Source organism: Meriones unguiculatus, chromosome 10 (assembly GCF_030254825.1).
Source record: "Meriones unguiculatus strain TT.TT164.6M chromosome 10, Bangor_MerUng_6.1, whole genome shotgun sequence".
Classification (NCBI taxonomy): domain Eukaryota; kingdom Metazoa; phylum Chordata; class Mammalia; order Rodentia; family Muridae; genus Meriones; species Meriones unguiculatus.
The window spans coordinates 111,663,875-111,735,963 of record NC_083358.1 but is presented as its reverse complement, the minus strand read 5'-3'; the positions used below and the strand labels follow the sequence as shown (position 1 = coordinate 111,735,963).

At 40.9% G+C, this 72,089-nt stretch overlaps 3 protein-coding genes and 1 pseudogene across 3 annotated transcripts; 3 read left to right on the top strand and 1 right to left on the bottom strand.

The window, feature by feature from the left end:
- The first annotated feature begins 26,119 nt into the window (after window positions 1-26,119).
- Window positions 26,120-27,199, top strand: LOC110540845 (speckle-type POZ protein-like). The gene has a single exon (XM_021627634.1). It carries the CDS (start codon window positions 26,120-26,122, stop codon window positions 27,197-27,199), a length of 1,080 nt encoding a protein of 359 aa, XP_021483309.1.
- Window positions 27,200-37,436: 10,237 nt separating this feature from the next.
- Window positions 37,437-37,877, top strand: LOC110540844 (speckle-type POZ protein-like). The gene has a single exon (XM_060363321.1). It carries the CDS (start codon window positions 37,437-37,439, stop codon window positions 37,875-37,877), a length of 441 nt encoding a protein of 146 aa, XP_060219304.1.
- Window positions 37,878-45,635: 7,758 nt separating this feature from the next.
- LOC110540843 (speckle-type POZ protein B-like) lies at window positions 45,636-46,723 on the top strand (the record flags this gene model as incomplete). Its single annotated transcript, XM_021627632.1, is given in 2 exon segments — window positions 45,636-46,401; window positions 46,404-46,723. Coding segments are annotated over 2 exon segments (1,086 nt in total), but the record flags the coding sequence as incomplete, so codon positions are not given.
- A 14,212-nt stretch (window positions 46,724-60,935) lies between these two features.
- On the bottom strand, window positions 60,936-62,010 carry LOC132646074 (speckle-type POZ protein-like; annotated as a pseudogene).
- Window positions 62,011-72,089: the final 10,079 nt, after the last annotated feature.

Sequence of the window (72,089 nt, the reverse complement as noted above, 5' to 3'; positions counted from 1 at the left end):
CATTTCCTTAGCTTGTTGCCAATGTTTTCTTGAAACATTTCCCATTAACATGATGTTTCTCATGAAATTTAGAGGCTTCTAAAATGTTCCATATTCGTAATTGGTCATTTTCCTCACTTGCTTGTGGCTGGCAAACCTGTATGTGACCAAATGGATAGTTTCTACTTATGATGACCTGTTGTAATCACGGAAAGAATGAAGTTATTTCTGAGCCTGGTTTAGCAGGATCAAATTCAGCAGTCTCTATATGCAAAACAACTCTTTCTGCATATAAATAATCAGTAATTATATTAAGAGATCCTGGAAAATATAATAATACCATAAGGATTGCATACAATTGTGAGATTTGAATTGAGGTAAATGGACTTTTGGTCACCTTGCTTATTTTATCTGACTTACAATCTGCAACCATCTTGTTTGCATCAGTCTAGAATGTTGGTGCCTCTGGAATTGCTGTTCTCTTTACAATAAGTGGAAGAATCCAATTTTTTTTTATAAAATGAATTGATCCACTTTTAGGATATTTATTATTAATTTCTCCCAATTAGACAAGCGATTTGCCAATAATCATTGATCAACCACACTGACATTATCTCAGTATTAGTAAGAGGCACTACAATTTCAGACGTATCTCTTCTTTTATAATTCATTCAAAAATATTTTCTATATATGTTGGGACCAATTAAATAATGATGAGGCACAAAACAGATCTGATATGAAACAGCTTTCTTAGATGGGAATGAAGAGAGAGAGAGGAGAGAAGGAGAGAGGAAAACATGATGGAAGGAAGAGATTGAATTTAGTTGATTGCAACAAATGCATGTCAACAGGGGTTCTTTGGGCTGACACATGTCTGGAATGGATTGAGCAGAACCCATGAACAGGGGCCTGAACAAAGAGGAAAACAAACATGAACCTGTAATGATATGAGAAGGGACAAAGAAGACATTTCCTTTTTTAAGATCAGGGTTAAGAACTGCAGTGTAAAACAACTGCTGGGAAGAGCAACTTTTGCTCATGCTGAAGACACCTAAATGCTTCCAAGCATACACAGGAGAGGTTTCAACCATCTGTAAGTGGACATACACAGGATCTGAGGCACTTTCTTGCCTCCACATGCACATACATCTCTGTATACAAAATCTTACAAATAAAATATAAAATGAATAAAAATATTGAAGTCATTTGTGGGTTTCTTTGGTTTATATGTTTAGGAAAGTCAAGGTTAGTGCATCGAACTCTGCTCAGCTGTGGATTTTTGTACATACTCCTCTTTGCCCCTACCCTATTAATCCATTCCTTCTTTTTTTTAGCACTTGTTGTCTACTGCTGCAACTCCATTTTTCTCCATTACTTAATTAATTAATTAATTGGATTGACATCAGGATGTGAACTTACCCTAACTCCTCCTCTGTAAGCTCCTCCCTATGGCTGCCCCTCCCTTTCTTCCCCACCAACTTTATTTCCAGAGAAGGATAGACCTCTGATGGATAGCAACCCCCTTGGAATGTCAAGTAGGACTGGGCACATCTCTTATTGAGGCTAGTCCAGGCAGTCCAGTTGGAAGAAAGTGATCCAAAGGCAGGCAACAAGGAACCTCTACTCCCATTGTTGGGGAATCCATATCATGACCAAGCTGCACATCTGCTATATGAGTGTTCACGGTCTGTGTCCAGCCCATGCTTGGTTTTTGGTTGGTAGTCCAGTCTCTCTGAGCCCACATGGGCCCAGGTTACTTGATTCACTAAGCCTTTTAGTGCTGTCCTTGACCTTTCTGGCTCCCTCAAACCATCCTCCCACTCTTCCACAAAACTCCCTGAGCTCAGCCTATTAATTGCCTGTTGGTCTTTGCATCCATTTCCATCTGCTGCTGGATGCAGTCCTTCAAAAGACAATTATGCTAGGCTCTTGTCTGCAAGCACATCAGAGTTTCATTAACAGTGTCAGGGTGTGGCTCTCTCACATGGGATGAGTCTCAAGTTGGTCTGCTCACCAGCTAGGCATTCCCTCAATCTCCACCCACTTTAATCCTTACATTTCTTGTTGGTGAGACACATTTTAGGTCACAGCTTTTATGAGTGAGTGGGTCTCCCCCTCTCTCCACTGAGAGTTCTGCATGGATACAGAAAGTTTCCATATCCCCAGCTGCTAGGAGTCCCAGCTAGAGTCATTCCCCATAGACTCCCGGGAGCCACCTCTCAGAGATGCCCCAACTTAGCAATTTCTCCTCTCTCTCAAGGTCCTTCCTTTCTGGCCCACAATATTTCTCTCCCCCCCCCCCTCATGATCCCACCACTGTTTTCCTCCCCATCCACTCTCCAACCTAGCTCTCTCCTTCCACCTATTTCAGTTTCCATTTTATTTTCGTTCTAAGTGAGATTAAAGTATCCTTCCTTGGGCCCTCCTTGGCTTCTTTGTGTCTGTGGATTGTAGTATGATTATCCTCTACCAAATGGCTAATGCCCCCTTATAAGTGAGTACATACCATGATCCCTTCACTTGTGGCAGTTTAACTACTGTAACAAAATTCATGTGATGTCTCCTCTTGTTAAAAACTTGATTACTTCTGGAATTAACTCATACCCCAAACTGGAGCATCTACCTGTGAGAAAGTTTTACTTAACCTCACCTAGGAGAGCAATGGGAAAATTCCCTTTCCACAGACTGTTAACTGTGGTATCTGGTCACAAATTCTTTGCACACCACCCCATCTTAGCAGCTAGCTCTCCAGTGTTCAGAGCCCTGTTTGAACATGAGAAGGAAGAGAGATGAAAGAACCTCTTTGAGAAACCTCAAAGAGAGCTGCCAGTCTTCAAGGAGATGATGGGCTTCATTTACATGGGGGAGACACCAAATCTACACACCATGGCTGCAGATGTGCTGCTAAAGCAACTCAAGAATTTCAGCACTTCCTTCTCCACTGTAATTCTAATCCTTTAGTCTTATCCTTACAGCTGTAACAGAATACCAGCTGCAACCTTCCTTTTCATCTGCCAACAACTGTGGGTCTCACAGACAATCCCCTTTAAAATTCCTCCCCACAACTCCTTGCCCTATTGCAGCTTCCAGCTAAGCATGAACTTCTTGGTTATCCACAGACCAGTCCTGCATGTCCTATAGTCCTGTGTGTAGATCCTACCCTCTCCTTCATTACCTGTAGATCCACAATCAGCAATCTCATCCCCGACATTATGGCAGACCTTCTGGGGTGACCTTTTTTCATTGTCTCCCCAAATTTTAAAGAGACAAAATAAGTAGATGCTGGGGGAAGACTCTCCTCCTCCCTCCTGTGAATCCCTTCAGACCTCTAGCAGATCCCCATTCCTAAGGGTCACTGACCAATACCCAGAAACACACTTTATCTTTAACCTCCCAGTGGCCAGAACTTTTAGATACAAATGTTTTCTTTTAGAAAACAAATAACAATCACATGCTTTAGAAATCCAGGGAGAACCCTCCTCAATTCTTGGTGGGAATGTAAACTTATAACCAATTTGGAAATCAACCTGGTGCTTTCTTTCTCAGATAATTAGGAATAGTGCTACCTCAAGATCCTGCTATACCACTCCTAGGCATATATCCAAAAGATGCTCAAGTATACAACAAGGACATTTGCTCAATCACATTTGTAGCAGATCTATTCATAATAGCCAGAACCTATTAAAGCAGATGCTGACACTCACAACCAAACTTTGGGCAGAATGCAGGGCATCTGATAAAAGAAGGGGATGATAGATAGACCTGGAAAGGTGTGGAGCTCCAAAAGGAAAACAACAGAACCAAAATTATGGGCCTAGGGGATTTTCTCTGACTGATACTCCAACCAAGGACCATTCATGGAGATAACCTATATCACCTGCACAGAGGTAGCCCATGGCAGCTCAGTCTCCAAATAGGCTTTCTAATAATGGGAACAGTGGCTGTCTCTTAAATCACCTCCCCGTTAGGGGAGAGCACCCAGACCAGGCCACATTGGAAGACTATGAAAAACAGTCCTGAAGAGACCTGATAGACTAGAGTCAGATGGAAGGGGAGGAGATCCTCCACTATCAGTGGACTTAGGTAGGGGCATGGGAGGAAATAAGGGAGGGAGGGCAGCATTGGGAAGGGACCATCGTGGAGATACAGCTGGGATACAAAGTGAATAAACTGTAATATTTAAAAAAATCATATTAAAATATTTTAAAAAGAGAAAAACAGTTAAAAAAGAAAGAAGAAATCTAGCATAACTGTCTTCTGAAAATCTTCATGTAAGAGCTGAGGTAAAGAGATACAAAGACCCACATCCAAACAATAGGCAGAGTTATGGAATCTTGTGAAAAAGTGTGGGAAAAGATTGAGGGTGTCAGAGGTGTCAAGGACACTACAAGGAGACCTTCAGAGTAAACTAACCAGGGTCCATAGGGGCTCACAGAGACTGGGCCAGCAACTAAAGAGCATGCATGGGCTGGACCTTGTCCTCCCACACACACACACTCACACACACACACACACACACACACACACACACACACACACATATATATATATATATATATATATATATATATATACATAAAATGTGACAATTGGAGCAAGGTGCTGTTGCTGGCTTTGTTATGTGCATTTGAGTTTTTTCCCATACTTGAGCTTCCTTGTTTGGCCTCAGTGGGAAACCATATGCTTAGCTCTAGTGTGACTTAATGTGCTAGAGAAGGCTGGCATTCATAGGGAAATATTCCCTTCTATGATGAGAAAGGGAGGGGAAAATGTGGGGTGTGAGTGGGCACTGGGAGAAGAGAATAAAGGGGAAAAAAGAAATTGTAAAGTTAACTTATTAATTAGTTAAGTAATTAATTAGATAATTCAAAGGTAAAAAAAGAGACAATCAAAAATTACAGGCAGTAAGTAAATATCTTGAAGAAAGCCATAAAGCCAAACCAAAAAACAAACAAACAAACCATTAGTAACAACAAAAACATTGTTGTAGAAACTCAATAAAATTCTTGAATACCTAAAAATGGAAATAGATTCAATTAAATGAAAACAAACTGAGGGAACTCTAGAAATGGAAAATGGAGTAAGTGAACAGGAAATATAGACACAAGCATTACCAACAGAATACAAGGTAGGGACTAGAGATCTCAGGAACTGAAGATACAATAAAAGGAAATGAAAATGTTAACTCGAAAAGAAATTTCCTGCGTCAAAGCATCCAGGATTTCTTGGACATTATGAGAAGAACAGACTTAAGAATAATAGGACTTGAAGGAGCAATGAATCCCAGCTCAAAGGCCCAGAAAATATTTTAAACAAAATCATATAAGAAACCTCCCCCTGAAGAGCCTTGAACTCATTGGCACAGGATACAACTTCCTGAACAGAACACCAGCAACACAGACTCTAAGACTGACAATCAATAAGCGGGACCTCATGAAACTGAAAAGCTTCTGTAAAACAAAGGATACTGTCATCAGAACAAAACAACAGCCTACAGATTGGAAAAGGATCTTCACCAGCCCTGTATCTGACAGAGGGCCAATATCCAGAATATATAAAGAATGTAAGAAGTTAAACAGCAACAAATTAATGTCATCAGCCTGAGATGAAACCTGGATACCACTGAGTGAGGGCTGGGGGGAAGGAGACAGGGCAACACAAAGAGGGACACTAAGTCTAGGCTCTGATCTAGGTGTCCTTTACTGAAAGTCTGGTTAACACTTAAATAGCAGAAAAGTACAAGCAGTTTCTCACGGAGGCAATTTTACTTAGCCAAAACACAAAGGGCTCACTCAAGGTTACACAGAACCTGCTGTCTGGTTACCATGATTTCATGGAATTTATTGTCTAGTTCTCAGGGTCAGAGCCCTCTGCTGTAGAATTGCCAGGGTCAATCTCTGAGAGACCAAGCTTTAGATAGGAACCAGGGCCAAGAGGCCGAATTCCACTGCTGAGATGCCCACTCTAGTTTGCCATTAACTTCAAATGGGCTGCCACAAATTAAGTAATCCAATTAAAATATGTGGAACAGAGCTAAACTGAATTTTCTGTAGAGGAATATAGAATGGGAGAGAAACACTTAAAGAAATGCTCAACATCCTTAGCCATCAGGGAAAGGGAAGTCAAAATAAACCTCAGATTTCACCTTACTCCCATCAGAATGGCTAAGATCAAAAACTCAACTGAAAACACGTGCTGGAGAGGATGTGGAGAAAGAGGAACCCTACTCCATTGCTGGTAGAAATGCAAACTTGAACAACCATTTTGGAAATCAATCTGGTGCTTTCTCAGATAAATAGGAATAGTGTTACCTCAAGACCCAGCCATACCATTCCTAGGCATATATCCGAATGATGCTCAAGTATACATCAAGGACATTTCCTCAACCATGTTCATAGTGTAAGACCTGGGGTCTCACAGCTCAGTAGTTCAAGATTGCTCCATTCCCAGAAACTCCCACAGACCACCCTACTCGTTGCAAAAGCAAGAGGTTTATTTCAACCATTGCACAATGGGGTCATTTCTGCCTGGTCAACAAAGAGTGGCACCAGGAGACAAAGTCATTTAGGTTTTTAAAAGAAAAATTGTGGGAAATTTGAAGTCGCGATTTTGTCATTGGATGAGGAAGCTATAAAGTAAGATAATTGGTTAGTCTTAGGTTCTCAAGCTTGGCCAGTCCTGCCAAGTGTGGATGCAGCTGCAATTGAAGGTGGAGGTGGTTAGCTCATCCTTGAAGATTGGGGCTGCAGACTCTTGGGTGGAGGTCAGAAACTACACAGAAGTTTGGGTTGGTTGCTAAGAAACACTATGTCAAAGACAAGGTTCTGGTCGTGTTTTTTTGCTGAGTGAAGGTCATTGCTTGCTCGCTTTTTAAAATATCTGTCCTCACAGATAGGGTCACATTTCTCTGTTCTCTGGAAAGGTACTAAGAGGCTTTAGCTTAACCTGGACCTAGAACTCAAAACTATAGGCTTTAGAAGACATACAGGTTACAAAGTTAGTCTAACCCTTTCATTTTCCCCCTTCTATTTGTAACTGCTTCAATCATGAGGCAGCTGCAGAGTGAGAATTTTATCTTATGAATTTTTTTTTCTTTTTGACTCAACATTTCAGCCTGTAGAATGGGACAATGGGCCGAAGATCTGTCGTCTGAAGTTTCTTCAGTTCTGATGATTGGATCGTTGATATCTCAGTTTGAAAGAGGCTGAAATTTTTGGTCAAAAGTTGGGGAGAGTACATGGGTATTTACCTTAGTCTGTAATTATCTGGATTTAAACGTTAAAGAAACAAACAAAGTAGATAAGGGTCCCATTCCTTGAGTGGGCAGGGGGGTTGCTTTTAACTGAATATTAAGATATTTTTACAATCTTTAGAGCTCCTGCCCAAGATACTAGAATCTTACTTTGATGCCAAAATCATGACCTTTTGTCTAACCATAAGTTTTTCCCAATTTAGTAAGGATTACTAGGAGCCAGTCAAAGGCTGGTCAATGAAGCAGTCCTTAACAGTCTCTGGTTACTTGATCCGATTGAAGAGATAGGGAGCAGTTATGTTGGCTTCCAAGTCCAGATTTCAGCTTGCAGTCCATAGCTGATCCCAGAATTAGAGTCAACCAGGTGAAAATCTGCTGAGACAAATTCGGACTAGAGACAGAAGTTAAGATTTGTCTGTTAAATCGGAAAAGTGAGGAATGCCAACACCAGGAAAAAACTTATCTAAGATCCATTTGAGCTATGCCAGATCCAGGTCTCATGATTTGATTTTTATAAACTCATATGAATTTTTGGTACACAAAAGGAAATATATATATTTAAAAACTCAGAAAAGTAACATATCAGCAAGTCTAATACAACAACATTTTGAGAGTAACAGGTAAAACTATATCCAACAGAATGGGTACCAGTCAGCTGTTTGTTTTAAATCTTTTATAAACAACTTAAGTGTGTCCATGTGGCAGCCTTTTTGGAGTTAATGGCATCTGAACAGTAGAATTCAGCCTCTTGGCTATTTTTCAAAGTCCAGTCTCTTATAGACTGACCTTGGTGGTCCTACAGCAGACTGCTCTGACCCTGAGTAACCATAGTAACCAGACAGTAGGCTCTGTGCAATCTTGAGTAAGCCCTCTTATTTTGGGCTAAGTAAAATTGCCTGCCTGAGAAACTGCTTGTACTGTTCTTTTTTTTTTTTTACTACAGTGTTAACCTAATATCCATTAAATCGACACTTTGATCAGTATGTAGATGAACATTTCTTATATTTTTATAACCTGAACTCCGATATCCTCAGATCTTACATAAACTTTATATTTTTTATTTAACTATTATCATAAGACATTGGCAACTGATGTAAAGCCTGTGAGCAGGGCAAAACTGTTTTTTTGTTTTGTTTTGTTGTTTGTATTATATAAAAGATATTGTACATAGTAGTTTTAACTAACTAGTGAACTGTCCAATGAGCTGATAGTGAACCTAATTGTCTGTTCTTTAGCTGCCAAGCTACCATTAACTAAGCCTAGCCCTCCAGCCTAGCCCTCCAGCCTAGCCCTCCAGCCTAGCTGTCAATGTGATCAGAGACCTGAGAAGGATAAATTATGAGCTAAGTAAATGTACCAATCAAAATGACAGAGATGACTAGTTAGTCCATCACCGAGGCAGTGTCCCTGGTTCCTGTGGTCTCCTGGCTTCCTGAGCAGAGGCAGTCCAGCCATCAGGCATAGAGGATGAGAAGCTGCTTCTGTGGAAAGAAGGAACATGAGAGATTGACCTCACCTTGCGTCTCGCAATGTGAAAGAATAGCTCTCCAGGTGTCCATGGCTTTGTCCACACGTTTGGCTGGGCACTAGTAGTAGGCCAGTTGAGGCAGTATTTCCCAGTGGTTAGCATACCATAATCCACAGTTGCAGTCATTTATTGTTGTGTCCAAAACTTCTCAGAGACCTTAGGGAGCTACTGCCAGGATTTTGAGACTTTCTGTCACAATAAACTTACATATTTTGTTAAAATGCCATATTCATCAGATCTCTGGTAAGCTTGCGGGTCAGCATATCTGAATTATTCTCTGTCTATTTTTATCATTTGCTCTAAACTGTATCCTATAAAACAGAAAGTTTTACTCTAATTCTGGCATATTTCTTAGATGCATGCTTTAGAACCAAATTTTTTTTTTCAATGCAGTTTATTCAGGAACATTGAACAATCCTCGGACCCTGGGGAAAGCCAGCCCACAGCTTAAATAGCCTCTGGGTAGCCAACCCAGGCGTGCCACGGGGGCAATGCAGATAGGTCCACATACATGGAAGCAAGCCAGATCCTCGGCCTTAGCCAAATGTGGAGTTGTTCGTGACAGAGAGCACTCACCATTGGGAAGGTGGAAGGCGGAAACCAGCTCCATCTTTAAGGCATAGCATTCCGCAGCTCTCTACAGTTCCCCCTTTTTGTTTTAGGCGCATCAGGCAAGAGTAGAGGTCTGATCTCTGATATTAGAAATAAATTGGGACTTTGTACAGATGTTCATTTAGGTGTCATCCACCCAAAGAGCATGAGACCCGTCCGATACCTTTTTCTCAGAGGCGGGACCTGGGGCATCAACCCGCATGCAATCAGACATGCTCTTCTCTGGGTCCAAAGCGGCTGACCCTGAGTGCAGTGCTTAGCCTCGCATCCTGAGCGTATCATTTTAGCTTTTTATGGTATCCAACCATGCTTAGGGAGAATGTCCTGCTTCAATGGCTGTAAAGGCCTGAATGGTCATGGCTGCATCACACTGTTGTGAGACTCTAATCTTGCATATATACCACAGGCAAACCAAGGAGACCAACACCAGAAGGCCTGCTAACACTCCCATGCCCGCCCATTCCTTCAGATGATTCATGGCTGCAGCAATCCATGTTGATAATCCTGTGGCTAGTCCTGCGTCCACTCTGGTAGAATTTACTGTGACAATGGCCACTCTCAGCTGCTCCATCATAGTATCGAATTCTCCAGTCCAATTACCTAAAATATAGCTCGACAATTGTTTAGACAGATTTGCAGCACAGGAAAAATTCTCATGTTGTATGCTAGTGACATAAAGTCCAGCATACTTCCATTGACAGCCAGGTTGAGCGATTTGCCATAGGGTATCAATTTGCTCCTGCAAGAGGTCAATCCTCTGATTGAACACCATCAAGCTTCCTTTTAGTTGAGCATTAATTCCTTTATGTACAACTAAGGCATGAGCTACATTGGCTAAAAGATTATTCAGGGTCTGAGCACTCTGCCCAGTATGACTCATGGCTAATGCCCTGGTGGTAGCTCCAACAGCCATCAATGAGATGGTAGTAACAATGGTGGCTGTAGTTCCAAGATCCCTTTCCTGTCTGAAGAGAGTCCTAGCGTGAGGGGCATCAATGGGCACAGGCACGCAGTGAGGCATGCGAGTAACCAGGGCATACCTAAATTTACTAGCATTCCAGCATTGGGCAAAAAAGCAAGTATCATTACCACAATTACTTGACTCTATCTGGCTAATAATGAATAAAAATGGGGGATATAGACAAACAGGTGTGGGCTTATAGGAAATATTATGAGAAGCCTTAGCCCCTCGTTGAAACATCCTGTGTCAGTTCTAGAACTAGCAGTGGTGGTGTCCGAGGTCTGAGTAGGTTCAGGAGACCATTGCCCCCAGGGGCGAGACGTGCTCCATGCCAATTGACTAACTCCATGTTTTCCTCCAATTTTGAAAGTCATTTAAGGTTCTTAAATTATTTTTTTCCCTTTTTTTCTTAAATTTTTCATCAATTACACTTTATTCGTTCTGCATCCCCCCATAAGCCCCTCCCTCCTCTCCTCCCAATCCCACCCTCCCTCCCCCCTCTGCTTGCATGCCACTCCCCAAGTCCACTAATAGGGGAGGTTCTCCTCTCCTTTCTGATCTTAATCTGTCAGTTCACATCAAAAGTGGCTGTATTGTCCTCTACTGTGGCCTGGTAAGGCTGCTCCCCCCCAGAGGGAGGTGATCAAAGAGCAGGCCAATCAGATTATGTCAGAGGCAGTCCCTCTTCACATTACTATGTAACCCAATTGGACTCTGAACTGCCCTGGGCTACATCTGTGCAGGGGTTCTAGGTTATCTCCATGAATAGTCCTTGGTTGGAGTATGAGTCTCTGGGAAGTTCCCTATGTTCAAATTTTCTTGTTCTGTTGCTCTCCTTGTGGAGACCCTGTCCTCTCCAGCTCTTACTATTTCCCAGTTCTTACATAAAATTCCGTTCACCTGCCCAACAGTTGCCCATCCGGCTCAGCATCTGCTTTGATAGTCTGAAGGGCAGAGGCTTTCAGAGGCCCTCTGTGGTAGGTTCCTAGGTTGTTTCCTGTTTTCTTCTTCTTCTGATGTCCATCCTCTTTGCCTTTCTGGATGGGGATTGGACGTTTTAGTTAGGGTCCTCTCTCTTGCTTAGTTTCTTTAGATGCACAGGTTTTAGTGGGTTTGTCCTATGTTGTATGTCTATATGAGTGAGTATATACCATGTGTGTCTTTTTGCTTCTGGGACAACTCACTCAGGATGATCCTTTCCAGATCCCACCATTTACCTGCAAATTTCATGACTTCCTTATTTTTCATTGCTGAGTAATATTCCATTGTGTAGATGTACCACAATTTCTGCATCCATTCTTCAGTTGAGGGGCATCTGGATTGTTTCCAGCTTCTGGCTATTACAAATAAAGCTGCTACAAACATGGTTGAGCAAATGTCCTTTTTGTGTACTTGAGCCTCTTTTGGATATATGCCCAGTAGTGGTATGGCTGGATCTTGAGGAAGCGCTATTCCTAGTTGTCTGAGAAAGCGCCAGATTGATTTCCAGAGTGGTTGTACAAGTTTACATTCCCACCAGCAGTGGAGAAGGGTTCCCCTTTCTCCACAACCTCTCCAGCATGTGTTGTCACTTGAGTTTTTGATCTTGGCCATTCTCATGGGTGTAAGGTGAAATCTCAGGGTTGTTTTGATTTGCATTTCCCTAATGGCTAGTGAGGTTGAGCATTTCTTTAAGTGCTTCTCTGCCATTCGGTATTCCTCTACAGAGAATTCTCTGTTTAGCTCTGTTCCCCATTTTTTAAGTGGATTACTTGGTTTGCTGCTTTTCAGCTTCTTTAGTTCTTTATATATACTGGATATGAGTCCTCTGTCAGATAAAGGGTTGGTGAAGATTCTTTCCCAATCTGTAGGTGGTCACTTTGTTTTGATGACGGTGTCCTTTGCTTTACAGAAGCTTTTCAGTTTCATGAGGTCCCATTTATTGGTTGTTGCTCTTAGAGCCTGTGCTGTTGGTGTTCTGTTCAGGAAGTTTTCCCCTATACCAATGAGTTCTAGGGTATTTCCCACTTTTTTTTCAAGCCGATTTAATGTGTCTCGTTTTATGTTGAGGTCTTTGATCCACTTGGACTTCAGTTTTGTGCAGGGTGACAAGTACGGATCTATTTTCATTTTTCTACATGTAGACATCCAGTTAGACCAGCACCATTTGTTGAAGATGCTATCTTTTTTCCATTGTATGGTTTTGGCATCTTTGTCAAAGATCAGGTGTCCATAAGTGTGTGGGTTTATTTCTGGGTCCTCTGTTTGGTTCCATTGATCCACCATTCTGTTTCTATGCCAGTACAATGCAGTTTTTAAAACTGTTGCTCTATAGTACAGCTTAAGATCAGGGATGGAGATACCTCCAGAAGATCTTTTATTGTAGAGGATTGTTTTAGCAATTCTGGGTTTCTTGTTATTCCATATGAAGTTGAGAATTTTCCTTTCCAGGTCTGTAAAGAATTGTGTTGGTAATTTGATGGGAATTGCATTGAATCTGTAGATTGCTCTTGGTAAGATGGCCATTTTTACTATGTTAATCTTGCCAAGCCATGAGCATGGGAGATCTTTCCATCTTCTCATATCTTCTTCTAATTCTTTCTTCAGAGATTTGAAATTTTTTTCATACAAGTTTTGACTTCCTTGGTTAGGGTTACTCCGAGGTACCTTATGTCATTTGTGGCTATTGTGAAGGGTGTTGTTTCCTTAATTTCTTTCTCAGCCCTTTTGTCTTTTGTATACAGGAGGGCTACTGATTTTTTTTGAGTTAATTTTGTATCCTGCCACTTTGCTGAAGGTGTTTATCAGCTGTAGGAGTTCCCTGGTAGAGTTTTTGGGGTCACTCACGTATACTATCATATCATCTGCAAATAGTGATAATTTGACTTCTTCCTTTCCAATTTGTATCCCCTTGATCTCCTTCAACTGTCTTATTGCTCTAGCAAGGACTTCCAGCACTATGTTGAAGAGATATGGAGAGAGTGGGCAGCCTTGTCTTGTCCCTGATTTCCGTGGGATTGCTTTAAGTTTCTCTCCGTTCAGTTTGATGTTGGCTATAGGCTTGCTGTATATCGCCTTTACTATGTTTAGATATGTGCCTTGTACCCCTGATCTCTCCAATACTTTGAACATGAATGGATGTTGGATTTTTTCAAAGGCTTTTTCAGCATCTAGGGAGATTATCATGTGGTTTTTTTCTTTCAGTTTGTTAATATGGTGGATCACATTGATGGATTTCCATATATTGAACCACCCCTGCATACCTGGGATGAAGCCTACTTGGTCATAGTGGATAATATCTTTGATGTGTTCTTGGATTCGGTTTGCAAGTATTTTATTAAGTATTTTTGCATCAATGTTCATAAGGGAGATTGGCCGGAAATTCTCTTTCTTTGTTGAGTCTTTGTGAGGTTTAGGTACCAAGGTGACTGTGGCTTCATAGAATGAATTTGGTAATATTCCTTCTGTTTCTATTTTGTGGAATAGTTTGAAGAGAATTGGTGTTAGCTCTTCTTTGAAAGTCCAAAAAAAGCCTAGAACCAAATTTTAAGTAGGTCTCTATAGGCAAACTTTATGGTTAACCATCCCAAATTCAGCCCCCAAGAAAACAACCTAAACAAAGGAACTAGGTAAAGCTCAGTCTTTAGTGTAACTTTAAAGCTGTTCTTTCTGGACTAAAATCAAAGCAAGACCTTTAATTGGTACACTTTATAGAGGGGCTAGCAAATCTTATGAATCTCATTATCTGCTTTAAAACTTAACAACGAAAAGCTTTACACACTGGGATCAAATAAGTTTTAGAACCAATTGCCTAAAAGAACAGTACAGAACAAACAAGAGTATAGAAGAATTTTAAACTGTATGAATTATTCTGTCCACATCAAACCTGTCAGCCAGAATTTTTTAAAGAACAGAAGAAAACATTCTGCAATGAAGAATCACCATTCGTTTTACAGTTTTTTTAAACCATATTTGCATTTATAAAGGACCAAAACAAACATTATTCATATGTTCATATGCCTCCTGGCCCTATATACATACACGGACCCTCTACACCATTCTATTTACCTTCAGTTCATAGCTTCATTCCTCTTGCTTAACCAGACATTTTTGTTTTAGACAAACTATTCTTTTCTTTGACATCTTTTTCTTTATTATTATTCCAGTCTTTTTGCCTTCTCTCTTGCTTTTTAGACAACATAAAAACTTTCATTAAAATCCTTTGTATGGGTTCTTTCAGTAGTCTAGAATATACTAAAATATTTTATAGATCTTTACCATCCTGACATGATACACTGTAGTAACTGCAGTTTTCTTAATTGCCTCAAACAGCATCGCTTTTTTCTACTTTGCAAAAGTAATAAAATAAATACCGGGAGGGGCAAGATGGCGGCGCCGGGAAGACTCTCATTCTGAGCAGCAGCAGCAGGATCAGCACAGTGACCAGTAATCAGAACTCGCGGCCATAAAACACAGTCATTGTGTTTTCCAGGTGAGAGGATACCCCATGGTGGGGGATTCAATCAGCTTTTAACTCACCCGGCTAAACCGCGGAAGAGATCCCGGTTCCGCCAGATGCTTGGCTGCCAGCTGCAAGCCCCAGCCCCAGCCCAGAGCCACAAGCCAGTGTCTCTGGTCATGGTCCCAGACTGAACCGTGCAGACCACACTATCAGAGACTGGAATTTTCAGTCGAGAGATAACCCCAGGGTACAGGAAAAGATTGGGACCAGCCTTAGGTCACCCAGACATCCCCTGGAAAAGACTCGGGCTCCAGGGGCACCCCAGGAGCCAGCCCGGAGCCAGAGCCAGGGACCCAGGCTCCAGCACAGAGCCCTGCCTGCCTGCTCGCCTGATTCGCCTCCTGAGATAGAACTGTGGGCACCAGGGCACCAGCGAATGAGTTTCACTGTCCGGTACAAACACACAGGGAGGGAAACGGCTGTTCTGATCTCAGAGCACTCAGCCGACACCCCCAGCCTGAAAAGGTCCCCGGAAAATTACCCAGCTTAGGGAGGCACCCAGGCTCCCAAAGGCTGCAAAGGCAAACACAGGCAGTTTCTGCACACCAGACAGCTGGCAGAGACTGAGCCGCCATCACACAGCTGTGCTCCAGGCACAGGCAAATTTCTGTGGCCACCCAGCTGGCGGACACTGAGCAGTGTGCACCAGGGCAAAAAAATACACTGGGAGTCCATGTCTCCAGAGAATCCACAGGGAAGGAAGGAAACTGTACTGACTTAAATCACCCAATCCTTCCCTAGAAAAAGTCTAGCAGACCAGTGGGGCCGAGGCGCGATCACTCAGCTGTGCTCCAGACACAGGCCCAAACAGTTGCTGCGCGCCTGATGTCCAACTGGGTCACAGCAGCTGATCATAAAATTTACAACAAGAAACCCAGAAACAGGGCAGCTGCCCTCAGGACTTCCCTGGGTGAGAGGAGAACCCTCTCGACTAACAAAGACCACAGTTACCACTCAGGTCTATATCCCTGAGGTGAGCAACTCCTGAAAAAACACCAGCCATCCAGGGACTATACCCAAAAAGCTGAGAAGACATTCTTCAGGAAAAACCAGCTTTCTGCAAAGGGGATTTTCTCCACCACAGGATCCCCAGGAACCACCAGAAAATAACCCAAACACCTAAGATAGCACAATGGGTAGAGGCCAGCGTAAAAGCTCAAGCAACAAAAGACAGAGCAATATGGCATCTCCAGAACCCAGTTACCCAGGGGCAAGTAGCCCTGGACACCCCAACATAACTGAAATCCAAGAAGACGACCTACCAACTATGCTCATGAAGATCATAACAGAGGAAACAAAGAAAATACGTAAAGACATAGAGGAAGATAAACTCAAACAGAATATTGCCATCCATAAAGAAATAGAGGAAGCTGCAGCCAAACAGTTTATGGCCTTTAGAAAGGAAATGCTTAAAGCACTGAATGAAATAAAAGAAAGAGAGTTGAAGGAACTAAAAGAAAAACAGGAAAGTACAATCAGATGAAGGAAGTAAACAAAACAACTCAAGACCTGAAGATAGAATTGGAAAAATTAAAAAAAAACACAATGGAAGAAATAATGGAAAGGAAGAATCTAGGGAAGAAAACAGGAACTACAGAGGTAAGCATAACCAACAGACTACAAGAGAAGGAAGAAAGAATCTCAGGTGTAGAAGATACAATGGAAGTAATAGATGTATCTGTCAAAGAAAATGTTAAATCCAAAAAATTCCTGACACAGACAGTCCAAGAAATCCAAGACAATATGAAAAGACAAAACCTAAGAATAATAGGTATAGAGGAAAAAGAAGATTCCCTTCTCCAAGGCCCAGAAAATATTTTCAACAAAATCATTGAAGAAAATTTCCCCAAGCTAAAGGAGAGGCCAATTAGAATACATGAGGCCTACAGAACACCCAACAAATTTGACCAGAAAAGAAAATCCTCCCACCACATAATAATCAAAACAGTAAGTATACAGAACAAAGAAAAAATACTAAAAGCTGCAAGGGAAAAAGGCCAAGTAACATATAATGGCAAACCCATTAGAATCACACCTGACTTTTCAACAGAGACTATGAAAGCCAGAAAGGCCTGGACGGATATCATGCAGACCCTAAGAGAACACAGATGTCAGCCCAGGCTACTATACCCCGCAAAACTCTCAGTCCTCATAGATGGAGAAAACAAGATATTCAATGACAAAAACAAATTTCAACAATACCTACAAACAAATCCAGCATCACAGAAGACAATAGAAGGGAAAATACAACCCAGGAAAACTAGCTACATTCAAGAAAACACAGGAAATAAATAACCTCACTTCAGTAAAACAAAAAGCAACCAAGCACACAACCTGATGACCACAGCCAATATCAAAATCAAGGGATCTAACAGCCACTGGTCATTAATCTCTCTCAACATCAATGGACTCAACTCTCCAATAAAAAGACACAGATTAACAGAATAGATACGTAAACTAAACCCAGCAACCTGTTGCATACAAGAAACACACCTAAGACACAAAGATAGACATTACCTGAGGGTAAAGGGTTGGAAGATGACTTTCCAAGCAAACGGACCCAAAAAGCAAGCAGGGAGTAGCCATTCTAATATCTGATAAAATAGACTTTCAACCAAAATTAATAAAAAGAGATGGGGAAGGACACTTCATACTCATCAAGGGAAAATTCCACCAGGAAGACATCACAATCCTGAACATCTATGCTCGAAATACAAGGGCACCCACATTTGTGAGAAACATTGATAAAATTTAAAGCACAAATAGATCCCCACAAATTAATAGTGGGAGACTTCAACACTCCACTCTCAACAAAGGACAGGTTAACAAAACAGAAATTAAACAAAGAAACAATGTCTCTGACAGAGGTCATGAATCAAATGGACCTAACAGACATTTACAGAACTTTACACCCAAGCACAAAAGAATTTACATTCTTCTCAGCACCTCATGGAACCTTTTCCAAAATTGACCATATAGTGGGTCACAAAGCAAGCCTCAACAGATACAAGAAGATTGAAATAATCCCTTGTATCTTGTCTGATCACCATGGAATAAAGCTGGACCTCAACAATAACAGAAATAGCAAAAAGCCTACACACACATGGAAACTGAACAACTTGTTACTAAATGACAGCTGGGTCAGGGAAGAAATAAAGAAAGAAATTAAAGTCTTTCTAGAAATCAATGAAAATGAAGACACAACATACCCATACTTGTGGGACACAATGAAAGCAGTGCTAAGAGGAAAGTTCATAGCCCTAAGTGCCTTCAAGAAGAAATTCTGGACAGCTCATTCAAGCACCTTAATGGCTCACTTAAAAACCCTAGAAAAACAAGAAGTAGACACACCAAGAAGGAGTAGACGGCTGGAAATATTCAAACTCAGGGCTGAAATCAATCAATTGGAAACAAATAAAACAATTCAAAGAATCAATGAAACCAAGAGTTGGTTCTTTGAGAAAATCAAAAAGATCGACAAACCCTTAGCCAAGCTAACTAAAAGGCAGAGAGACACCACCCAAATCAACAAAATCAGAAATGAAAAGGGGGATATAACTACAGACACTGAGGAAATCCAAACAATCATTAGGACTTACGTCAAAAGTCTATATGCCACAAAATTTGAAAATCTAAATGAAATGGACAATTTTCTTGATCGATTTTACTTACCAAAGCTGAATCAGGACCAGGTAAATCAACTAAATAGACCTATATACCCCAAAGAAATAGAAGTGGTCATCAAAAGTCTCCCATCCAAAAAAACCCCAGGACCAGATGGCTTCAGTGCAGAATTCTACCAGACCTTCAAAGAAGAGATAAAACCAATTCTCTTCAAACTATTCCACAAAATAGAAACAGAAGGAACATTACCAGACTCATTCTATGAAGCCACAGTCACCTTGGTACCTAAACCTCACAAAGACTCAACAAAGAAAGAGAATTTCCGGCCAATCTCCCTTATGAACATTGATGCAAAAATACTTAATAAAATACTTGCAAACGGAATCCAAGAACACATCAAAGATATCATCCACTATGACCAAGTAGGCTTCATCCCAGGTATGCAGGGGTGGTTCAATATACGGAAATCCATCAATGTGATCCACCATATTAACAAACTGAAAGAAAAAAACCACATGATAATCTCCCTAGATGCTGAAAAAGCCTTTGACAAAATCCAACATCCATTCATGTTCAAAGTATTGGAGAGATCAGGGATACAAGGCACATATCTAAACATAGTAAAGGCGATATACAGCAAGCCTATAGCCAACATCAAACTGAATGGAGAGAAACTTAAAGCAATCCCACTGAAATCAGGGACAAGACAAGGCTGCCCACTCTCTCCATATCTCTTCAACATAGTGCTGGAAGTCCTTGCTAGAGCAATAAGACAGTTGAAGGAGATCAAGGGGATACAAATTGGAAAGGAAGAAGTCAAATTATCACTATTTGCAGATGATATGATAGTATACGTGAGTGACCCCAAAAACTCTACCAGGGAACTCCTACAGCTGATAAACACCTTCAGCAAAATGGCAGGATACAAAATTAACTCAAAAAAATCAGTAGCCCACCTGTATACAAAAGACAAAAGGGCTGAGAAAGAAATTAGGGAAACAACACCCTTCACAATAGCCACAAATGACATAAGGTACCTCGGAGTAACCCTAACCAAGGAAGTCAAAACTTGTATGAAAAAAATTTCAAATCTCTGAAGAAAGAATTAGAAGAAGATATGAGAAGATGGAAAGATCTCCCATGCTCATGGCTTGGCAAGATTAACATAGTAAAAATGGCCATCTTACCAAGAGCAATCTACAGATTCAATGCAATTCCCATCAAATTACCAACACAATTCTTTACAGACCTGGAAAGAAAAATTCTCAACTTCATATGGAATAACAAGAAACCCAGAATTGCTAAAACAATCCTCTACAATAAAAGATCTTCTGGAGGTATCTCCATCCCTGATCTTAAGCTGTACTATAGAGCAACAGTTTTAAAAACTGCATTGTACTGGCATAGAAACAGAATGGTGGATCAATGGAACCGAACAGAGGACCCAGAAATAAATCCACACACTTACGGACACATGATCTTTGACATAGACACCAAAATCATTCAATGGAAAAAAGATAGCATCTTCAACAAATGGTGCTGGTCCAACTGGATGTCTACATGTAGAAAAATGAAAATACATCCATACTTATCACCCTGCACAAAACTGAAGTCCAAGTGGGTCAAAGACCTCAACATAAAACCAGACACATTAAATCGGCTTGAAAAAAAAAGTGGGAAATACCATAGAACTCATTGGTACAGGGGAAAACTTCCTGAACAGAACACCAACAGCACAGGCTCTAAGAGCAACAACCAATAAATGGGACCTCATGAAACTGAAGAGATTCTGCAAAGCAAAGGACACCATCATCAAAACAAAGTGACCACCTACACATTGGGAAAGAATCTTCACCAACCCTTTATCTGACAGAGGACTCATATCCAGTATATATAAAGAACTAAAGAAGCTGAAAAGCAGCAAACCAAGTAATCCACTTAAAAAATGGGGAACAGAGCTAAACAGAGAATTCTCTGTAGAGGAATACCGAATGGCAGAGAAGCACTTAAAGAAATGCTCAACCTCACTAGCCATTAGGGAAATGCAAATCAAAATAACCCTGAGATTTCACCTTACACCCATGAGAATGGCCAAGATCAAAAACTCAAGTGACAACACATGCTGGAGAGGCTGTGGAGAAAGGGGAACCCATCTCCACTGCTGGTGGGAATGTAAACTTGTACAACCACTCTGGAAATCAATCTGGCGCTTTCTCAGACAACTAGGAATAGCGCTTCCTCAAGATCCAGCCATACCACTACTGGGCATATATCCAAAAGAGGCTCAAGTACACAAAAAGGACATTTGCTCAACCATGTTTGTAGCAGCTTTATTTGTAATAGCCAGAAGCTGGAAACAATCCAGATGCCCCTCAACTGAAGAATGGATGCAGAAATTGTGGTACATCTACACAATGGAATATTACTCAGCAATGAAAAATAAGGAAATCATGAAATTTGCAGGTAAATGGTGGGATCTGGAAAGGATCATCCTGAGTGAGTTGTCCCAGAAGCAAAAAGAAACACATGGTATATACTCACTCATATAGACATACAACATAGGACAAACCCACTAAAACCTGTGCATCTAAAGAAACTAAGCAAGAGAGAGGACCCTAACTAAAATGTCCAATCCCCATCTGGAAAGGCAAAGAGGAAGAAGAAGAAGAAAACAGGAAACAACCTAGGAACCTACCACAGAGGGCCTCTGAAAGCCTCTGCCCTACAGACTATCAATGCAAATGCTGAGCCTGATGGGCAACTGTTGGGCAGAGTGAATGGAATTTTATGTAAGAAGTGGGAAATAGTAAGAGCTGGAGAGGACAGGGTCTCCACAAGGAGAGCAACAAAACCAGAAAATTTGAACACAGGGAACTTCCCAGAAACTCATACTCCAACCAAGGACTATTCATAGAGATAACCCAGAACCCCTGCACAGATGTAGCCCAGGGCAGTTCAGAGTCCAATTGGGTTACATAGTAATGTGAAGAGGGACTGCCTCTGACATAATCTGATTGGCCTGCTCTTTGATCACCTCCCCCTGGGGGGGAGCAGCCTTACCAGGCCATAGTAGAGGACAATGCAGCCACTTTTGATGTGAACTGATAGACTAAGATCAGAAAGGAGAGGAGAACCTCCCCTATCAGTGGACTTGGAGAGTGGCATGCATGCAGAGGGAGGAGAGAGAGTGGGATTGGGAGGGGAGGAGGAAGGGGCTTATGGGAGGATGCAGAATGAATAAAGTGTAATTGATGAAAAATAAAAAAATACATAAATTAAAAAAGAAAAAATAAATAAATAAATACCAAGGTCTTTTGACCTCCCCAAAGGGTTAAGAAACTGTTTTAAGTTTTTTGTTAGACTGCCCAATTGTTATTGCTTTGAAAACCTGATAAACTTTAAATGTTTTATCACCTTAAGTATCTAAACATTTTTTAAAACTAGTTTTTGCATTATCAAAACCAAGTATCTTCTTTAGGAGTGAATTTACAGAGCACAACCATAAGACCATATTTTATCAGTGCAAATAATTTAAGTTTTAGAACCAGAAGTAGCTCCATCCCTCCTGCCCCTGACTGAAGCCTATGGGAGGAGGGATGGAAGGAGGAAGGGGGTGGGGTGAATTACTGCTCAGCAGCCAGTGGAGGCAGGTTTTAGGCCAACTCTGAGGGTGTGAGCATTCTGTCCAGCCAGTTCTCTGAGCTCCATCCCAGCTGAAAAGTAGGCTACTCTGAGGAACAGAAAGTTTGTCATTTTTTTCTTTTAAACATTAACTGAAAGGTTATATGCCCTATATCTCAAGGATGAGGGATAAGGGTGTAGTCATAGTCTGTCCCAAAATAAAGTCATCCATCAAGAAAGTCAAAGAGGCAACAAGATAGAGACAAAGAGAACAAGACAGGCAATTAGACAAGGGTGCCCTTAAGGATGGTACCACAGAATTTCAAATGAGAGGCTGCCTCACTGCGGCAGACTCTGACAAGAAACAGATGGGTGGAGGACCATCCTGTTCCTAGCCTCCCAAACTGGAGCATCCTCCAGTTCCCAGTTAAGCGATATTCTGACCAATCTGTCTATTGCAAGGACTGATCAGATGAAAAAAAAAGGTCCAGATAGGTGCCTAAACAGAAACAGATTGGTAAGACAGAAACAAGCAAAGCAAAACAGAAATCAGACTAACCTTTTCCGAGCTTGACCTCTGAGTTCAGTCTGATGAGGGTTGGGGAAGGGGCACGCACTTTCCTGGCCAAATGAACCAAAAATGTAAGAGCTGGGGTCTCACAACTCAGTAGTTCAAGATCGCTCCCTTCCCAGAAACTCCCACAGACCACCACTCATTGCAAAAGCAAGAGATTTATTAACCATTATGCAATGGGGTCACCCCTGCTGGTCAGCAAAGAGTGGCACTGGGAGACAAAGACCTTAGGTTTTTAAAAGAAAAATTGTGGAAAATTTGAAGTCGCAGTTTTGGCAATTTAAGATTGGATCAGGAAGCTATAAAGTAAGATAATTGGTTAGTCTTAGGTGCTCAAGCTTGGCCAGTCCTGCCAAGTGTGGATGCAGCTGAAATTGAAAGTGGGGGTGGTTAGCCCATCCTTGAAGATTGGGGTTTCAGACTTTTGGCTGGAGGTCAGGAACTACTCAGAAGAAGGATTGAGGCCATCTGGGTTGGTTGCTAAGAAACAATATCTCAAAGACAAGGGTCTGGTCTTTCTTTTGCTGAGTGAAGGTCATTGCTTGCAGGCTTTTTTTTTTTTATCTGTCCTCACAGATAGGTTCACATTACTCAATTCTCTGGAAAGCTTAACCTGAACCTAAAACACAAAACTATAGGCTGTAGAAGACATACAGGTTACAAACTTAGGCTAACCCTTTCAGTACTGCAATACTGGATGTTCAAAGCCAGTATTATAACAGCTCAAAGGCAGAATCTTTTGCTTATGGTCATTTTTGGATCATGCTTGCTTAAAAAGTTGTTAGGATATATTAGACAAAGACTAGGGATTATGTAGTTGATGTTAACTAGAACCCAGTACTGCCTGTTAGAAGCTGACCATTGTCTGTAAGAGCCCTAGGTTGGCCTCTTTATTTACAAGAAGAAGGGTGAATGAAGAGATTAAGTTAGCCTGAGTGACTCCATTTTGAAATGAGGAGGCTTCTTGAGTGTAAACTGAACTCAGGTACCAGGAAATACAACAGAATGTGACCTGGCAGAAAACAAAGTTTGCTCTTCTAGCAACTGCTTTCAGGAAATATCACAGAATGAATATTTAGTATAAAATAGAGACAATCTCTCTGGCAGTAATTAATGAGAATTGGTTGGGAAAATTCTCCCCAGTGATTAGGATGTAGTTTTGAAGAATGGCAATTGTGACTATGCAAACAGTCACCTCTCCCCTATGGCTTTTACCCAATCCTGTAATATCAAGGCATGAACCCACCTGCTTTCTGTCATAATATCAGGTACACCCCTGCTTGCTATCATGGAAACCCCCTGCTTGCAATCTTTCCCTTTAAAAACTCTGCTCACTCAGAGCTCAGTGTCCCAGTTCTCTGCTGCTGCATCAGTGAGACCTGGGTCCCGAGTTTGATCAATGTCCTAATAAAGCTGTCTTGCATGGAGTCATCGCATGGTGGACTCTGAGTTTCCGTGATCATGATATTACAAACTGAATTCCTTTTGTCAGTCATTTCTCAAAGAGAACTATCCCACAAAGAACACTTTCCCCTCTCTCACTCCAAGACTGAGAACCTTTGTGGTCAGAGCCCAAGCATCCTGCTCCAGAGGATTGCAGCTCTCCTGTAAGAGGCTGCTCCCACTCTCCTGGATCATGCTCTTCTGTGCTCAGTAAGCAGAATTAGAAGCACAATTCTTGCAAAGGAGGTGGCCTGCATTGATCACCTGCAAACATCCAAATGACAGATTTGAGAAGGGGTACCAGTTAACTGAAACCTAAAGCCACCTGGGAAACATTTAGTAAAGACACACAAGACGTCTAACTAAGGAGCCCAAGTCAAAGGATCGAAGCCAATTGATTGATTTATGTTGTAATGAGGGATGAGCAGCATTGGAGCCAGAGTCACAGGAGAGCTGCCTGGGAACTGCTGAGATGATTGAATCACAAAAACTATTTCCATGTTCTCTAGGCTTAGTGAGTCTCTCCAAGATGTGAAGAACTGAGAAGAGAAAAGAGATGTAGGTTCCACTTCAAACTTCACTTTACAGAATGGGAAACATCACAAAGCACAATCCTGGGTATTGTTGCCTATATGCTGCACCTTTGGAAACCTGAATAATCTTTGGAAACCTGCATAATCTCTCCATACTAAAGCCTAGCAGAGCAAGCATGGCAGTTCTAAGGTTGAATGGACAGAATTCACCAGGGGAGGATGCAGAACATGAGGTATTAAATATCTGAATTCTATGATTAAATCGAGAAAACATTAGGATATTCATAAACCACACCCTCAAGTAGAGCTGGGCAAATATTTCCAAAGATGATTCTCTGAGAGAAAAGTATAAGACCAGCAATACAACTGGGAGGAGCCATCACACAGACTGTTGGTCTGTTTGGAATAAAAAGCAGAAAGAACCCCACATTCACAGCTTCCTGGCTCTGCTTCCTGCACAGCATATATGAGGTCTTCCTCCTGTCCTCCATGCTGTGAACACTCAGACCCCTGACAAGATAGAGACAACACCCTTCCCTGTCTCTGGCAGGGATGAGTGTAACACAATCACAAGGGTAAACAATAGCTGGACAGATACTGACTTCATCCTTTTTTAAGGAACATACACCATGGTAAGCCCAATACACTTTTGATGTCCATTACACCCCCAACCCCATAGCACCAATTCTGGAACCTAGTAAAGTTCAAACTTGGAGAGCACACCTATTAGAATTTTTTTGATTACAATGAAGTCGGCAAGCCCAGTTCAAATACAGACTTTTGAGGTAGGAAAAACACACACCTTTAATTCAGCTCTTCTAGCTAGAAGACACACCTCTAATTAGGCCACGCCTTCTGCCATAAGCCTATATAAGCACATGAAAGAGGGAAACCTTGGTTCTTTGCCTGCTCGAACTCAACGTGATAGCAAGTGGATCACTTCACTGGCATTAGAGCCTACTTATTCAGGAGTACAGCATATACTGAAGACCACCTGAGACTTTTAGCCTTGTGGATTAAGTGAGTACTGGCTTTAACTATGATTGGATTAGCTGAACTGCAGCCTGTAAGTCATTGTCAAAATTCCACTTTCTGCTTATATAGAAAAAAGTTCCTTCTGTTCATTGCTACTCTAGAGGACCCTGAGTAATACAACACATGTAAATGAGAGTCTCTAAAATTTTCGACTCTTCAGAAGTTGGATATGATAGCACAAACTAGATACCTTTGACTTAAAAGTCAACACATACACACACAGTTTAGCAGTGGCTTGTGACTGGTGCTAACTTCTCTGACTAATATTCAAATCTAGATAAATATTTTCAGAGAGATACAAATTTACAGAGTTATAGAATAGAGAACCTAGGTGTATTTGAAAGTAAATTTTAATAATTATCTATAATTGTGTCCTGCATGGTGAAGAGAAAATAATGCTAGCTCTCTCTTTTTTTCTTTTGATCCAGTTTAATTTCTAAACTACCTACAGCAGAAATGACAGAGGACCTGGCAGCTGAGAGCTGGGGCTCCACACATATCACCATCAAAACATTTTCCTACAAGTGGACCATCAGTAACTTCCATTTTTCTCTGGAGGGATTGAGCGAAGCCATTAGCAGTCCAGTTTTCTCATCAGAAGACAATGACCAAAGAAAATGGTGTTTGAAATTATACCAGAATGGGTTTGATGAAGAAAGCAGAGATTACCTTTCAGTTTACCTGGCATTGCTCAGCTGTCCAAAGATCCCAACTTGGGCAAAGTTCCAGTTTTGGATCTTAGATGACAAAGGAGAGAAAAGAAATAATGTGGAGAGCCAAAGTGTCAAGAGTTTCCTGCCATATGAACACAGGGGATTCAAAAAGTTCATCCCTCGAGAGTTCCTCTTGTCCCGGGCCCAATGGCTACTACCTGATGGCAGGCTCACACTATTTTGCAAGGTGAGTATGGGCCATGATGTCTTCAGCCTTTCTCGACAGTTATCTACAATCAAGGTTCCAAGCTGTTCTTTAACAGATGAGCTTGGAGAGCTGTGGGAAAATTCCCTCTTCACAGACTGCTGCCTCTTGGTATCTGGTCAGGAATTCTGGGCTCACAAGGCCATCTTAGCAATTCGCTCTCCAGTTTTCCGAGCCATGTTTCAACATGACATGGAGGAGAGGCGAAAGAACCGAGTTGAGATCAAGGACCTGGAACCTCAGGTCTTCAAGGAGATGATGGGCTTCATTTACACAGGGAAGGTACCAAACCTCCACACCATGGCCATTGGTGTGCTGGCAGCTGCTGACAGGTATGGCCTGGAGCGCTTGAAAGTCCTGTGTGAGGATGCACTCTGCAGGGATCTCTCAGTGGAGAATGCTGCTCACACTCTCATCCTGGCTGACCTCCACAGTGCAGAGCAGCTGAAAATGCAGGCACTGGATTTCATTACACTTCATGCTTCTGAGGTTTCTGAGACCTCTGGGTGGAAGGTCATGGTGGATTTCCATCCCCACTTTCTGGCTGAAGTATTCCATGCCCTGGCTTCTGTACAGAGACCTTTCCTGGAACCCCCTCTCAAACGCCTGAAGAGATAGATCCTAGCACCTGCTTCCTTGTAACCTATATCTGTCTTCCTAAAGTAGCCGCCACTGTTTTTACCAGGGACTCCCAGGTAGACTATGGTATTGTTGCCATGTTTAAAGTGAATTTCGGGAAGGACAGCATTGTGGCTCAGGATATCAAACAGCTGGAAAAAAAGGTGGAATTCTGGTCAGATGGACAGCCCTGAACTCTGGTTTATTCTACTTCATATATCCCTTGTTTCTGTACTGGTTTTAATAGTTGTCCCAAGAGTTGGAAACTGAGAATGAACTTAGTTGATTGCAACAAACACACCTCAACAGGGGTTCTTTGGACTGAAACATGTCTGGATTGGATTGAGCAGAACCCATGACCAATGGATCAGAGCAAAGGGGAAAACAAACAAGAATCTGTTATGATATGAGAAGGGACAGACAAAGACGACTTTTTTTTAAAGCTCAGCTTGTAAGGACAGGAGTGATAACTCATTTGGGAAGAGCTACTGTTGCTCTTGCAGAGAACACCTGGGTGCTTCTCAGCAAACACTGAAGAGTTTTCAACCATCTGTAACTGGACATACACAGGCTCTGTGGCACTTTCTTGCGTCCAGTGGCACATACATCTCTGTATATCAACCCTTAGAAATAAAATATAAAATTAATAAAAATGATATAGTCAGTTGTGAGTTTCTCCAGTTTTTATGTTTAAGGAAGTGAAGTTTAGTGTATCCAGCTCTGCTCAGCTCTGGATGTTTTCTCAGACTTCTCAGTTTCCCCGCTGTATTAAAACCTTCTCCTTTTTCTTAGCACTCGGTGTGTACTGTTTCAACTCATTTTTACTTCCTTTATTTCTTCCTTACTTAATTAATTAGTTAATTGTCTTTACATCAAGATGTGAACTTACACTACCTCCTCCTCTTTAAGCCTTCCCTCTAATTCCCCTTCTCTTTCTTCCCTACTCACTTTATTCCCAGTAAAGGGTAGACTTCCCATTCATATTAACCAGCCTTGAAATGTCAAGTAGGACTGGGCACATCTCTTATTAAGGCTAGACCAAGCAGTCTAGTTAGAAGAAAGTGATCCAAAGGCAGGCAACAAAGACCCTATACTCCCATTGTTAGGGAATTCCTATGATGACCAAGCTGCATATCTGCTACATGTTTATTGGGGGTTTTGGTCCAGGCCATACATGTTTTTTGCTTGGTGGTGCAGTCTGTGAGCACCCATTTGCCCAGGTTAGTTGATTCCCTAAGCCTTCTTGTGCTGTCCCCGACTGCTTGGCTCCCTTAAACCTTCCTCCCTCTCTTCCACAAAACCCCTGGATATTGGCCTCTCAATTGCCTGTTGGTCTCTGCATCCTTTTCCATCTGCTACTGGATGCAACTTTTTAAAAAATATTTATGCTAGGCTCCTGCAAGCACATCTATATTTCATTAACAGTATCAGCGGGTGGCTCTCTCTCATGGGATGGGTCTCAATTTGGTCTGCTGATCAGCTAGGCATTCCATCAATCTCCACACCACTTTAATCCCTACACTTCTGGTAGGTGAGTCACATTTTAGGTGAAAGCTTTTATGAATGAATTGGTGTCACCCTCCCTCTACTGAGATTTCCACAAAGCTACAGCAAGTGTCTATATCCCTAGCTGCTAGGAGTCTCAGCTAGGGACATTTCCCATAGACTCCTGGGAGTCACCCCTCTCTCAGAGATGCCCCATCTTAGTGATTTCTCTCCTCTCCCATGCCATTCCTTTCCCACCCATAGCTTCCTGCATTTCCTCCCAATCCCACCTTCCCTCCCTCATCTTCTCCCTGGCCCTTTCCAAGTCCACAGCTTGGGGAGGACCTCCTCCCCTTTCATCTGACCTTGTTTTATCAGGTATCTTCAGGACTGGCTGCAAAGTCCTTCTCTGACACCTAGCAAGACTGCTCCTCTCTTGGGACGTTGGGAGGTCAAGAGCCTGCCAATGATTCCCTGTCAGAAATAGTCCCTGTTCCCCTTACTATGGGAACTCAAATGACAACACATGCTGGAAAGGTTGTGGGAAAGGGGAACCCTCTTCCATTGTTGGTAGGAGTGTAAACTGGTACAACCACATTGGAAATCAATCTGGTGCTTTCTAGACAATTAGGAATAGTGCTTCCTCAAGACCCAGCTACATCACTGCTAGGCATATACCCAAAATTTGCTCAAGTACACAAAAAGGACATTTGCTCAACCATGTTTGTAGCAGCTTTATTTGTAATAGCCAGAACCTGGAAACAATCTAGTTGTCCATCAACGGAGGAATGGATACAGAAATTGTGGTAGTTTCACACAATGGAAAAGAACAAACTTAAGAATAATAGGACTTGAAGGAGCAATGAATCCCAACTCAAAGTCCCAGAAAATATTTTAAACAAAATCATATAAGAAACCTCCCCCAGAAGATCATTGAACTCATTGCCACAGGAGACAACTTCCTGAACAGAACACCAAATACAGGCTCTAAGACTGACAATCAATAAACGGGACCTCATGAAACTGAAAAGCTTCTGTAAAGCAACATCAGAACAAAACAACAGCCTACAGATTGGAAAAGGATCTTCACCAGCCCTATAACTGAGAGAGGGCTAATATCCAGAACATATAAAGAACTTAAGAAGTTAAACAGCAACAAATTAATGTAACCGGCCTGCAGTGATACCTGGATGCCACCTGAGTGAGGAGGGCTGGGGGAAAGGAGACAGGGCAACACCAAGTGGGGCACCAAGTCTAGGCTCTGATCTAGGTGTCCTTTACTGAAAGTCAGGTTAACACTTAAATAGCAGGAAAATACAAGCAGTTTCTCACAGAGGCAATTTTACTTAGCCAAAACACAGAGGGCTCACTCAAGGTTATACAGAACCTGCTGTCTGGCTGCCAGAATTGCATGGAATTCATTGTCTAGATCTCATGGTCAGAGCCCTTGGCTGTAGAATTGCCAGGGTCAATCTCTGAGAGACCAAGCTTTAGATAGGAACCAGGGCCAAGAGGCCGAATTCCACTGCAGAGATGTTCACTCTAATTTGCCATTAACATCAAATGGGCTGCCACAAATTAAGTAATCCAATAAAAAATGGCGAACAGAGCCAAACTGAATTCTCTGTAGAGGAATATAGAATGACAGAGAAACACTTAAAGAAATGCTCAACATCCTTAGCCATCAGGGAAATGCAAATCAAAACAAACCTCAGATTTCACCTTACACCAATCAGAATGGTAAAGATCAAAAACTCAAGTGAAAACACATGCTGGAAAGGATGTGGAGATAGAGGAACCCTACTCCATTGCTGGTAGAAATACAAACTTGGACAACCATTTTGAAAATCACTGTGGTGCTTTCTCAGGTAAACAGGAATAGTGTTACCTCAAGACCCAGCCATACCACTCCTAGGCATATATCCAAAAGATGCTCAAGTATATATATAGGATATTTCCTCAACCATGTTCATAACAGCTTTATTTGTAATAGCTAGAAGCTGGAAGCAACCCAGAGATCCCTCAGTTTAGGAATGTATAAAGAAATTGTGGTACCTTTTCACAATTGAATATAAAGCAGCAATTAAAAACAAAGATATCATGAAATTTGCAGGCAAATTGTGGGATCTAGAGGAGATCATCCTGAGTGAGGTATTCCAGAAGGAGAAATACACACACTGTATATACTCACTTTAAGCAGATATTAGACACATAATATAGGATTATTAAAATTTGCACAACTGAGGAAAATAATCAAGAAGGAGGACCCTGGGTAAGATGCTCAATCTTCATTCAGAAAGGCAAATGAGAAGGACATGTGAAGAGGGAGAAAACAGGGAACCGGACAGAAGCCTATCACAGAGGGCCTCCACTCAGCAGGGTATCAAAGCAGATGCTGAGACTCATAGCCAAACTATGGGCAGAGTGCAGGGAATCTTATGAAAAAGAGGGGAGATAGAAAGACCTGGAGGGAACAGGAGCTCCACAAGGGATAAACAGAACCAAAATATCTGGGCACCAGAGTCTTTTCTGAGACTGATACTCCAAACAAGGACCATGCATGGAGATAACTTAGAACCCCTGCACAAAGTAGTCCAAGTCAGCTCAGTATCCAAGAGGGTTCCCCAATAATAGGACCAGGGACCATCTCTGACATGAACTCATGGGCTGGCTCTTTGATCACCTCCACCTGAGGGGGGAGCAGCCTTACCAATCCACAGAGGAAGACAAAACACCCCATCCTGATAAGACCTGATAGACTATGTTCAGATGGAAGGGGAGGAGGATGTTCCTTATCATTGGCCTGGGGGAGGGGCAAAGGAGAAGAAGAAGGAAGGAGGGTGGGATTGGGAGGGGATTGGGAAGGGGACTATAGCTGGGATACAAAGTGAATAACCTGTAATTAATGACAAGAAAAAAATAAACGAAAAAAAAAACCTCTCCTAACCCAAAAGAGGAATGCATATTAAGATACAAGAAGCATCTAGAACTCCAAATTAATTGGACCACAAATGAAAGTTCCCTTGCCACATGATAATCAAAACACTAGACATACAGAAAAAGAAAGACTATGAAAAGCTCCAAGGAAAAAAGACTAAGGAACACATGCAAAGGCAGACCCAACTTTTCACTGGAGGCTCCAAAAGCAAGAAGAACCTGGACAGATGTCCTGCAGACTCTAAGAGACCAGAGATGACAGCTTAGACAACTATAACCAGCCTATGATTCAATCAGAAAAAAAGTAGAGATAATAAGATATTTGGGAAAACATGATTGACAAGGAAATTTCATCCTGAGTGAAGTAACCCAGACCCAGGAAAACACACATGGTTCTGCTCACTTGTAAGGATATATGTTGGTATAATGTTCTTGTGTAATGTACACAATTACCCTTGTTCATTAAAATGCAGATTTCTCTATGCCAGTATGTGATTTCAATCTAAACATTACATTGTGATGTTTATTCTAAGCATCACCTGTCTCAAGATTGTGTAAACATGCCACCATTTCTTCACTGTGTTGTCAATAAAACAACCATTTTTTTCTCTGTATTGTGAATAAAATTCTCTCCAATGCTGTGCAATGGGGAGAATAGGGTAGACATCCTGGTTTGAGAGGAGGAGAAAGAATCAAGTGAGAGGAGTCTGAGAGGAGAGATCAGAAGGACAAAATTTGGAACCATAGGAGAAATGAGCCCATACCTGAGCTATGACAAACAAGAAGCATAATGTAAGAAATCTGAATGGGTGGAAACTATGTGGGTTTGGAGGTTTAGGATAGAGTAACCATTGCCTAGCACTGTGCTCTAGGTTAATTAAATAAATCCTAGTCTCTGTATGGTGATTTGGGTATAGAGCAGGATTAGGAATAAAAGGTGAAAAAAATAGACAACTGAAATAGATGGAAGGAAGGAAGTGGGTGAAAAGGGATATAGAGATTTAGCAGGAGTGGAGATTAGGTAAAGGGAGAGATAGGGAAGAGGGTGATGGGAGAGGATGGACCTGTAGATAGAATGGAAATAGATGCGGACAAGGTGCATCTCTGAGACAGAGGAGGCTACCAGAAGGCTATGGGTAAGGCCCTACCTGAGACATATAATAGTGCAGCATGTGAAGCTACTTCCTGTAGCTAGCTAGGACTATCAGTGGAGGTAGGTGGACACCAACTCATTCATAAACCTTTGACATAAAATGTGTCTCAATTACAACAAGTGTAGGGATAAAAGTGGAGTGGAGGTTGAGGGAATAGTCAGCCAGTGAGAAGACCAACATGAGACCCATCCCATGAGAGAGAGAGATAACCCATGACACTGTTAATGAAACTCTGACAAGATTGCAGACAGGAGCTTGACATAACTGTGTTCTGAAAGGCTACATCCAGCAGCAGATGGAAATGGATGCAGAGAACTACAGTCAATTAATAGGCCAAGCTCAGAGAGTTTTGTGTAAGAGTGGGAGGATGGTTTGAGGGAGCTAGAGGGTTCAAGGACAGCACAAGAAGGCTTAGGGTATCAAATAACGTGAGCCCCTGGGGGCTTAAAGAGAATGAACTAACAACCAAATAGCATGCATGTGCTAGACCTAGACCACCTAATCACATGTAGCAGATGTGCAGCTTGGTCATCATAGGGATTCCCCAACAATGGGAATAGAGGTTCTTTGTTGCCTGCCTTTGGATCTCTTTCTTCTAACTGTACTGCCTGGTCTATCCTCAGTAGGAGATATGCCCAGTCCTACTTGACATTCCAATCCTGGTAAGTATCCAAAGGAGGGAGGTCTGCTCTTCTCTGGGAATAAAGTGAGTGGGGAAGAAAGGAGAAGGAGGGGGTGAAAGGCGAAGAGGGAGGGAAAGTTCACATCCTAATGTAAATGCAATTAATTAATTAACTAAGGATATAAGTAAGAAATGAAGAAAAAAGGAGTTGCAGCAGTAAACACTGAGGGCTAAGAATGAGAAGAAAGGGGTTTTTTTTAGGGTAGGGGCACTAAGGAGTCTGCACAAACATCCAGAGCTGAGCAGAGCTGGTTGCACTAAACTTGACATTCCTGAATATATTAAACCGGAGAAACACACATCTGACTTCATCATTTTTTTTTCATTTTATATTTTATTTGTAACGTTTGGAATACAGAGATATATGTGCCTGTGGAGGCAAGAAAGTGCCTCAGAGCCTGTGTATGTCCAGTTACAGATGGGTGAAACCTCTTCTGTGTGTGCTAGGAAGCATCCAGATGTTCTTTGCAAGAGCAACAGTTGTTCTTCCCCACTGAGTTATCACTCCAGTTCTTCCAAACTGAGCTTAAAAAATTATTCTTTGTCTGTCTCTTCTCATATCATTACAGGTTCATGTTTCTTTTCCCCTTTGCTTTGAGCCCCTGGTCATAGGTTCTGCTCAATCAAATCCAGATGTGTTTCTGCTCAAAGAACCTCTGCTGAGATGAGTTTGATGCAAACGACTAAGTTCAATCTCAGTTACCAACACATGGGACAACTCTCAAACCAATACAGAATCAAGTTATATATGAGGTAGAATAAACCAGAGTACAGGGCTGTCCACCCGACTAGCATTCTACCTTTTTCTAGGAGTTTGAAATCTTGAGCCAGGAGACTATCCTTCCCCATATTCACTGTAAATGTGGCAGCAATACCATAGTCTACCTGGGAGTGGCTGGTGACAACAGTGGCTGCTCCTTCAAGAAGACAGGTGTAGGTCACAAGGAAGCAGGTGCTAGGATCTATCTCTTCAGGCATTTGAGAGGGGGTTCCAAGAAAAGCCTCTGTGCAGAAGCCAGGCCATGGAATGCTTCGGCCAGCAAATGAGGATGAAAATCCACCATGACCCTCCACCCTGAAGTCTCAGAGACCTCAGAAGCATGAATTGTAATGAAATCCAGTGTCTGCATTTTCAGCTGCTCTGCACTGTGGAGGTCAGCCAGGATGAGAGTGTGATCAGCATCTCCACTGAGAGGTTCCTGCAGAGGGCATCCTCATACAGGACCTTCAAGCGCTCCAGAAGCTTTGCTTGACATGAAGTAGGCAGACCCCGTTCAAACACAGACTTTCTTTCTCTGATCTTCACACACTCTGGGCTCTTGTATTTACTCTCTCTTCAAAGTCCTCAGATTGAAACTACCTGCAGTTGACAAAGAGTGCTTCTCAGAACCTGAACAAAGCAGGTAGTCTGCTGCTGTGGACCATCTGAATCAGTCCCACATCCCCCACGTGGGACCAAAACAAAAACATGTTTATATCCACAAAACAGAGACACACAGACAATCTATAAGACAACCAGATTTGGCCACCACACATTCATACACACGAGAACACACAAGGGGAAACTCAGTGATGTGTCCTTCCTTTAAGTAGCCCTGATCAGCATCAGTGTAGGACCTCTCCTGTGTGTCTACACAGAGGTGCCATGACCAGACTTACCATGAGATTAACAGAGCAGGTTACTTTCTCATTTGTCTTGTTGGGAAAGGAGGTGTCAAATCCTTGTGAAGTTTTAAGCAACAATTCATCAAGGGAGTCTTGGGTACCTGGAACTCAGGTTGGGCACTCCCTAGGAATTCCTTGACTGCTGTACTCTTGCAAATTCAAGGGACTCTGAGAACCCAAGTCCTTGATGTATGTCCCTGGGAACTCAATGGAACCTCCATAAATTTATAACAGAAAATATACCCTAATTTCATATCCATTCCTCAGTTGAGGGACATCTGGGTTGTTTCCAGTTTCTGGCTATTATGAATAAAGCTGCTACAAACATGGTTGAGCAAAATTCCTTGTTGTGTAATTGAGCATCTTTGAATATATACCTAGGAGTGGGATAGCTGGATCTTGAGGAAGCAGTATTACTAATTGCCTGGAAAAGTGCCAGATTGATTTCCAAAGGCCTGATTTATCAAAGTCCATAGTACTGGGAAAATCTCTAAATGTACTAACCTTGCTTTAAATGGACTAACATTGGGTTCTGTAGTGCTGCTTCAGCCTAACTACTCTTTTTAACAAAAGTGTGTCAATGTAGGACTGGCTCCAAGAAACCTGACAACCTTAGCCAGCAGGAAATAGCTAAGAAAGAACTGTGCCCCCTCTCTCACTCACCTTTTCTTTTTTCTACATAGTGTTGGGGTGTTGGAAAGCTCTGGGGTGGAGTAGAAAGAAAAATATATAAGAAACTTAAATAAAAGTTTTTTTTTAACAAATCGCTGTGTGTATGAGATTTTGTGTGTGTGTTTCCTGTCAGTTTTGTATTTCTTTAATGACCAGTGGTGTGCCCTGGTATGAGGACGACTAGTGGAACTTCTGGAACTAAGTAAAATTCAAACTGGGAGGGCACACCTATTAGAAGCTTTGCTTGACATGAAGTAGGCAGACCCCGTTCAAACACAGACTTTTGAGGCAGGAAAACACACACACACACCTTTAATCCAGATCTTCCGAGTAGAAGACACACATCTGATTGAGCCAGGAGTTCTGCAGCAAGCCTATATGAGCACATGAAATAATGCAACCTTTTGTCTTTGCCTGCTTTCCCTTAACTTGATAACAAGTGGATCACTTCACTGGCATTAGAGCCTACTTCTCCAGAAGTCCAGCATATACTGAAGACCACCTGATACTTCTAGCCTTGTGGATAAAGAAAGTACTGGCTTTCACTGTTTTGGAATTAGCTAGACTACAGTTTTTAAGTCATTGTCATGATAACAATTTTTCATATAAACATAGTTCATTCTGTGCGTTCTGTTACTCTACAGGACCCGGACTAATACAACATGTATGAAATGAGAATCTCTAAAACTTTCCACTCTTCAGAAGTTGGATATGTTAGTCCAAACTAGCAACCATTGACCTATGTGTCAACACACACATAAACACAAACAATTCAACAGTAGCTAGTGGCCTGGGCTAACTTCTGTGACCTAATATTGAAATCTAGATAATTTTTTTTCAAAGACATACAAATTTCCAAAGTCATAGAAGGGAGAACCTAGGAGTACTTAAAACTAAACTTGAATAATTATTTATAATTGTGTCCTGCAGAGGGGAGAGAAAATAATCCTAGCTCTCTTTTTTTATTTTTAATCAGTTTAACTTCTAAACTACCTCCAGCAGAAATGTCAGAGGACCTGGCAGCTGAGAGCTAGGGCTCCACAGACATCAGTGTCCAGGCATTTTCCTACAAGTGGACCATCAGCAACTTCCATTTTTCTCTGGAGGGATTGAGTGAAGCCATTAGTAGTCTGGTTTTCTCATCAGAAGACAATGAGCAAACAAAATGATTTTTGAAACTACACCAGAATGAGTTTGATGAAGAAAGCAGAGATTACCTTTCAGTTTATCTGGTGTTGCTCAGCTATCCAAAGAGCCCCTTTGAGCAAAGTTCCAGTTTTGGATCTTAGATGCCAATGGAGAGAAAAGAACTAATGTGGAGAGCCAAGGTGTCAATAGTTTCCTGCCATACCAAAACAGGGGATTCAAAAAGTTCATTCCTCGAGAGTTCCTCTTGTCCCAGGTCCAATGGCTACTACCTGATAGCAGGCTCATACTCTTCTGCAAGGGGAGGATGGGCCAAGATGTCTTTAGTAATTCTGGACAGACATCTGCAATCAAGGTTCCAAGCTGCACTTTGACAGATGAGGTAGGAGAGCTGTGGGAGAATTCCCTCTTCACAGACTGCTGCCTCTTGGTATCTGGTCAGAAATTCTGAGCTCACAAGGCCATCTTAGCAGCTTGTTCTCCAGTTTTCAGAGCCATGTTTCAACCTGAGTTGGAGGAGGGGCAAAAGAATCGAGTTGAGATCAAGGACCTGGAGCCTCAAGTCTTCAAGGAGATGATAGGCTTCATTTACATGGGGAAGGCACCAAACCTCCACACCATGGCCACTGGTGTGCTGGCAGCTGCTGACAGGTATGGCCTGGAGTGCTTGAAGGTCATGTGTGAGAATGCCCTCTGCAGGGACCTCTCAGTGGAGAATGCCACTGACACTCTCATCCTGGCTGACCTCCACAGTGCAGAGCAGCTGAAAATGCAGGCACTGGATTTCATTACACTTCATACTTCTGAGGTTTCTGAGACCTCTAGGTGGAAGGTCATGGTGGATTTCCATCCCCACTTGCTGACTGAAGCATTCCATGCCCTGGCTTCTGCACAGAGGCCTTTCTTGGAATCCCCTCTTCAACACCTGAAGAGATAGATCCTAGCACCTGCTTCCTTGTGACCTACACCTGTCTTCCTGAAACAGCAGCCACTGTTGTTACCAGAGACTCCCAGGTAGACTATGGTATTGCTGCCACGTTTACAGTGAATATGGGGAAGGACAGCATTGGTGTGGCTCAGGATTTAAAACAACTGGGAAGAAGTTGGAATGCTGGTCAGGTGCACAGCCCTGGGCTCTAGTTTATTCTACCTTGTATCTACCTTGTTGCTGTACTGATTTGATAATTGCCCCATGAGTTCAAAACTGAGATTGAACTTAGTTGATTGCAACAAACACATCTCAGCAGGGGTTCTTTGGACTGAAACATGTCTCGATTAGAATGAGCAGAACCAATGACCAGGGGATCAGAGCAAAGGGGAAAAGAAACATGAACCTGTAATGATATGAGAAAGGAAAGATGAAGAATTTTTTTAAGCTCAGTTTGCATGGACTGGGGTGATAACTCAGTTGGGAAGAGCACCTGTTGCTCTTGCAGAGGACACCTGGATGCTTCCCAGCAAACACAAGTGAGGTTTCAACCATCTGTAACTGGACATACACAGGATCTGAGGCACTTTCTTACCTCCACGGGCACATACATCTCTGTATACCAAACCTTACAAATAAAATATGAAATTAATAAAAATATTGAAGTCATTTATGCGTTTTTGTGGCTTCTTTGTTTAGGGAGTCAACTTTGGTGCATCCAGCTCTACTCAGCTGTGCATGTTTGTGCAGACTCCTCAGTGCCCCGCCCTAATAAAACCCTTTCTCCTCTTTCTTAGCACTCGGTGTCTACTGCTACAACTCCTTTTTTCTTTATTAATTATTTACTTAATTAATTAATTGGCTTTACATCAGGACTTAAACTTACCCTACCTCAGCCTCTTTAAGCCCCTCCCTATTCCTCCCCCTTCTATTTTCTTCCCCACCTACTTTAGTCTCAGAGAATACCATGATCCCTTCACTTATGACAGTAACAAAATACATGTGATGTCTCTGCTTGTTAAAAACTTGATTACATCTGGATTTAACTCATACCCAAAACTGGAGCCACCTGTGAGGAAGTTTTTGCTTAACTTCAAGTATGTAGATCCACTTTGAATACCTACTTGGAGGTCCAAAGACACATTTGATTCAATCCTGGAAGCAAGAAGACACACACCTTTAACCCGGGTCTTGATCCTGGGAGACACACTGCCACGGACCGGACCAGTCGGGTTTCCGGCGTCTGTGGGAGAACAAGGCTTCTGACAGGAAGATACGGATTCGGCGATGAATTGACAGACAGAGACACTTTGATGGTTTTGGCTCTGCTGTGACTTTATTGAAATCAAGCTAGTATTTTTATAATGATTTTACAAAAGGCACCTTAAAGTTGGCATACTTTTTAGAACATTTAGACTTTTACCAATACAAAGTTAACATTTTAACTCAAAATGCAGTCAAACATAAAGTAGTGCCCACAAGAAATCTTGACCTAAAAACTTTTTGATTAAAGCAAACAAAGAAAAGGAAAACTCAAATGTAGTTTTATTATTGCTAACCAGTGAAAAGGAAAGTCAGGAGCTAAGTCAGATGTCTGCCAAAGTCTCTCTTTATATTAAAATTTAATTATACCTTTGTTAACCATCCTCCCATATGTCCTGCTAAAGATTTATGATCTTCCCTAGGAACAAGGCACTGAAGGGAGGGGAAACTCCCACCAGCTGCACCTCTCATGCTATTTTTTCTTAAGAAGGAGCCTATTATTTTTTTTACTATTATTAATGCCTATTAATACTAAATCTAATTCATTACTTTTCTTAAACTTATTTTTTTACATATTGTTTTTATTAAAGCTTTTAATAATCTACTAATAATATATTTTTTTTATAAAACTAGTTGTGCTGTTTCAGGAGTCACAGAGAAAGATCAAAAAACTCATTAATCCAGCCCCAGAGCCACAACTGAAAAAGCGTAGAAATCTCAGAACACATCTCTTTTCCAAGTGGGATGAGTCTGCCAAGGACCTTCCAGGGAGCGAATTACCGAAGAAAGCGTGTCTCCTGCCCTGTAGCATATGCTGCTATGGCGACACTGGCGTGGGTGTGGCATCTCCCCCTTTCTTGTTTTTAAGACGAAATTTAAACAAATCTTGCTTTACAGTGTGGATGGAGTGGAGCAATAATTTAAAAAGACAAGGAAACAGGAGCACAACTAATAAAAATAAAATCAGGGCCCCTAAATAATGAATTTAATTTAAAGAATTTAATTTTTAATTTCTGACTCTAAATCAGAAGCTGACGAGCTCAAACTTGTTTCATCCAAATGAGCCTTGCTAATTGTTGCTACATTCTTTTTCAAACTATTTAAATTATGAGTAATATCCATATCTTTTTAAACTCCTTGTAAATGATTTTTTACCTTTTTTCATTGGTCAGAAGCACTGTATGGTAAAGGCGTAACACAAATATATGAGAAGGCAGCATGGCATCGAGTTTTTATTCTCATCTTAATGTTAATCATATCTTGTCCCAAGGCTAAAACTGCTTTCTCCAATGTATTTATTTTAAATTTTAACTTTTTATCTATACGAGGAGAAGGAAATCCATTAAGGGTCCCAAGATTGAGGGAAGGAGAGGTTGAAAACCAATTATAAAACCAACTTTTTTTTTTTAGCCATATTGTCCCTTATTATCCCAGTATAATCTATATAAAAGCAGCATTTTTTTCTTAAGGGCAACACATAAGTAGTCATCTTTGACTGGAGGGGTCTTCTTTGACATCATCATTATTGTCAGGAGAAAACTCCTCATCCACTTGTTGTATCAGGTGTTTTAGTGGCCATCAAGTTGTATTCTTTTCCTGTGAAAGAAACACAGACAGCTCCTCGTCCCCATATGAGTATAGGGTCGGGTTTATGTCATTAATTTGTTAAAGGATTTTTTTTTTTACTTTAGCAAAAGTTTTTTGGCTTTTATATGCCAAAATCTATTTGCTGTAAATTTACCATGCTTATCCAAATTTTTTAGAAAATTTAGGTGTCCAGGGGAGTGGTTCCCCCTTTTTTGTTTTTTGTAAATAAGTCTTAATTATTTAGTGGGCATGCTCTAGCATGCCTTGTCCTAGAGTATAGCAAGGTGTTTTAATTATATGAGAAACTTAAAACTGTTGACAAATCTTTTAAAAGATTTGTAAATATATGTTTTGTTTTATTGTCAGTTTTGAATTGCTTAGGTACTCTTAGAACATTAAAAGCCTGTAGACACAATGAGCAATAACATTTTTTGCAATTTTGTTTGGTTGAGGAGTGGCAAAAAATGAATCCAGAATAGGTATTAATATAAGTATGTATATATTTTAATTTTTTAAATTTAGGAATTATAAGCAATATTTATTTATTAAATCTGATTTGGGACCAGTCCTTTAGGACTGACTTCCAAATGATAGATGGGCTGAAATTAAGGACAAGTACTGTAAGCCTCAACTATACTATATGTCTGTTTTTCAGTCAGCCCAAAATATTTAGGTTTAACTTATAGTCTCTATCCTAGAAAAAGACAGAGCTATATATGTATTATTTGTTTAAAAATTATTTATTAAAACTTTAAAACATAGTTAATATTATAAATAACTCTACTATTTGTGTAGATATGTTAGACACTTAAAAAGGCATTATTTTTATAAGCATATATAGCAACATCAGATCTCATTATAAATGATTTTGAGCCACCATGTGGTTGCTAAGGATTGAACCCAGGACCTTTGGATGAGCAGCCAGTGCTACCAATGGCTGAGCCATCATTAGCTCTCTCTGTTTGTGACTCTGTCATAATAAACTTATATATGTTAAAATGTCATATTTATTAAATCTCTGGCAAGTCTGAGAGCCAGTATATTTATTAAAACTTTTACCAATTGGTTTCCCATAGTGAGGGGAACAAGGACTATTTCTAACAGGAACTCAATGACTGGGTCTTTGGCCTCCCCACACCCCAAGGGAGGAGCAGTCCTGTTAGGCCACAAAGGAGGGCTTCGCAGCCAGTCCTAAAGATACCTGATAAAACAGGATCGGACCTCCTCCCCTATCAGTGGACTTGGAAAGGGGCACGGTGGAGATGAGGGAAGGAGGGTGGGATTGGGAGGGAATGAGGGAGCGGGACACGGCTGGGATACAGAGTTAATAAAATGTAACTGATAAGAAAAAAATAAAATAAAATAAAAACTTTGTCTACCTTTATTATCTGTTTTAAATTGTATTCTATAAAATAGAATGTTATAATCTCTAATTTTAGCATATTTTTAAATGTATGTTTTAGAACCATCCGTATAACAGAATAGTACAAAACAATTTTAAACTGTATGAATTATTTTAGCCATACCAAGCTTATTAGCCAGAATTCTTTCCCCTTAAAAGAGCATAAGAAAACATTTTGCAATAAAGAACCACCAACCTTTTAAATGAAGTACAACATACTTTATAGTTCGTTTTTTAAATTATACTTACCCTTTGGCTTTTTATACATACACAAACCTTTTGCAACATCCTATATACCTTTAAGTTTTTAGTTGTTTGGTTTTTGTTTTTTTTTTTTTTTACTTAACCAAACATTTTTGCTTTAGACAAGCTATTTTTTTATTAATATCTCTTACTTATTTTTTTAAACAACAGAAAAACTTTCATTAAAAATTTTTCTTAATTTTTTAAAGGGTTTGGAAACTACTTTAAGTTTTTTGTTAAACTGCCCAGGAGTTATTGCTTAAAGTACCTGATAAGTTTTAAAATGCGTTATAGAATTTAACTCTAATGGTCCAGAACCAAACTTAGAGGTGCTGATTTAAACTGTCTCATGTCCAAAAATATTAATATCGTCAGTCAGATTTTAAAATATTGTTAATTGAAGTCCGAAGATAAACATATACACACATAAAGACACAACACAAAAATCCAACATTGTTCCCTTGGAGTAACCAGAATACCCAGATTAGGGGAGCAATTAAGGGCTACTCTTTTAGAAACTATGGAGTCCTCCAGATAGATTGGAAACTCTCCAAGTTTTTTAGACCTCACGAGCAAACCAAAATCAGAAGCCAAAACAAATAGCCGGCACATAAAAACAAAACATAGAGACAAAGAAAAAATAACTGCGGTACTGCTTTTTAAACATTTAAACATATATACAGAGCATAACCATAATTTTAAAAGTCAGAACTAGAAAAACTCAGAATTTATCAGTGGACACAATTTAATTTTTAAAACTAGAAGTGGCTCCATCCCTCTGGTTCCTGAGAGCTGGCTGAAACTGACACTGGCTGAAGGCAGTGGGAGGGGGCTGGGTAAATTGCCGCTCCAACTGCCCAGCTTTGCAGCTGGCAGTGGCAGGTGTTAGGCCGATAATTAACCCCTCCGTGCCTTGAGGTAAAGTCCCTAGGACAGAGGTGGAGATTAAGGTTACTCCATCCCACGATAAGGGGATTATATCTTTATTTACTGAGAAGTCCAGACCAGCACTTCCTGGAGTGGCTCTAGGCAAAACATAGATTGTAAATTTTGGAGCTTTAGGATTGAGTAAATTTCCCAATTTATACTTTTTATCCTCTCTTTCTGCTTTGGGGCTAAGAAGCTGTCTTTGATCTAGTTTTTTGTTTTGTTTTTTGACTTTTTTTTTCTTTTTCTCCTGTTACAGCAGTTTCATTCTTGTGGAACTTGGATTTGCATTCATTTTTCCAATGTTTTCCCTTCTCACATCGGGGACAGATACCAGGAGAAGGACCTTTCCTTGACCTCTCCTGTTTATCTTCTCCTGAACACATCTTTTGTATATGCCCTGTCCTTTCACATTTAAAACATGTGGATTTGGAGGAGTCTCTTTTCCCTCCTCCATAAGTTTTCTTAACATAGGCGCTGAACGTCTGACCCTTCCTGACTCCAGCATATGTCATGTCTTGCACGACTGCTGGTGAGCATCCATACAAGCCTGCTTTGACTCAGATTGCCCCATGCTTTTATTACTCGTCTTTAACTGATCTCCTTATCGGTGGACCTTCAGTGTCCTAACAAGAGCCTAACCATGTCTTGATGAAGGAAAAGAAAGACAAGAGAAAAAGAAAGACAAGAGAAAGATTTTCTGTCCAAAAGGTCCCTGTTTGGGCGCCACCTGCCACGGACCGGCCCAGTCAGGCTCCCGGCATCCATGGGAGAACAAGGCTTCTGACAGGAAGACACGGATTCGGCGATGAATTGACAGACAGAGACACTTTGATGGTTTTGGCTCTGCTGCAACTTTACTGAAATCAAGCTAGTATTTTTATAATGATTTTACAAAAGGCACCTTAAAGTTGGCACACTTCCCAAAACATTTAGACTTTTACCAAGAATACAAAGTTTACATTTTAACTCAAAATGCAGTCAAACATAAAGCAGTGCCCACAAGAAATCTTGGCCTAAAAACTTTCTGATCAAAGCAAACAAAGAAAAGGAAACCTCAAATGCAGTTTCATTATTGCTAACCAGTGAAGAGGAAAGTCAGGAGCTAAGTCAGATGTCTGCCAAAGTCCCTCTCTATATCAAATTTTAATTACACCTTTGTTAACCATCCTCCCATATGTCCTGCTAAAGATTTACGATCTTCCCTAGGAACAAGGCACTGAAGGGAGGGGAAACTCCCACCAGCTGCATCTCTCATGCTATTTTTTCTTAAGAAGGAGCCTATTATTTTTTTACTATTCTTAATGCCTATTAATATAAATCTAATTCATTACTTTTCTTAAACTTATTTTTTTACATATTGTTTTTATTAAAGCTTTTAATAATCTACTAATATCTTTTTTAATAAAACTAGTTGTGCTGTTTCAGGAGTCACAGAGAAAGATCAAAAAACTCATTAATCCAGCCCCAGAGCCACAACTGAAAAAGCGTAGAAATCTCAGAACACATCTCTTTTCCAAGTGGGATGAGTTTGCCAGGGACCTTCTAGGGAGCGAATTTCTGAAAAAAGCGTGTCTCCTGCCCTGTAGCATATGCTACTATGGCGACAATGGCGTGGGTGTGACAACACACCTTTAACTGGGCCACACCTTCTCCTGCAAGCCTATGTAAGGACATGGAAGAAGGAAGCTTTGTCCTTCCCCTGCTTGCCCTCATCTTGCTAGCAATTCCAAACCTTCACTGGCCTTGCAGCCTCCTTCTTCAGCATTACAGCATAGACTGAAGACCAGCAGAGATGTCTAGCCTCCTTGGCTGAACAACTCATTGCCTCTCGGATTTTCTGTGCACAGCCAGCCATCAGCGGATTACCTGAATGCAGCCAGTAAGTCATTCTCCTTAATCAACTTTATTGTATGTATGTATGTATGTATGTGTATAATGCATATCTACATACATAAACATACACATATTAATTCTGTAGGTACTGTTTCTCTACAGGACTATGGTAAACAGAACATGTTTTGAAGGAAGAATGTATTGAATGTCAAAAACACTTCAAAAGTTGTGTATAATAACCAAAAGTTGTTACCAATTCCTAAGTTTCTATACAGAGAAGTAATTGGAGTGATGTAAGAATCACTAAGGGATTGGCTGGACTGTCTTCTCTGAAACTAATACTGAAATCTGGATAGAAAATTATAGAGAGACCCAAGTTTCCAGTCTCAGCAAAAAGGGAAGAGAGCAGAGAGCAGACACTAAGATTCTAAAAGTATCTCTAATTGTGTCCTACAGGTTAAAGGAAAAACGGGAAAACAATCTTGATTCTTTGTTTTGGGCAAAGTTGAAACTTCAAACTGCCTCCAGCAGAAGTGTCAGACAACCTGACAGCTGAGAGCTGGGGCTCCACCGAAATAACCATCCAGATATTTTCCTACAGGTGGATCATCAGCAATTTCTCCTTTTACCAGGAGGGAATGAGGGAAGCCATTGAAAGTGCCACATTCTCATCAGGAGCCAATAACAAACTCCAATCGCTTTTGAGAGTACACCCCAATGGGAGCGATGAAGATAGCAAGGATGAACTGTCAGTTTACCTAGTGTTGCTCCACTGTTCAACAAGCCCCATTTGGGCCAAGTTCTACTTTTGGATCATAAATGCTGAAGGAGAGAAATGCCAAGGACAGTGGAGCCAAATTGTCTTTAGATTCCTGCCAGGCAGCAACTGGGGATTCAAAAAGTTCATCCTTAGAGAATTTCTCTTGTCTCAGGAAGAACACCTTCTCCGTGAGGACCAATTGACCCTCTTGTGTGATGTGTATGTGGTTCAAGACTCCTGCAGCATTCCAGGAAAGAACACGACAACGGCAATCAAGGTTCCAAGCTGCACTTTGACAGATGAGGTAGGAGAGCTTTTGGAGAATTCCCTCTTCACAGACTGCTGCTTCTTGGTATCTGGTCAGGAATTCTGGGCTCACAAGGCCATCTTAGCAGCTCAATCTCCAGTTTTCAGAGACATGTTTGAACATAACATGGAGAAGGGACAAAAGAACCGAGTTGAGATCAAGGACCTGGAGCCTCAAGTCTTGAAGGAGATGATGGGCTTCATTTACACACCTTGGCCACTGCTGTGCTGGTAGTTGCTGACAGGTATGGCCTGGAGCGCTTGAAGGTCATGTGTGAGGATGCCCTGTGCAGGGACCTCTCAGTGGAGAATGCCACTAACACTCTCATCCTGGCTGACCTCCACAGTGCAGAGCAGCTGAAAATGCAGGCATTGGATTTCATTACACTTCATGCTTCTGATGTCTCTGAAACTTCAGGGTGGAAGGTCATGGTGGATTTCCATCCCCACTTGCTGGCTGAAGAATTCCATGCCCTGGCTTCTGCACAGAGGCTATTCCTGGAAACCCCTCTCAAACGCCTGAAGAGATAGATCCTAGCACCTGCTTCTTTGTGACCTACACCTGTCTTCCTGGAGCATCAGCCACTGTTGTTACCAGCCACTCCCAGGTAGAATTTGGTATTTCTGCCGAGTTCGCAGTGAATCTGAGGAACGACAGCATCATGGCTTAGGAATTCAAACAGCTGGAAGAAGGTGGAGTGCTGGTCGGGTGGACAGCCTTGGACTCTGTTTTATTCTACCTCATGTCTACCTTGTTGCTGTACTGATTTGATAATTGTCCCATGAGTTCAAAACTGAGATTGAACTTAGTTGATTGCAACAAACACATCTCAGCAGGGGTTCTTTGGACTGAAACATGTCTGGATTGGAATGAGCAGAACCAATGACCAGGGGATCAGAGCAAAGGGGAAAAGAAACATGAACCTGTAATGATATGAGAAAGGAAAGATGAAGAATTTTTTTAAGCTCAGTTTGTAAGGACTGGTGTGATAATTCAGTTGGGAAGAGCACCTGTTGCTCTTGCAGAGGACACCTGGACGCTTCCCAGCAAACACAAGTGAGGTTTCAACCATCTGTAACTGGACATACACAGAATCTGAGGCACTTTCTTGTCTCCATGGGCACATACATTTCTGTATACAATACCTTACAAATAAAATATAAAATGAAAAATAGAATGAAGTTCCTTTGGTTTTTCGTGGTTTCTTTGTTTAGGGAAGTCAAGTTTAGTGCATCCAGCTCTGCTCAGCTGTGGATGTCTGTGCAGACTCCTCAGTGCCCCCTCCCTATTAAACCCTTTCTCCTCTTTCTTAGCAGTCACTCTCTACTGCTGCAACTCATTTTTCCTTCTTTCATTCATTACTTACTTACTTGACTTTACATCATAAGATGATCAATCCTCATTCAGAAAGGAAATGGGGCAGACATCGGGAAAACAAGTGAAAACAAGTAATAAGACAGGAACCTACCACAGAGAGCCTTTGAAAAACTCTGCCCAGCAGGGTATTAAAGCAGATGCTGAGACTCATAGCCAAACAATGGACATAATACAGGGAATCTTATGAAAGTAGGGGGAGATAGAAAGACTTGGAAATGTCTGGAGCTCAACAAAGAAAACAACAGAACCAAAAATTCTGTGCCCAGTGGCCTTTTCTGAGACTGATACTCCTGCCGGATTCCATTTATGGAGATAACTTAGAACCCCTGCACAGATGTAGCCTGTGAAGCTCAGTCTCCAAATGGGCATCTTAGTAAGGGGAACAGGGGCTCTCTCTGACATGAACTCAGTGGCTGGCTCTTTGATCACCTCTCTCTAAGGGAGCAGAGTGCAGCCTGACCAGGCCACAGAAGAAGACTCTGAAAGACAGTCCTGATGAGACCTGATAGGTGAGGGTCAGATGGCAGGTGAGGATGTCCTCCCCTATCAGTGGACCAAGGAAAGAGCATGGGAGCAGATGATTGATGGAGAGAAGGAAGGATTGGGAGGGAGTGAGGATGGAGGTTACAGCTGGGATATAAAGTGAATAAATTATAATAAATAAAAATTATATTAAAAAATCTAGGGAGGAAAAAGAAACCATGAAACAGAACAACTACTCGACAAAGGCATCCAGAAATCAGCACCTAGACCTATAATCATTCCAATCCCAGATTTGTAGGCTTAGATTTTTCACCAAACCTACTATATTTGGGGTTCTTATACAGCTTTAATTCCTTTCAATCCCCACTCCCATCCTAAGTAGAAGATTAGAAGGGAAAAGGGCTGTAGACCGTTTCTGTCTACTTCCTCCTGATTAGGGTCAATGGGTCTGTAGGGGATTACCAAAACAAAGTTATTAGGATACCAATACCCCAGTCCAAAGATCAATACCAAGTAGCAACATGATGTCAGAAAAAACTGCCAGACTCAGTTGAATTGCCTGGAGAAGTTCCCTGGAATGTTTCTATCTTCAAAGTTAAATGTCAGAGCACTAATTTCACCACAGTCGTGTCAACCCAAAAAAGGAAGCCTCATTGTATGGGAACCTATATATATCTCCTCTCCTCAGAGTCCTCCCAGAGATGGTCTCAGCTGTCCAAAGTCACACCACTTGGATGTGAGAGTTCAGAGAAAAATATCACAAGCCCTCTCACCAGCGACCCTACAGCAAAACATCATGTGCCCAGCTTGCAGTAAAACATCACATGACAAAACCGAGTCTGCAAGGAAACCAGAAACTTCCACTTCATATCCTAATTTCTGTTTAAAAAAATGTATTTTTACATTTTTCATTAACAATCTGTACATAGAAGAATAATTATAATTATGAGAACCATAAGACTAGAACTATATATCCAATAATAGTCAAACAAAACAACATTAAATTTTTATCAATAAGCAATAATTAAAAAAAAAAGCTTTTACATTTCCAAAGCCATACAAAATAACCTGAATCTCTATCAATATACAATAGTTACACAAAATAACCTTAAATTTCTATCCACATACAATACAAAATAACCTTAAATTTTCACAAAATAACCTTAAATTTAATCGATATACATTAATTCATACCTAGGCAAAGTAACACATCAAATGACCTAGAACAACCTCTCTACCTTTTGAGAATAGGGATATCCTGTAGGCAAAGATATCTTTTGAGTGCCCTGTGAAAATCTGGGATACTGGCCAAGTCCCAGGAAAGCTAGCTGAATTTTTTGTCCATTATTTCTGTTGTCTGTCCATTCTCTGTGTTGTCTATCTAGTCTCTGTGTTGTCTATCTAGTCTCTGTGTTGTCTGTCTAGTCTCTGTGTTGTCTGTCTAGTCTCTGTGTTGTGTTTAGGCTAGCCCTTTTGAAGATGATTTGCATGCAAATTTTAGAAAAATGAGTAAGTGAGGTAAAATAAAACAAAACAGTTGGCAGGAGTGGATCACCTGGGCTATTTGCTTTGTGAAGACACTCATGTCTCAAGTGATAAGAGGTTTTCCCTGGTCAGATCTAGTCTTTGTAAATCTTGTTGGTAAGCATATTTTGTCATTCCCTGTAGATACATAAGCCTAACCAAATCCCCAACTCGAAACTATTGCAGATTTCCATTCTATTACCACATCCTTACAGTATATTGGTTGACCTAGATCTTCAATATTTTTTTTTAGTAACCCAGTGTCTCTGAGCTGCTGTTGTTTTTTTTTTCCAACATTAAGAAAATTTAGAGTTAACAAATCATTATTTAGTTTGTCCCTGGAATTTTTATCTCTTTATTTTTGTTTAATAAGCATCTCTTCTAAGGTGCGATTGGTTCTTTCTTCAACTGCTTGTCTTGTAGGATTGTAATACCTGTAATATGCTTTTATAGTGTAATATGCAAATATTCGTCTTATTGGCTACATATGCGAGAGCATTATCAGTCTTAATTTGTGTACATATCCCCTTAATTGCCATTATTTCTAATAAGTGTATAATTGCACAATCATCCTTGGCAGAACTTGAAGCAGTTGCCCATTGAAAGCCTGAGTATGTATCAATGTTGTGGTGTATATACCTTTGTTTTCCAAATTTTGCAGAATGAAAAACATTCATCTTCCAGATTTCATTTTGTGTTTGGTTCCCTTAAGGTTACTACCAGTAGATAACAGAATTTGGTTATATACAGAAGATGTAGGACATATTTTATTATTATTATTTCTTTAGCTTGTTGCCGAGTGATAGAATTTTTTCTTGAAACATTTCACATTAACTTAATGTTTCTTGAGAAATTTAGAGGCTTCTAAAATATTCCATATTAGTAATTGGTCAGTTTCTTCATTTGCTTTTGCCTGGCAAACCTGTATGTGACAGAATGGATAGTTTCTACTTCTGACCAACTATTGTAATCACATAAATAATGAAGTTATTTCTGAGCCTGTTTTTTCAGGAACAAATTCAACAGTCTGTATATGCAAAACAACTCTTTCTGCATATAAATAATCAGTAATTATATTAAGAGATCCTGGAAAATCTAATAATACCATAAGGATTGCATACAGTTGTGAGATTTGAACTGAGAAATATGGACTTTTGGTCACCTTTTTGTCAGACTTATAACCTGCCAGCGCTATCTTGTTTGCATCAGTCTAGAATGTTGATGCCTCTGGAATTGCTGTTCTCTTTATAATAAATGGAAGAATCCAATTAGTTCTTTTTATAAAATGAACACACCTGCTTATAGGATAGTTATTATTAATTTCTCCCAATTAGTTAGACAAAGTCTTTGCTAATCATCATTGATCACCCACAATGACATTGTCTCAGTAATAGTAAGAGGCACTACAATTTCAGCCAGATCTCTGCTTTTAGAATTAGTTCAGAAATATTTTCTGTATATGTTGGGATCAATTAAGTAATGATGAGGCACACAACAGATCTTATATTAAAGAGGTTTCTTAGATGGGGATGAAGAGAGAGAGAAGAGAGAGGAGAGAAGGAGAGAGGATGACATGATGGAGGGACTAGAGAGGGGACTCCCTGACAGAGAGAGGGGAGAGGAAAAGAAGGCAAGAGAGGCCAAGAGAGAGACAAAGCAGTGGGTTGGTCCTTTTAAGGAGCAAAGTAACCATGCCTGCCAGGTGTGGCCATCTGGCCTGTGACACATAGCTTGCTAGGCACCCCAGAAGCAGGTGTCTAAATACTTACAATATATGTCTTCAGTTTTATAAACTTCATTATGTGCTCAGAAAATCCATTCCATAATGTTGTATTCCCATTGCATAATGAGCTCAGAAGGAGAAAGAGTTGAAGTCAGAATGAGCAAAATGCAATCAAGTTTAGGATCAATTTGATCCACATAAGCTTCTTGCAGTTTTTGTTATTCACGAGTTAACTCTTTTGCTGCTTCAGCTGTTGGACATCCTGGACTGTTTAAGGTTTGAATCTCCTTGAAAGTTTGAAACAAATTACTTAACTCATAAATACTCAATCTAATTATAGGATTCAGCAAGTTAATACCTCCCATTAATTTTTGAAAATCATTAAGACTTTGCAATTGGTCCCTATGGATTTGAACCTTTTGTGGTCAACTTACTTGATGACTGATTTTATAACGCAAACAACTAAGTGAATCTCCTCTTTGCACTTTTTTCTGGAGCAGTCTCTAACCCAATCTTGGCAGAATTTTTTGTGTTTCCTTAAATATTTCCTCTGAAGTATCTATCAAAATCAGCTGATATGTGGATGATAACAAAATATCATCCATGTAATGATATATGAAAGATGGAGGAAATTGCCTACTAATTATTTCTGATGGTTTTAACACAAAATATTGATTTAAAGTTGGATTATTTAACATTCTCTGTGGCAACATCCTCCAGTGGTATCTCTTTATTGGACGACTATTTTTCAGAGTAGGTACTGAGAAAGCAAACCTTTCCCTATCCTGCTTGTCAAGTGTATTGTGCAAAAAGCAATCTTTCAAATCAATTATTATTATAGGCCAGGCTCTAGGTAACAAGAAAGGTAAAGAAAGTCCAAGCTGCGAAGGACCCATTGGTTGAAGAACTCTATTGACTCTCTTAAATCTGTTATCATCTTCCAATTTCCTGATTTCCTTTCTTCAACAAACACGGGTGGAATTCCATGAGCTTGTAGACTCTACTATATGTTGAGACTCCAGCTGCTCTTGAACCAGTTCTGTGATGGCCTGCAATTTTTCTTTTGTTATGGGCCACTACACTTGCCACACTGGTCTGTTTGATATCCATTTCAGGGGCAAGGCTGTTGGTATTTCAGCAGTGGTTCCTACTATAAATTTGGAAAGTCAATTACTGTGATGTCTTGTGTTTGGACAATGGGCACAGTTGCTACTTATTCTTGATCACCTGTATCTATACCTTCTCCAGAAGCATCCAACATATGATCCCCAAGTACCTCGTTTTCTGTCTTGGGACTGCAGGAATATTAATTTGAGTACCCCATGGTTATGAAAGATCCTTTCCCCATAAATTGATGGGAAATTTATGTCAGTCATATAGGGTCTCAACTTTCCTGTTTGCCCTCCTGTTCCCCCATCTTTAATCCACTTGACACTTTGTCTTATCTGCAATAATTTACCAACTCCTGTAAACTCTGTTATAAACCTTCTGAAGTGGCCAATCTGGATTCCAAGACTTGTGGAAAGTATAATGGCATCAGCTACTGTTTCCACCAAACCTTTTATTTCAACACCATTCATTTACACCATTAATTTGAGTCCATCATCCTTAACCACTGTTTGCCATAACACACATTTTCTAGTACTCCCAAAACCCTCTGTTCTCTCTATTGGAGCAGCCTTGTCCTTGATGTAAGAAAACAGTAATACTGAGCAATTCTATCCCTTGAGTTAATTTGCATCTTTTTTTCACATATGCCATGATTTTAATTTATTCCTTGCAATCCCCATCTAGACACCTAGATGCACAATAAATCCTGGAGAAGTTAATCCACTTCTTCCCAGGATTATTTCTACTGTCCCTGAAGTTAAAGGACCATAAACACCAGTGATTATCTAATAACATTCAACATTTGGGGATAGTGTAAGAGGTATAACTGTGGCCAGATCCAGAACTCCAGTACCTTCAGTAGCATACATTATGTCATCAATACTTAGTTGAAATATTCCTGTCTGCTTAGTACTCCTTGGCTGACTGAAGGAAGATGACCACATTGTCTGTTTTGGGGCCTCGAGGTGACAGGCCCCTTTATTTGTTTTCCTGACGACAGGAGTTTACCATATTATTTTCTCTTGCCACCAGAGCTAACAAGAACTTTAAAGCATTTTCATTCATGGCAGCCAGAAACTGCTTGTGCTCTTCTACAAATGCCATTTTCTTCAGAGTCAATAGGCCTACTCTTTGAACTTTGAAGCTTCTAGTCTTACAGTTTCTTTGGAAATGGCCAGATTCACCACAATTGTGACACAGGGTGTTTTTATCTCTGAGATTTCTATCTACAGTGGGTCCAGTGACATTGTCATTATGCTCCTGAGAACCAATATCTGTTGTCTCTCATAACCATTGGTCTACTGGGGCTCCTTGTACTTTTAATGGCCTAATTGCTCTCGTACTTTCAATATTTGAATTTCAAATGGCAAGATCACTATCAACTACTTTCTGGTTTCAGGAGCTGGTAGAGGTCTATTGATGGCAGAAGTCAATCTCTAAAATAATTCAGTGAAGCCTTCTCCAGAGCCTTGTATTACCTTAGTAAAGGAGATTGTTTTTTCACCTGGGTCCTCAACCATGTCCCACACTCTTAAAGCTGCAGCACAACATTGTTCAAGTATGACATTATCATATCAGATTTGCTCCTGTAAATCAGCATAAAGACCTTCACCAAACAGTTGGTCTTTAACATTATCCTCCTTGCTGTATCAGGTTGTTCCATTTTCATGGCTTTGTCCCTACACCACCAAAACCAGTGCTATTGTTGATCAGCTTTCAGAACACCAAATTCTTCCAATCATGGGAAATAGGTCTATTTTTCCATGGCCCAATTATTTAATACTTGTTTAATGAATAGGGAATGCATCCCATACTTTAAAATAGACTCTTTAAAATGTCTTAAATCTAGCATGTCTATTGGATGCCACTCCATCTCATCATAAGCTTCACCACCATCTTTAGCAGGTATATGCTGCAGAAAAAATGGAAGGCTGATGGTGCCTGAATTGGCGAATGCAACTCCTCTGGCAGTGAACTTGGCTCTACAGGAACCAAATTACCCTGTACCACCTATGGCTCTGATAGGGCCCCTTGCTGCAGAGAGAGGCTCTGGGCACCTGGTGATGAAAAGGTATGGAGAAGGGTGGAGCTGTAGCCTACCTTCCAGCCTAGATTGATTCCCTCTTTTATCATGTGGGAAATTTTCTGCGTCAGATGCCAAGCCTGAAACCTGTTGTTGTCTCACTTACTCCTTCCTTTTGTTTTCCAAGCAAACTCTAGGCAAAAATTCTGTAGGAGCACAACCAACTCTGCAATCGTTTTCAATACCAGATAAATTCGTGAACCTTCTGAGTTTTCAACGTTCCCTGAACTTCTTTCTCAAGGGTATTTATGAAGACCACATAACAAACCAGAAAATTTCCTCCAGGAGCAAGACAAGAGACCACCTTGCAGCAAGAGCTGCTCTTTTGCCAATCTCCTTAAACGACATTGCCAACCCATCAAAACCTGAGGTTTAGTCCATTATGTTAGAATCAAAGTTACCCATTGTGCCTACTTCACATTGGGCACCTCCTTTAGATTTTCACTAACCTACTTTTAATGTTTTATTTTATTTTTAATATTTAAACATATTTTAATATAATTTTTATTTGTTACAGTTTATTCACTTTGTATCTTGGCTGTGGCGCCACCCTCATTCCATCCCAACCCTCATCTTCCTCCCTCCCTCATCTTCCATTCCCATTCTGCACTACACTGATAATAGAGGACCTCCTCTCCTTTCATCTGAGCCTAGCCTATCATGTCTCATCAGGACTGTGTTTTATAGTCTTCCTCTGTGGCCTGGTCAGGCTGGCCCCCCCTCAGAGGAAGGTAATCAAAGAGCCAGCCACTGAATTCGTATCAGAGATAGTCCCTGCTCCCTTTCTTAATGAGCCCATTTGGAGACTGAGCTGACAAGGGCTACCTCTGTGCATGGGGTCCAGGTTATCTCCATAAATGTTCCTTGCTTGGAGTATCAGCCTCAGAAAATGTCCCCAAGGCCCAGATTTTTTGACTCTGTTGTTCTTCTATTGGAGCTCCAGACCTTTCTAAACCTACAGTATTTGGGATTCTTAAACACCTTTAACGCCCTTCCAACCTTCCTACCTTAGGGAGGAGTTCAGAAGGAGAAAGGGCTGTAGACCTTCTTTATCTACTTCCTGTGGCTAGGGTCAATGGGACTTGAGGGGATTACTAAACTCAGTCAGCAGGATGACAGCAATTCAGTCCAAATGCCAACACCAAGCAGCAACATGAAGTCAGCGAAAGCCACAAGACTGTTGGATTCCCCTGAGAAGCTCTCTAGAAGGTTTCCCTCTGCAAAGTCAAGTGTAGAAGCCCAAAGATCAGTGCAGCAATCTCAATCCAAAAATGGATGCCTCCCTATCCATAGGCCTCTACATATCTCCTCCCCTCAGAGTGCCCCCATGGATATTCTTAGCAAGCCAAAGTTATACCCCTCACATGTGCGAGCTCACAGCAAAACATCATATGCCCTTTCACAAGGCAACGTACAACAAAATATCATTTGCCAAACTTGCAGCAAAATATCACATGACAAAACTAAGTCTTCAAGGAACAAGAAATTTCCACTTAGACTAAACTCTAACCAAGGACCATTCACAGAGATAACCTGTACCCACTGCACAGTGGTACCCCGTGGCAGCTCAGTTTCCAAATTGGCATCCTAGTAAGGGGAACAGGGGCTATCCCTGACATGAACTCAGTGGCTGGTCTTTGATAACCTCCCCCTGATGGGGGAGCACCCTGTACAGGCCACAGAGGAAGGATATGAAAGACAGTCCTGATGAGATCTGACAAGCTAGAGTCAGATGGAAGGGGAGGAGATCCTGCACAGTCAGTGGACTAGGGAAGGGGCATGGGGGAGATGAGGGAGGGAAGGAAGAAGAGCAGGAATGGAAAGGTACAACGGTCGTGATCTGATGGGATACAAAGTGAATAAATTGTAATGATTAAAAAAATCATACTAAAAAGATTTTTAAAAGAGTAAAAAAAAAATTAAAAAAGATATGAGAAGAAGTCTAGCATAACTATCTTCTGAGAAGATTCATGCAAGAACTAATGGAAACAGATAAAAAGACCCACAGCCAAACAATAGGCATAGCCCATGGAGTCTTGTGAAAAAGTGTGGGAAAAAATTGAGGGTGTCAAAGGGGTCAAAAACACCAAAGGATACCTACAGAGTAAACTAACCAGGGCCCATGGGAGCTCACAGAGATGAGCCACCAACCAAAGAACATGCATGGGCTGTACCTAGACCTCCCACAAACATATATTTAGCAAATGCGCAACTTATATTTCATTTCCCCTAACAATTTGAGCAGGGTGATTTTGCTGGACCTGTTACCTGTCTTTGAATCTTTTTCCCATAGCTGGCTGCCTGTGTGGCCTCAGTGGGAGACCATGTGCTTAGTCCTAGTGGGACTTGATATGCCAGGGTCAGCTGGTACTCATGGGAAATATCCCCTTGTCTGGTGAGAAGTGGAGGGGAAAACTTGGGGTGTGAGTGGGCACTGGGAGGAGAGAATAAAGAGGACCAAAAGATATAAAGTTAACTAATTGTGGTTAAATAATTAATTAGATAATTAAAAGTTAAAAAAGAAAAGAAAGAGAGAAAATAAAATAATCAGAGGAGTTAAATAAATCCCTTAAAGAAAGCCATGAAGACAAAAAAAAAAACCCTCCAAAAACAAAACAAAAATAAAACAACAAAACAACCCAACAAAAACAAAAACAAACTGTTGAGGAAGCTCAATAAAACACTTGAAGAACTGAAGATGATAATAGATGGAATAAAATGAAAACAAACTGAGGGAACTCTGGAAATGGAAAATATGAGTAAGTGAACAGGAAGTATAGACACAAGCATTACCAACAAAATACAAGGTAAAGACTAGAGAGCTCAGGTGTTGAAGATATAATAATAGAAAATGAAAATGTCAAATCCAAAAGAAATTTCCTGACTCAATTCATCCAGGATTTCTTGGACATTATCAAAAGAGCACTCTTAAAAATGATAGGACTAGGCTGGAGAGATGGCTCAGAGGTTAAGAGCACTGTTTGCTCTTCCAGAGGTCCTGAGTTCAATTCCCAGCAACCACATGGTGGCTCATAACCATCTATAACAAGATCTGGTGCCCTCTTCTGGCCTTAAGGTGTACATGCAGGCAGAATATTATATGTAATAAAATAAATAAATCTTAAAAAAAAAATGATAGGACTAGAAGGACCTGAGAATCCCAGCTCAAAGGCCCAGGAAATATTTTTTAAAAAAATCATATAAGAAAAGTCCCTGAACCCAAAGAAGATGCATATAAAGATAAAGGAAGCATCCAGAACTCCAAATTAATTGGAACACAAATGAAAGTTCCCTTGCCACATGATAATCAAAACACTAGAGATACAGAAAAAGAAAGAATATGAAAAACTGCAAGGAAAAATGACCAAGTAACACATGCAAAGGCAGACCCAACTTCTCACTGGAGGCTCCAAAAGCAAGAAGGGCCTGGAGTGATAAAATAAGATATTTGGGATAACCTGATTGACAAGGGAATTTCATCCTAAGTGAAGTAACCCAGACACAGAAAGACACAGATGGTTGTGCTCACTTGTAAGGACATATGTTGGTATAATGTTCTTCTGGAATGTACACAATTACCCTTGTTCATTAAAATGCAGATTTGTCCATTCCAGCATGTGGTTTCAATGGAAACATTACATTGGGATGTTTATTCTAAGCATCACCTGTCTCAAGTTTGTGTAAATATGCTACCATTTTTTCTCTGTATTGTGAATAAAATTCTTTCCAGTGCTGTGCAATGGAGAGAATAGGGTGGAACATCCTGGTCTGGGAAGGAGAAGAAAGAAGCAAGTGAGAGGAGTCTGAGAGAAGATATCAGAAGGATAAAACTTGGAACCATAGGAGAGATGAACCTGGAACTGAGCTATGATGAACAGCAAGTATAATGTGGCAAATCTGCATGGGAGGAAACTATGTGGGTTTGGAGGTTTAGGATAGAGTAACTATTGCCTAGCATTGTGTTCTAAGTTAATTAAATAAATTCTAGTCTCTGTATGGTGATTTGGGTATACAGCTGGGTTAGGAATAACTACTGTATAACTAAAACATAAACCAATATTAAAAAAATTAATATTCAACAACATAGATATTATCTATAGAATATATGATAACCATGCTACAATCTACAAACCCAAAGAAGTCAAAGAGGACCCCAAAATGGATACTTGAATTCCACTCAAAGAGGGAAAAATAGATGTCTGAAGTAGATGTAATGAAGGAAGTGGGTGAAAGGGGGTGTGGAGATTTAGCAGGAATGAAGATCAGGTAAAGAGAGAGTGGGGAAGGAGGGTGATGGGAGAGGATGGACCTGTGCATAGAATGGAAATAGGTGTGGGCAGTAGACCTCTCTGAGACAGGGGAAGCTACCAGAAGGGTATAGGGGTGACCCTACCAGAGATATATAGTAGTGCAGTGTATGGAGTCTTTACTGACAACTTCCTGTAGCCAGGAGGAACTACCAGTGGAGGGAGGGAGACACCAACTCACTCATAAAACCTTCTGTTTGAAATGGGTCTCCTGTATAAGAAGTGTAGGGCTTAAAGTGGAGTGGAGACTGAGGGAATGGCAATCTAGTGAGCAGACCAACTTGAGACCCATCCCATGAGAGAGCCACCCCGACACTGTTAATGATACTCTGATGTGCTTGCAGACAGGAGCCTGTCTTCAGAAAGGCTTCATCCAGCAGCAAATGAAACAGGTACAGAGAACTACAGTCAATTAATAGGCCAATTTGAGGAAGTTTTGTGGAACAGGGGAGCAGGCTTTAGGGAGCCAGAGGGGACAAGGACAGCACAAGAAGGCATAGGGAATCAACTAACCTGGGTCTTTGGGAACTCACACAGACTGAACCACCAAACAAATAGCATGCAATGCAGGACCCAGTCCCCCTACACACATGGAGCAGATGGGCAGTTTGGTCATCATAGGGATTCCCTAACAATGGGAGTAGAGGTTCTTTCTTGCCTGCCTTTGGATCACTTTCTTCCAACTGGACTGCCTGGTCTAGCCTCAATAGGAGATGTGCCCAGTCCAACTTGATATTCCAAGGGGGATGCTATCCATCAGAGGTCTATCCTTCTCTGGAATAAAGTGGGTGGGGAAGAAAGGGAGAAGGTGGCCTCAGGAGGGGCTTAAAGAGGAGGAGATATGGTAAGTTCACATCCTGATGTAAAGCTAATTAATTAATTGTCACCTGCCAGCAGTGACACCTGAATACCACCTGAGAGAGGGCTGGGAGAAAGAGAAACAGGGCAACACAGAGAAGGACACCAAGTCTACATGCTGATCCAGGTGTCGATTTAATGGACGTCAGGTTTACACTTAAGTAGGCAGAAAAGTACAATCAGTTTCTCACGTAGGAACTTTACTTGGTCAAAACATAGGAGAGCTCCCTCAGGGTTACACAGAGCCTGCTGTCTGGTTACTATGGTTGCACAGAGTTTCTTGGGGTCAGAGGAGTCTGCTATAGGACCACCAAGGTCAGTTTATGAGAAACTGGACTTTGGAAAATAGCCAAAGCCGAGAGGCCGAATTCCACTGCTCAGATGCCGTTAACTCCAAATTTGCCATTAACTCCAAAAAGGCTGCCACAATTAATTAAGTAAATAAGTAATGAAGAAAAAAGGAGTTGATGCAGTAGTCACTGAATGCCAAGAAAGCAGAGAAAGGGTTTTAATAGGACAGGGGCACTTAGGAGTCTGTACAAACCTCCAGAGCTGAGCAGAGCTGGATGCACTAAACTTGACTTTCCTGAACATATAAACCAGAGAAACCCACAACTGACTTCAATATTTTTATTCATTTTATATTTTATTTGTAAGATTTGGTATACAAAGATGTATGTGCCCATGGAGGCAAGAAAGTGCCTCAGATCCTGTGTATGTCCAGTTACAGACGGTTGAAATCTCTCCTGTGTGTGCTGAGAAGCATCCAGGTGTCCTCTGCAAGAGCAACAGGTGCTCTTCCCAACTGAGTTATCACTCCTGTCCTTACAAACTGAGCTTTAGAAAAACAGTCTTCTTTGCCTTTCCCTTCTCATATCATTACAGGTTCATGTTTGTTTTTCCCTTTGTTCTGATCCATTGGTCATGGGTTCTGATAAATCTAATCCAGAAATGTTTCAGCCTAAAAAAGCCCTGTTGACATAGGTTTGTTGCAATCAACTAAATTCAATCTCAGGTTCCAACTCATGGGACAACTATCAAACCAGTAGGAAAACAAAGTAGATATGAGGTAGAATAAACCAGAGTCCAGAACTGTCCACCTGACCAGCATTCCACCTTCTTCCAGCTGTTTGAAATCCTGAGCCACAATGTTGTCCTTCACTAGATTTGCTGTGAACACAACAGCCACACATAGTCTAACTGGGAGTTGCTGGTAACAACAGTTGCTGCTGCCACAGGAAGACAGGTGTAGGTGACAAGGAAGCAGGTGCTAGGATCTATCTCTTCAGGCGTTTGAGAGGGGGTTCCAGGAAAGGCCTCTGTGCAGAAGCCAGGGCATGGAATGCTTCAGCCAGCAAGTGGAGATGGAAATCCACCATGACCTTCCACCCTGAGGTTTCAGACCTCAGAAGCATGAATTGTAATGAAATCCAGTGCCTGCATTTTCAGCTGCTCTGCACTGTGGAGGTCAGCCAGGATGAGAGTGTGAGCTGCATTCTCCACACAGAGGTCCCTGCAGAGGGCATTCTCACCCATGACCTTCAAGTGTTCCAGGCCATACCTGTCAGCAGCTGCCAGCACACCAGTGGCCATGATGTAGAGGTTTGGTGCCTTCCCCATGTAAAAGAAGCCCATTATTTCCTTGAAGACTTGAGGCTCCAGGTCCTTGATCTCAACTCTGTTCTTTCTCCTCTCCTCCATGTCATGTTGAAACATGGCCCTGAAAACTGTAGAGCGAGCTGCTAAGATGGCCTTGTGAGCCCTGAATTCCTAACCAGATACCAAGAGGCAGCAGTCGGTGAAGAGGGAATTTTCCCAAAGCTCTCCTACCTCATCTGTCAAATTGCAGCTTGGAACCTTGATTGTGGATGTCTGTCGAGAAAGGCTGAGGACATCTTGGCTCATACTCACCTTGCAGAAGAGAGTGAGCCTGCCATCAGGTAGTAGCCATTGGGCCTGGGACAAGAGGAAATCTCTATGGATGAACTGTTTGAATCCCCAGTGTTGGTATGACAGGAAACTATTGACACCTTGGCTCTCCACATTAATTCTTTCTCCCCATTGGCATCTAAGATCCAAAAGTGAAACTTTGCCAAAATGGGGCTCTTTGGACACCTGAACAACACCAGAAAAACTGAAAGGTAATTTCTGCTTTCTTCATCAAACCCATTCTGGTATGGTGTCAAATACCATTTTTTGGTCATTGTCTTCTGATGGGAAAACTGGACGTCTAATGGCTTCGCTCAGTCCCTCCAGAGGAAAATGGAAGTTGCTGATGGTCCACTTGTAGGAAAATGTCTTAATGGTGATCTGTGTGGAGCCCCAGCTCTCAGCTGCCAGGTCTTCTGACATTTCTGCTGAAGGTAGTTTAGAAGTTAAACTGGATTAACAAAAAGAGAGAGAGAGAGAGAGAGAGAGAGAGAGAGAGAGAGAGCTAGGATTATTTTCTCTTCACCATGCAGGACACAATTATAGATAATTATTAAAATTTAGTTTCAAATATTCCTGGGTTCCACCTTTTATGACTTTGCAAATTTGTATCTCTGTGAAAATATTTATCTACATTTAATATTAGTCAGAGAAGTTAGTACCAGCCACTAGCCACTGCTAAATTGTGTGTGTTTTGATAGTTAGGTCAATGGTAACTAGTTTGTGCTATCATATCCAACTTCTGAAGAGTGGAAAATTTTATAGACTCTCATTTCACATGTGTTGTATTAGTCAGGGTTGTCTTGAGTAGCAACGCACAGAATGAACTTCTTTCTATATATGCAGAAAGTGGAATTTTGACAATGAGTTACAGGGTGCAGTTCATTAATCCAACCATAGTTAAAGTCAGTACTTACTTAATCCACAAGGCTAGAAGTCTCAGGTAGTCTCCAGCATATGCTGGACTTCTGAATAAGTAGGCTCTAATGCCAGTGAAGTGATCCACTTGCTATCAAGTTGAGGGCAAGCAAGCAAAGAACCAAGGTTTCCTTCTTACATGTGCTTATATAGGCTTGCTGCAGAAGGCATGGCCCAATTACAGGTGTGTCTTGTAGCCCCAAGATCTGAATTAAGGGTGTGTGTGTTTTCCTACCTCAAAAGTCTGTATTTGAACTGGGTCTACCTACTTCATGTCAGGCAAAAAAAAAATTCTAAAAGGTGTGCCCTCCCAGTTTGAACTATACTTAGTTCCAGAAATCATCCTATTGGGAACACAAATGGACATCACAAGTGTATTGTGCGTACCACGGTCAATGTTCCATAAAAAGGGTGAAGTCAGTCTCTGTCCAGCTATTTTTTACCCTTGTGATGGTGATACACTCATCCCTGCCAAGAACATAATAAGAGAAAGTATGTTTTCTCTACCTTGTTAAGGGTCTGAGTGTTCACAGCATGGAGGACAGGAGGAAGACCTCATATATGGTGTGCAGGATCCAGAGCCAGGAAGCTGTGAATGTGGGATCATTCTTTCTGCCTTTTATTCCAAAGAAACAAGCAGTCTGTGTGATGGCTTCCCCCCAGTTTTGTTGCTGCTCTTATACTTTTCCCTCAGAGAATCCTCCTTTGAAATACTTTCCCAGTTCTACTTGACATTGTAGTTTATGAATATTCTTAAGCTTCTCGATTCAATCGCAGAATTCAGGTACTCAATAACTTATGATCTGCATCCTCCACTGGTGAATTCTGTCTTCTTCAACCTTAGAACTGCCATGCTTCCTCTGCTGGGCCTTAGTAGTGAGAGTATGCAGGTTTCCAAAGGTGCAGCATGTAGTCAGCAGAACCCAAGACTGGGCTTTGTGATGTTTCCCATTCTGTAAAGTGATGTGTAAAATGCTGCCTACATCTCTTTTCTCTCCTCAGCTCTTCATATCTTGGAGAGATTCACTAAGCCTGGAGAACACAGAAATAGTTTCGGTGATTCAAACAGCTCAGCAGTTCCCAGCCCAGCTCTCCTGTGATTCTGGCTCCAATGCCTCAGTAGAGCATAAATCAGTCAATTGGCTATGATCCTTTGACTTTTACTCCTTAGTTAGACTTCTACAGTGTCTGTACTAAGTGGTTCCCAGGTGGTTTTAAGGTTAGGGTAATTTGTACCCCCTTTTTCAAATCTGTCATTTGAATGTTTGCAGATGATCAATGCAAGCCACCTCCTTTGCAAGAAATGTGCTCTTAATTTTGCCTACTGAGCACAGAAGAGCATCTTGCTGGAGAGTGGAAGCAGCCTCTTACAGGAGAGCTGCAATCCTCTGGAGCAGGAAGCTTGGGCTCTGATCAGCTTGGGTTCTCATTCTTGGAGTAAGAAAGGGGAATGTGCTCTTTGTGGGACTGTTCTCTTTGAGAAGTGACTGACAAAAGGAATTTAGGTTTTAATACCAGGATCACGGGACCCTCAGAGACCACCAGGAGATGTCTTGATGCAATTGCAAGAGAGCTTTATTAGGAGAGCAATTGAACTCGGGACCCAAGTCTCACTGACGCAGCAATAGAGAAATGGGACCCTGAGCTCTGAATGTGCAGGGTTTTTAAAGGGAAAGATTGCAAGCAGGGGGTTTCCTTGACAGCAAGCAGGGGAGAACCTGTTTCCAGGACAGAAAGCAGGTTGATTCATGCTTTGACATTACAGGATTGAGTAAAAGCCATAGGGGCGTGGTGACCATTTACATAATCACAATTGCCATTCTTGTAAACTACATCTGAAATGTTGGGGAGAATTTTCCCAACCGATTCTCATTAATTACTGCCAGGGAGATTGTCTCTATTTTTTTACTAAACATTTATTCTGTGATATTTCCTGGAGGCCGTTGCTAGAAAAGCTAACTTTGTTTTCTGCCAGGTGCACATTCTGTGATATTTCCTGATACTTGAGTTCAGCTCCCAGTCAAGATGGCTCCTCATTTCAAAATGGAATCACTCAGGCTAACTTAAACTCTTCATTCCCCTGTTTTCTTGTAAATAAAGAGGCCAATCTTGGGCTCTTACATTCCATGGTCAGCTTCTAACTGGCAGTACTGGGTTCTCACTACCATCAACTGTATAATTCCTAGTCTTTGTCTAGCATATCCTAACAACTTGTTAAGCAAGCATTATTCAAAAATGACCAAAAGGAGAAGATTCTGCCTTTGAGCTGTTATAATTCTGGCTTTGTACATCCAGTATTGCAGTACTAGTTTCTGTTCCAGCTAAGCAGGTCCCCAAGATAATAGCTAATGTTGGGGAGCCCCCTTTGACTTAGCATTTCAGCCTGCAGGTGGGATTTTGGGCCTGTGGTCTCTTCCTTCAATGTGACAAAAGAACTGTTGGCATCAGGGGCTAGGGAGGCTGAAATGCCAGCCAAAGGTGGGCAATGGGGCAGTCCTCAGAAGTGTCTAGTTAGTTGTTGATCCATCTGAGGCCACAGTGAGCAATTACATCAGCTTCCAGCAAGTTCAGATCTCAGTTTGCGGTCTCAACCAGGTGAAAATCTGCTGAGACAAATTCAAACTAGAAACAAAAATTAAAATTTGTCTAATAAATGGGAAAAAGAGTTTGCTAAAGGAAATATATAAAAAGACTCAGAAAAATAAGATAAAACTGCATCCAATGGAATGAGTGCCAATTTTTCTTAGCTGTTTCTTTTGTAACCTTTATAAATTAAATGTGTCCATGGTCTGAAACTTTAACACTTTAATTGTGGGTTCAGCTGTTGTTAATCAGCCACCAATGGAGCGTGGCCATTTTTTATATACTCAGCATTTACTTTTGTCCCCATCTCCATGTTACACTGAAAAGTTGGGCAGATATACATTAATGGCTTTAGTATTAAACTCTGAATGCTTAGACTTTCCTTAACAAAGCAACTAGAAGAAATAAATTTAAAATATTCCTAAATCCTGTATCAAAGTGTACCTCAAAAATGGCAGATATTAAAAATACATAGTAAAATCTTTGGCTTTTTGGGTCAAATAAACATTTTGGACAGATGATCTTAGCATGATGAAATGCATCTTTAAGTCTATCTACAGAAGACAACCAAGAGAAAATTAAAATCTCAAACTTGTGACTGGATAATAAGCAGTCAGTGTTCCATCAGCTTATCCCAATTTTGTTAATCAACATTATAACGTTGAACTTTTGAAATTTTATAACAACATAAGCACATTAATAGCAAAGAAGGGGGGAGAAATCTGAAACATTACCTTAAAATATAGACCCTTCTATTAATTTTTTAACTCTGAAACTTTTCTTCAGATCCTTAAATTTTATATAAATTTTATGTCTTTTTATCCAGCTCTTTATCATAAAACATAGAAAACTAACATAAAGCGTATAAGCAAGGCAAAACTGTTTGCCTTTTAAAATAAAAGGCCTAGTACCTGGTGGTTCTAACTAGCTAATAAACTAACCAATTAACTAACAATGAATCTCATTATCTGCTTCTTTAGCTGCATAACTACCATTAGCTTAGCTTAGCCATCAATGTAATCAGAGACGTGAGAAGGATAAATATGTACCAATCCATGTACCAATCAAAATGATAGTGACTAGTCAGTCCACCAGACTCCACTAGACAGCTGTCCCTGGCTCCTGTGATCTTGTGGCATCATGAGAAATGGCAGTCCAGCAACCAGGCAGAGAAGATGAGAGACTGTTTCTGTGGAGAAAGAGACAAGAGGGAGGAAGGCTGAGAGAAGGAACAGAGGTCTGTGTGTGGGTTCATCTCTGGGTGGGGCGAAGCTTCTGGAAGTCTATGGGAGGGTGACCCTCTCTGAGACTTCCAGCAGCAAGAGATATGGAGCCTGGAGGCCACTTCCTGTAGCCAGGAGTGACTTCCAGTGGAGGAAGAGAAACACTAACCCACCTACAAAAATTTTGACCCAAAATTTGTCTTGCCTACAAGTGGTGCAGGGATAAACTATGGAACAGTTGAAAAAAAATAGTAGTACCAAAAAAAAAATGTTTTTTTGTCAGTGACTCTGAAAGTACACTCTATTAAGTTGAGCTGGAGACTTTTTGAGGTTGGGGAGCAAGAACAGTACCCCAATTAGCACTAGCTTATATGATTCTCCCACTGAAACTGGGCTGGAGGTTTGGTGATGATTGATTCCTTGTATACATTTTTGCCCTCAGCTTCCTGGTATGATTTAATAAAATTGTTAATGAGTAGATGCACACCTTGAGGATTTTAAGTAAAAATGGCTGATTATATATATATTTTTTTCAATGCAGTTTATTCAGGAACCTTGAACAATCATCTGACCCTGGTGAAAGCCAGCCCACAGCTTAAATAGCCTCTGGGTAGCCAACCCAGGCGTGCCACGTGGGCAATGCAGATAGGTCCACATACATGGAAGCAAGCCAGATCCTCAGCCTTAGCCAAATGTGGAATTGTTCGTGACAGAGAGCACTCACCATCCGGAAGGTGGAAGGCGGAAACCAGCTCCATCTTTAAGGCACAGCATTCCGCAGCTCTCTACAGTTCCCCCTTTTTGTTTTAGACGCATCAGGCAAGAGTAGAGGTCTGATCTCTGATATTAGAAATAAATTGGGACTTTGTACCGATGTTCATTTAGGTGTCATCCACCCAAAGAGCATCAGACTCGTCCGATACCTTTTTCTCAGGTATGCGGGACCTGGGGTATCAACCCGCATGCAATCAGACATACTCTTCTCTGGCTGACTATATTTTTATATAAAATTTTAGATTTGTGATTCTTTGAAGATTTTTATAAGATTACCTTTTAAGATAATTGTAACTACAAATTACAGCCTGCTTCTAAAGACTGGCTGAAAAATTTACCTTTCTTGATTATAGTTTGTTAATCTATAAGTTTCTTAGGTACAAATGTGTGTGAATTCTTAGAAACAATTTGTTTTTTACCCATAATATGAAAAAAAAAGATCATTTAAAGGTATTGGGGAACATGCTTTTTTTTTCTTTCTTTCTATTTATACTTATTGTAATTGTTCACTTAAAGAAAAATAGAGTATAATCACAATGTGATTTTTGTACTGCTTGAAAGATTTTTCTGGGCTATATAAGAGAGAGCTATGAGAGAAAAAAATAAAGTTGATGGAGCCTGCCCTTTGGAATTTGCTCTATCCACAAAATAAATAAATAAATAAATAAAATTTAAAATTAAAAAAAAAATCTAATTTTAAAAGAAGAAATTGCATGGGGTAGAAAAAAAATAAAGTAGTTTTGCTGAACTTTCATAATGAGACAATAAATAATTTTAAGTATTGTCTTTCTGGTTTTGTTTTAATGTAATGGTATTTGGGACATTAAAATTCAGCAAAAACCACTTATCAGGACACAACTGAAGAAACTAAGAGTAAAATGAAATACAGACGCTTGCTTTCTGAGATTCTTGGCTGTTTCTCCCAAGTGTGTTTAAACCTTCTCTCCCTTCTTTTATCTTTCTTTGTCTCACTCAGTGTTTTGGAAAGTTGGTCTGTTTCATGTTTACGGTGTTGTGTCTGCATGTTTGTCTGTGCAATCCTTGCATGTGTGCTGCCCACAGAAGCCAGAAGAGGGTGCCAGATCCTAGGAGACTGGCTTCCTGCAGGGACTAGAAATGAGCCCCAAGGACTGAATAGCAGCCAGTGCTAAGTGCTCAGTCGTCTCCTCAGACTCTGTTCAGTTCAGTTCTGATTCCACGGCTGTGGTTGCTCTCAGTATGACGTCATGTGGAAGGGGAATGTGGCAAGTGAATTCTGGGAGTTCCTGGGATACAGGCTTAGGAAAGCACAGTCTCTGCTTTTGGGTGTGTCGTCCTACCATTCATTGGTTTGGGGATGAGGATTCCAGCTTCCGGGCCTATCTTTTTCTCCCTCTTGCTACACTCAGTTGTATCCATGCAGTTCCCTGACGATTGCTATTATTGAGCAATTTGGAAGTCAATGGAAGTATTTTATTATCTCCTCTACTGCAAATACTTGCGGGGTTTTGGATCTACTGTCTAGTTCTTTCTCTCCCCACTCATCCAACTCCACAGTCTTCACTCTCTCTGGTTAGATAACAAGCAGACAAACAAACAAATAAACAAACAACACACCAGGTTAAAACACAAAGAAAAAGCACTTGAAACACAGAGAAAGATACACAAAACCAAAATGAAAAAAGAAAAGCAAACAGAAAACAAAAACACAAAATCATAAACCAAACTATACAAGCAAGAGTCCAGTTAGAGAAAAAAAAAAAGTCCAAACAAAAGAATATGAAAATAAATCCACAAAAATAGCATTCAGCTTGTTTTGTGTAGGCCAGCAACTCCTTGATAAGTACTCTTAAGTATTGTTTATAAAACCAGGGAAACTCCATTGGAAAAATATTGTTTTCCTTTATAAGCAGTTATCAGTTGAAGCTAGAATCTCAATCAGGGATGGGAGTTTACATCCAGTTTCCCTTTCTGCTCTGGCACCTGGTCTAGACTGAACCTGTGCAGACTCCATTCATGCTGCCACAGTTTCTGTAAGCTCATATTTGAGTCAGTCCAGTTCTTTCAGGAAAGCACTGTTTCCCTTGGTCATCCATCCTCCATGGCTCTTGAAGATTTCCCATTTGGGACTGAGACTTCCCAAGTCTCTCACTTTTTGCACACTTTCACACACTGAGTTGGTTTGCCCCTTTCTTATCATCACCCCGGGAGTTACCATTCACTGTGTAAACTGTGGGGAACAAGGGCCGCCTTGGACCATGCACAAGCTGCTTGTGTTCTTTCTGTAATGATTCAAGAAGATTCAATATCCACGTTATTACACCACAGCTGTCAACTTCCCAGAACCTCTTACCTCCAGAAGTGTACGCTGTATATTGGTTATTGTTCCTTTTCTTAATCAGTAGTTTTGTAGAGAATTTTGGTCTCATACAAAAACTGAGCAAAAGTGTAAAATTTACCTTAAGTTCCTTCTATCTTAAATGAGCTTTGTCTTAGTGGACTCCTGCATGTGTGGGACACATTTGTTATAACAGATGCCTTAAAGATATTTTGTCACCGGTGACACAGTTGTGTCGTAGTAAAGTAAAGCTGTTGGGCTACAAAATGTTTATTATTATCCCTAAGATTATCACAGCAGTATTATTTAACCCAGTATCATAAATAAGAAGACACAGACACCTGTTAGATTTATTTACCTTGGGCCAGGCAGATATTTTCCTTACACTGTCTCAATAACCTCACCATCCATCCCCCAGCCCCTATCCAATGTCATCACCTCAATCCCATGGTATTTGCTTTTATTCTTTATCTGGGCCTTTCCATGTCATCATCGCAATCCTTCCTCCCAGACCCATGTGGTTTCTGTTTCAGGCTAACCGATCATCATCCTCCTTCTTTCTCTCTTTCTCTCCATCTGCTTCCTGTGATTCTCTTCCAAGCCCAGAAATCTTAGCCATGCCTAACCCATTCTGCCCTGCCCATTTAATGAAGCAATCAGGTATAATGTTTTTGGAAGATTTACACAGTCAAAGATGGGTGTCTGGTGGGCAGTAACCAGATCTAATTAGCATTAGACCAACCTCTTTTAAAAGAGTTTACAAGAACTCCTCTCAATCTAAGAATATACAGCTTACATTAAAGCATGTTGCCCAGGAATCACAAAGCCGTGTTTTCAGTTTTTAGACTAATATAATTAATGATGATGATGATAGTAATAAAGATAATGATGGAATTCAGTTGGATGCAGCTTGTTTTTATGTGTCTCTATGACTGACACCTTAAGAAACAAATTTATCCTGGATTTTCCAGGAGGAAACTCTAGGTGACACAGTGAATACCATCAATTTCAATTTTTATAAGGTCTATGAATAAGTCAACAGTAATGACTTCCAGGGAATGAAATTCCAGAACAGTAGAAAAGACACAGAAGAAGTCAAATGCTACAGGACAGGTTTGCAGTTATCTAATTCAGAAGAAAATCCACTGTTTCTGACACTCCAGACAGCCCTACATAACAATGTGACAGACACTGAGAAGCCACATTGTGTCCTGTGCACCTGCAGTCTCATTATATGTCTCTAAAGTACAGACCATTGTTTGGTGGTGGTGGTGGTGATGGTTTTGGTTTTTATTGTGTTTTTTTTTTCTTTTTTGAAAAATTGAAGTGGGCCTTCAACAGGAGGAGCCATCTCCTGACAACTGTGACCGATTCCAGCTTGTGTGGAGGTGCACCGGAAGCCCCAACACATTCTTGCATTCTTTAATTACTGCCTTTTCTGTCCTTGGGTATAACTCTGACATTTGAAGCATACTGTCTTGACCCTATTACTTTTTAATTTTATTTTTGAAGCAGTTGCTTCCATTTCTTTGGAAATGCTATGATGGCTTCACTGTCTAGACACAAAGGGAAGAACTCACAGAATTCGGTGACCATTTTGATGACTATATTCTCACCAAAGTACACTTGAACCAATAAGAGCACAAGTTAGTTTTCTCATGCTGCTGTGGGAAAGAGCCGACCAGCTCAGCACTTTTTCATAATGCGTTAGTGTACAGGACAAGAGACAGAAACTCACAAGGCTCTCATGGAGCCATCTGCAGTGTACTGGAGGCTGTTGCCTGGTTCAGCCTATAGATGGGGCCACACTGCCTGACTTGAGCTGCCAGGGCAGAGTCCTGAAAGCCTCTTCTGCTTCTTTGTGTTTTTCTTCTCCATTCCTACTGACTCCTGTGATGCTATTGTCCACCCTGATAACACAATATAACCTTCTTGTCTCAAGACCTTAGCTCTCCAAAAGTGGAGATAGGAAGGCAGGAGTTCAAGGCCATTCTGGACTTCACAGTGAGAGGGCAACACAGACTGGAATAGAGTGGTTGTCAATCTATGGATCCCGATTCCTTTGGGGGTCGAGTATCAGATATCGTGAATATCAGAATTTACATTATGATTCATAACAGTAGCAAAATTACAGTTATGAAGTAGCAATGAAAGTAATTTTATGGTTAGAGGTCACAAGGGTCAAAACATTGGGAAAGTTGAGAACCATGGGACCAGGGGTCCAGTGACCCCCTCAAATAGTTAAAGAAATAAGTAAACAAAAAGAAAATGAGTAATAAATAAAGACAAATATTATTAACAGGTGTGTCTTTTTCTAGCCTCAGAAATGTATACTAAAGTTCAGACCCTGCTTAAGACAAGATAACTTGAAGTTAATTGTTTACTTCCCATTTGCTTCTATTTCTTTCTCCAAAATAGTAATTACTTATAATTTCTTAAAAATATTAAATGAAGGCTTAGGAATTGCTGCCTGTAGGAAGAGGGGTTCATCTAGGGTACCTGGGCTGTCTCCTACTCAAGAGCAAGTCCTGTGGAAACAACAAGGCAATCTGGGCTGGGAATTTTATAAAACAATGTAATAATAAAATAATTCCCTTTACCTTCTTTTTGTTTTAGCTGTTTTCTTTCTTAATTTTGTCTTAAATACAAGTGTTAGGAAAAAAATCCTCCTTTGAGACACTCTTCAG

Bases quoted from the DNA above. Each gene is read 5' to 3' on its own strand.
- LOC110540845 (XM_021627634.1), top strand. From the start codon at position 26,120: ATGACAGAGGACCTGGCAGCTGAGAGCTGGGGCTCCACACATATCACC.
- LOC110540844 (XM_060363321.1), top strand. From the start codon at position 37,437: ATGTTTCAACCTGAGTTGGAGGAGGGGCAAAAGAATCGAGTTGAGATC.